This window comes from Pinus tabuliformis, chromosome 1_1, assembly GCF_031772625.1.
Source record: "Pinus tabuliformis cultivar Carrire ecotype Pingquan chromosome 1_1, CPIR1, whole genome shotgun sequence".
In the NCBI taxonomy this organism is placed as follows: domain Eukaryota; kingdom Viridiplantae; phylum Streptophyta; class Pinopsida; order Pinales; family Pinaceae; genus Pinus; species Pinus tabuliformis.
The window spans coordinates 925,223,103-925,295,191 of record NC_142297.1 but is presented as its reverse complement, the minus strand read 5'-3'; positions in this window follow the sequence as shown (position 1 = coordinate 925,295,191).

Genomic DNA, 72,089 nt, shown 5'->3' with positions numbered 1-72,089 from the left:
CATCTCTTCTAATTCTAATCCAGTCTTTGAATTCAACACTTTAATGATGGTTTGATTGGGATTTTTGAGTCACTCACCATGATAACTTATGACAAGAGAAAACTAGAACTAGAATTATACTTTAAAGAAGAGAAAATTATTATGATATTTATTACTTTACCTAGACTCCATGAAAAAAATACTTCTCCCTATGCTCTAGGTTTAAAAATCAACCACATACATCTACAAAACTAATATTTATCTATCCTAATTAAATTTATATAATTTACCTATTAGATAAATTAAAAAAATAATACATAATTAATAATAATAAAAATTAATCCATCATATAGAAGAACACATATCATGAGTTTATTACCATTAGTATTACCAAATATTAGGAAATGATTGATAATAATATTATGAAATGCATAAACACAGTTGCACTAACTCATGGTAATATATTTTTGGTAATAAAAAAATTAATATTGTAATTGGATGGTAAAGAGGAATGATGGATACGAATAATGAATCACTGAAATTCAAAAATATAGTTGCACCAACTGATATAATAAAGAAATTATTAGTTATTTTGTATGGGTTTAAATTTTGTGTGGGTTTAAGAAAGAAATTATTAATTATTTTGTATGGGTTTAAATTTTGTGTGGGTTTAGTTTAAATTTAAATTTTATGAATAAGAGTTAAGGATGACAGTTATTTTTAGGGAATTTCATAAATATGGTTGTGCTTTAATGAGTAAAAATTAAGAATCATAGTTATTTTTGAGAAATTAAACTATTTAAAATTTTTCTAAATTTTACAACATTTTAGAGATAACATCTCAATAATAAATAAATAATTCTTCCCTATTATATTAAAACTAAATCTAATTAAACTCTACGTATTAAAAATATGATTTTATTATTATTTAAAAAAAATATTTTAATTTAAAAAAAAAACACTTAGTGATTTTAACAAATTCCAAAAATTCCAGCCAGGCCGAACGTTTTTACATTCGTGGACCCAATCAATTCAAAGCTAAACGGATATAAAATAACTACCTTAATATTCGAGACCATACAACCCCCTAGTGCGATCAATTTGGCTGATCAAGTTGGCTTCTCCAATATGAAAGGGTCCGCCAACCTACATATCTTGAAACAAATTCCCGGCTATATCAAATGTCGTTCCAAGTAAGCAAAAATGGAGCGTTAAGGGTTGTCCATAAAATCGCATAAGAGCTATCGAAACTATATTCAATGAATTAGGGTACTTCCGAGTAGAGATCAAGCAACCCATTTGGTCGACTGAATCCAGGAGGGTCCACCGACCGACATCGAATCCAGATGTCATTACCGGCAAGCAAATCTAAAACATGTTCAGCAAATCCCGTAGAAGGCCGGGCTGGCCATTCTAACGATGAAGAATACCACAAATATCAAGCAGTCTTACATATTAATACTCCTGCTCTTTATATTCATACTACACATCACTTTGATTATGCGATCATTTTCAAACCACAAGATAGAATTCATTTCGCGGCAGCCGAATTTTCTATCGAAGTTGCAGTCTGATTTCAGAGAAACTCCCTCGTCATGGGCAAACAAAAAGGAAAAACTCCTGAGAGAAGTTCTGTGAGTCTTTCTGCGAAAAGAAACAATCAGGCTAAAACTCCTGAGAGAAGTTTTGCACGTCTCTCTGCTAAAAGAAGAAATTATAATGAGGCTAAAACTCCTGAGAGAAGTTCTGCACGTCTCTCTGCGAAAAGAAACAATCAGGCTGTAAAATCCGAGGCCGAACAGAAAGGGTGTCCAAATGATCTGCAGCAGAAGAAACGGCGAAGGTGTGGGATTGATCTGCAGAAGCAACAAGAAGTAGAAAGCCTCATCAATGAAAACAAATCATTGGAAAAGCAGTCGGAGGAAAAGAAAAGGGGAACGCGAGTGCCCTTGGACGACATCGACAAGCAACGGTTATGTGAGCTCAATAAATATTTGAACTTCAGATCTCCTGGAGCTGCCATGGATTGGTTACCACCACATGAAACGGAAAGTTTGTTTGATCTGACAAAGAAGCTGGGCTATGAAAAAGGCGGTCAGACGATCGATTGGTTATTATCAATGACACCCGAACGCATATCAAGACTCACTCGAGAGTTGGGCCATCAAAATGCTGGGCAAACGGTGGATTGGTTCTTGCCAGAACATACAAATCGTTTGATACAAGTTACCAGAGAGTTGGGCTTTACAGAAATTGGAGAGACCATAGAATGGCTTTTAGAAATGGCAACGCATAAAACTTTGTTAGAGCTCAACAATTCGTTGGGCTTTCACGATTGCCATAAAACCATTGAGTGGTTATTGAATGAACCACAGCACAACATTGCTTCAGCAAATAACGCAGATTTGCCTAGGGCTGCCACTGCCCCCTTACCATCTGCCCTGTTTGCCACAGGCTACCCGTCCCCTTTTAACATACCTCCCCGGTTTTTACAGAACTAATTAGGGCATACACTCTCTTCAAATCCTAGTATAGCAATGCACAATAATAATCGACAGGTCACTCACACTTTAAATGTTGCGGATTTGAAACCAACCAAGAGGTTGATGCATCAATCATTTGGAAATCATGGTGTAGCTCATTAGATGATACCGCCAAGCCTTAATGCTAGTGGCAATCAATTTCATGTAGGTCAGACACAAGGACGCCATGATCAATTTCGGATGATTAATTCAGAACCACCTCACCCATTGCAATTCCAAAACGGCACTAATAGGTTCCTCCCAGGAAATCCGCAGCAGAATCCATTTCAGACCAACGGTAGAGGTCTCCAAGGAGGCCAACGGCCTGCAGCGAGTAGCTTTTCCAACTGGATTGTGAAACAAGAAGTACCGATGCAGCAATCAGGCCTCGCTCCAAACTTGTCAAACAACAGCACCCTGTTGGGATCGAACAATAACCATATCGATCGCTATGTTGTTGCTAATAACCATTTTCAGAGGCCATATCCTGCTCAGGGACATCCCAATATGCACAACCTGATTATGCTGAGAAGAATGGAGGACGGGTTTCTTGGAAATCAGCTACAACCTACATTTCCTGGCAGGGCAGGAGGAAACCCTATTGATAATGTTGATCTCGTTCAGGGTGTCTTTGATTCATTGTAGATGAGTTCATAATTTAAGAATATTCGACTGTCATTAGACATTGAAAATTTTCAAATTAGCCTCTTCCGACATATTCTAATAGTCTTCTCTCAATCAATCAATGCCCCATTTTTATTTTTAATTATGTTGATAGGCTTCTAGCCTATTGGAACTGAGTAGATTAATTTTTGTTAATTAGGAAATCTGGGTTGAAAACGAAAGATAGGCACATATTCTAATGTTCTGGTCCAATCAATGATCAATGAGTGAGAAATGTTCTCACAGTAACTTTCTTGTATTTCTAAATCTTATTTCATTTTTAAATAATCTTTTTTATAAAATATTATTATTATTTTTTTAAAATATCGTTAAAAATGTACTGTACTAATTGGTTTAGTTAATAGTTGTTTATCACCAAGTGTAGGGATTAGAGAAAAAAAAATTTAAAAACAAAATTATGAAACATTGTTGCAACTTATAACATGTGTGCTTTACATTACCTTTTCTCTCTTACATTTTAAAAAGTGGGTGTTAAAAAAATAATGGAAACGCTAGGGAAGCAAATAATGGAAACGATAGGGAAGCAACCCGGAGCACTTCAAGTTCATCTAAATCTTTTTTAGGTTTCTATGTTTTTTGTTTACTTTTTTTTTTATCTTTTGTTTTTATTTCTGTGTTTATTTCTTTTCCTCTCTCTCTTTCTCCGCCACTCTCTCTATCTCTTCTTCACTGCCTCCCCATCTATCTATATCTATACCTCTCTCCATATCTTCTTTGTTCTCACTATCTCACCCTGCCAAACACACACACTTTCCCTCTCCATATCTATTTCTCACTCTCTCCCTCCCCTGTCATCTACATTTATACCTCTCTCCATCTCTACTTTGTTCTCTCTATGTCACCACCCAAATATATACTCTCTCTCTCTCTCTCCATATCTATCTATCTCTCTCTCTCTTCCCCTTCTCTCCCTCTCTCTCTTCTCTCCCACTCTCCTCTATCCCTCACCGTCTCTCCATATCTCCCTTGTCATTATCCCTCTCTCTCTCTCTATTTTCCCCTCTCTATGTCTTTCTTCCCCACTCCCCCTCTCTCCGCCTCCAAATCCATCTCTCCCTTCCTCTCTCCTCTCTCTCAAGTCCTCTCTCTCCCTTTCTCTCCAACCTTCCTTTGTCTCCCCCCATCTCTTTCTCTCCCCCCCCATCTTTTTCTCTCCAACTTTGATCATATCTCCCTCTATTTATCCTTCTGTCTCTCCTCCTCTATCTTTATGTATCCCCCCTCTCTCCCTATCTCTCTCCTCTTCTGTCTCTCTTCCCCCCTCTCCTCTTCCTCACACTCTCTATCTCTCTCTTGTCACTTCCTCTTTTTCTCCTTCTCTATCTCCCCTCCTCTCTTCTTCCTTTCTATCTCTCCCTTTCTCTCCCTCTTCCCCCCCATCATTTTCTTTCTTTGCCCTCTAGCACTATTTCTATCTTCCTCCCTCTCTCTTGTATTATCTTCCTCCTGTATTGTATTTAAGAAAGTATCCAAATCAAAAAGACCCCATTGATTGTAAAATATTAAAACTATATTTTGGATCAATCATGTCTAAGAAAATACAATAATGAAGAACTTAAAATAATCATGCACCATCTTTCCTCTATCTATGGTTACTCTCATTGCTTGGATTCTAGTTAAAATAGATTTATGATTGTCCTTAATAATATTATTTATATTATAAATTTCACATCTATATATATACAAATATTCTCCTTTTTAATTTTACTAAGACCTTCATTTAATCTTTATGTATTAGCTACTGAATGTTTTTAATAGTCATAAGGATAATCATAACTTTTTTCTTTTAGATTTAATTAAATAAATATTATAAAATTAAATAAAAGTAAAATATTTATAAAATGTTTTGATTGTTAAATAAGTAATGGTTTTTGGGCATGTGGTATTGATAAGCCATGGTATTGGCTCATAGTATTGTAACAAAGACTATTTACAAGTTAATAATATTCATGGTGAGGTGGGTGTGAATATTTGTGGTTAAGAATCTTCTCATATTGTAAGTTTATGGTAAGTATTAAGTTTTATGTGTTTAATAATTAAACTTGAATATGGTTAGAGAATCATTATATTATTTGAAGAGTATGCTTCTGAAGTTTCATCCACATTGTTCACTTTTAATCACATTTACCCATCATAAGGAGAATTAATGAGAGAAAGGAGAGGTGAAGAGATAAATAGGTAGAAAAAAAATGAACTGACATGAGGTAAAACCTAAAACCTAAAAAATGAAAGGGGGAAATATAACGATGAAATGAAATTAAACCAAGACACCCTTCCATTGAGCTAGCACACTTCAAATAATTATGTGAAGAGTTATGACAATCCTTAAAATTACATTTATAGTCATTGATTTAAAAAAAAAAAAAAATTCAGCTACACGATGAATTTCAGACATTTTTTTTTGCATATTTAAACAGAGTTGATGTTGTAACACCCCCCCTTATCAAATTTGATAAGTAGAAGTGGCTATTGAAATTCCCAATGTAGCTTTTTGGGAATGGGATCTAAAGGTCTCTTTTTTTTACTTGCCAAAATTTCACACCCTCGCCCTACTTACCAGCAGCATAAAGCTCAACTGATGCACCATCTGGTAAATACTTCTTTTTGCTAAGTGCTAGACTGTTATATTTCCCAGAAAGAAATTTGACTCGGCTGTTTTAGATCTCATGTCATTAGAGTACATAATAACAAGCATTCAATTCATGATAGCATATGATGCATGATGACATAAAAACAATACTGACAACAAAATAAAAATTTTCACTCAAGTTCAAAAATCTTTTTCCAAATTCTGAAATCCCTCCCCATGCAATTCCAAAAATGAATTTCCTCAATTCCTTATGTTCCTCTAGTCTTCTACTACAACTCTTAGATATTCCAAGGCCCAAAGGTACCAAAGTTGCCAAGTGGAAGAAAATTACCACAACATAATAGAGAGATAAATCAAAAGTAGTGAGGAAGACAATGAGATTTCTTGACGTTCACCCTTGCATGATATGATAGATTATATTGTTAAACGGTTCCATGTAAAGTAGAATGTCTTTTTAGATTATATGTGAACTGCCAATCTCTCCAAAAAAGTTATTATGGATCAAAGTTTGATAATATCACCTAAAGTTTGATGGATCAAAGAGAGCCTGCCTAGCAGTGATACAACTCTATCAACAATACGTAAAGGGTGGAAATAATTTTCCAATAGATCATACAAATTTTTCACTTCTTGCAGAACACATGTCATGACACCTTTGGAAACCCAAAACATAATAAAGACACAAGTTACCCACATAAGTAGATGTTGCCACTTTCTTTTCATGAACCCAAAGAGCCTTTAGAGTTAGTACAATTAACTTATATTCACATATCCTCAACTGTTAAATTATATTTGAAGGTAAGAGTTAACATAAGCCATATTTTTATAAATAATAATGGAGATACGTAGAACCAAATAGTTTGAAGTGAAGACGCTTTTGAATTATTAAAAAATGTAACACATTATGATTATATGGTACATAACTTTAGTATAAGCTATAAATATAAGTAGATGTAGGAAAATTTGTCCTAAGATTGCACTACATTCTATCAAGTTATAATTGAAACCATGTAGCTCGCTAAAACAAAAACCTGTACAAGCATAAAAAGTGGTTAGAAGAATATATGTGTGCTCTGACTTCTCAGCAACATCAAGGAAAGACTTAATTTCAAAACTAGATGCTTTAATGAGCCCCATACCTATTACTTACCACTTCAGATAGAAGTTTTGAGTGTGAAAACTACTAAAAAACATATTATTATTAGACATATTGAAGAAAACTCATTGAGCTAAGCAAAAAATTATAATACTTATACTAGAGAAACCTATACAATTGCAAACATCTCAAACGGTGGCAGATGAACTTAAGGCTTTTCATTGAAATAGCTTACCACTTCTCTGGTATCCATTTTAGAATCCAAACTAAATCCCAAAACTTAAAACACTACCCATTCTTGAACTTCTTTCCTTCTTATTCTCTAGCTCAAAATTTTGAGCCCCATCCTTGTGATCATAGGGCATAATAGAAATGACATCCAATAATCCAGATGATGTCATCAACTGCAAATCCTTCTATGCTAAGTATTTATTGTAGCTTTTCTGGAGGATATAGAGCTTGTACCATGCATAAGAATGATACAAATGACTTTCTAACATCCAAAATATCTTTGTTAACTTTGAATAACAGATTGTCATCATTTGAGGTTTAGGAATCTTCTTGACCATACACAAGGCTATGAATATCTTCTATAGAGTGAAAAGCTTCCTACATATCATATGTCATTCGTCATAAGAAATAGTATAAGGCAAAAATATATTAAAAATAAAACATTTAACTAATAGATTCTATAGTAGGTTCATGAAATTTCATTCAACCCAAAGCTTCCTCTGCAATAGGGTATTATCCAATAATTAATTCGTACAAGTTCAAACTATATCAACCTTCCCATCTAGACAAATATAATCCTATATCTAATTCAATAGATAACATTTTAGATTTCTGGCCCCCATTCGATAATGATACCTTCTTAAAGGTGAGCCAAAAATCTACTCAACATGACATTACAGCTATTTACATCTTGCGCAATATGGGTAAACTCCCAACCAAAGATAAATGTGTTGTGCTCTTTTCCAAGAAGCATTTATTAACATACCCTCTGTAGTTGAGAGAAGATACTTTGGATAGTGTGATACAATCTTTATTTCTTGTGAGAGCATCCAAAAATCACCCTTGGACAATTGATTGCTAGCATCTTTACAACAGCTTTTGCTCACTGGCTTGATATTTGTCTCAGGAGAGTTTTCTTTGAGGGTCTTTTGCACAAAGATTTTCCTTAAGGTAAAAGTGTGCATAAATTGTTGTATGTAATCTTGATCTTGCATATTATCAATACAAGAAGATACAGATCCATGAGTTGAATATGCAATAACTGCGAAATTAGGCAGCTCAAACTGTTCACATTTTGTGTTTTCATCAAAGTTGGTTGTTGTTGCGTGTTCTTCATCAGAATTTGTCCATATTTGTCCATACTGCTGTATTTTCTTTTTCTACAGTACAACATTCATCCACACTACACCCTGAATGAGATTTCTCCTCATTCGTTTCTTCAACCTTATCCTCATTATACATCATACAAAACAATCATCATTCTAGTATAGAACAACCTTTGGATATTATTGGTGAATAATTAGAGTTAATGGGTTCTCATGTAACGATTCCCAATACCAATGGAACAACATATAATTTGAATCACTCAAGTAATGAATCTCAGTTTAACAACATTATAATATAAATACATTCTACCATAAATACACATCAAGAATGCTCTGCCTTGTAGATTTCAACACCCATGTATTCGATGGATTTATGGGAATGAAGGGAAATTGGAAAGCTAATTATCTCCTGCAATATGTATGGCATTGTCTAGTACCTATGGCCTCTTAGACAACCAAGATAAAGCTCAAACTCGCCTCAACAAATGAAAATAATGCTCAGGGGAGAAGGAAACGACTCGAGTAAGTAGAAACCCACCCAATAACGCTTAAGAACACTCCACATAAGGAGAGAGAAATTCTTAACAGTCGTATAGAGACCAAATTAGTAACTCCTTGAGGAAATGCAACAACTCTAGAACCGTGGCAGTTGATCTCTATCTCATCAAGAAAGTAGATGATGAGTAACTCAGAGTTGATGCATTTCATAGAGCATCAATCAATAAAGAGTTTCTGAATGATGCTAAGAGAAATTCAAAGGAGAATTATTCATTTTAGCCATGAGCACAAAGGCAGGGAGCACATATACTATAACTAAGGATTAAGAAAGATGATAACTCATATGCCATAAGTTTATTATATCTTAGCAACATATATTAGATGTGTAGAAATTCCCACTGTAGATCAACAGATTATGCAATAGACTAAAGAAAAATACAAGATCTACTTCTATAATAAACTTTGCAGAAGCTTAATCAATTTGAGCACGATCAATGAGAACACATATAACTAAGAATGAGAAATCAATCACACATAACACAGAAGAAATAACCCAGGGAAAGCCTTAGCCTAAAACCCCAATCTTTGTATTATCATACAAATGGAAATCTTGTTCAAGTTACAAAAAGAATCAACTCTCAAGCTATCCTGCTCTCTCTGCAATCAACCAATACAGCTCACAGACTGAATAGACACTGTATATGTCCTCCTCAAGCCCTCCAAGCCTCCTATTTCCTTGCAAAGCTTTTCTTGGGGTCCAGTGAAGCCACATTTGTGAATTGACCTCATCACACTCACAAAACCTGAAGAAGTAACTGCACAATCCTCAAGGAAAGAATTCCTTCTACATGCAAGGAATATTCACAATGGAATATTCTAGCAACTGATAGTACATTACCCCTCCATCTGATCTCAACTGGGTCTCTATCTGAACTGACATGCATGAGTTATTTATGAGAGAATATTCAGTTATCTAAAGTGCAGCAGTTACATGTATTCATGCATTAACTAACTGAACTCACAATTAATTCAACAAACTGTTTGAATTAATCTAAATGGACTTGACTCAGTTAACTAAGTCAACTAATTACAACTCAATATTATAACTCATCCATATCTCGATAGATAAATTCCTCAATTAAAGGAGAAACTATTGCATGTCCCCACATAGACTTCATGTTTGATTTTCTACAAATAATTAACTCATGGTGAATTAATTAATTATTTTACAAATAGCTTCTAAGATCAAATTCGAATTTTTACTTCTCTATTTTAGTTCAAGGACTAACCAAAATAGGAAGGTATCCCGAAATGCTATTTATAGCAGTACTAAATTTAGCACTTCTATATTTAGCATTCCTTATTGTTATTTTCAACACTCCCTCTCAACAAGAAATGGATTATCAGTAACCCCAATCTTGTCTCTGTGGAACTTGAACTTGCATTTTGACAATGCCTTAGTCAAAATATCTGCATCCTGTTCCTCAGTCGAAACATACAACAACAACATGATCCTCTTGACCACACAGTCTCGAAGATGGTGATAACGAATATCAATGTTCTTGGACCTATCATGAAAAACTGGATTCTCAGAGAGTTTGATACAACTCTGATTATCGTAGTAGATCAGGGTTGGATCCATCCTCTGACCAAAAATACCACTAGAATCTTTCGCATCCAAATGGTCTCACATGCCGCCTGACTAGTAGCCATGTATTCAGCCTCTGCTGAGCTAAGTGCAACTGATCTCTATTTCCTGCTGTACCAGGAAGCTACAACTAAACCAAGGTTGAAGATTCCTTCGGAAGTGCTCTTCCAGTCCGATGGACTCCCTACCCAATCCGCATCTGTGAAGCCCTAAACATATCAAGTGAATGGAAACAGTACTGTATTGGAATAGAGACCAATGGTATTCATAGTTCAACATAGCTTCATTTTATAAACATCCTATACTAGTTATAGCTCTGTAACGTGTAACAAGAGGTGTTAGTAATACGTAATAAGAGTAATAGATCCATCATATTCATTACTGTATTGGTTACACTCGGCATTACTTATACAGATAGCATCATATTACATAGAGCTTCACTCCCTTTGTCCATCTGTACCACAATCCGAACTAAGATGTGCCTCTGAGTTATCTCAGCACATGCTTCACTGCCTTCCAAAACAACTTGGTAGGCTGAACCATAGCTTGACTCAGCTGGTTCACTACAAAGCATAAGTCGGTTCATGTGTTCACTAGATACATAAGTGAACCCACCAACTACCGATAAATAGTAGCAGCTACTACCTCACCTGAAGTAGCATCTTCCTTCCTCCAGTTCCCAGCTAGAGGAGTCTGCATGGGCTTGCACTTCTCCTTGTGAAAGTGCCTGAGTATCTCATTGGCATACTTTCCTTGAGACACAAATACTTCACCATCTTTCTACCACACGTCCATGCCTAGAAAGTAGTGCATAAGACCCATGTCTTTCATTTCAAACTCTCTTGCAAGGTCCTCCTTGCAAGACTGTATCAGTTGATCATCACCTATCAAAATCAGATCATCGACATAAAGAACAATGATCAATTGTTTACCTTCTACCATGATGTGGTAAAGGTTTGCATCTGCTTCACTCTTGGTGAAGCCCAACTTGGTGAAATAGCTGTCGATCCTAGTGTACCAAGCACGAGGTGCTTGCTTTAGCCCATACAAAGCCCTATTGAGTTTTCACACATGTGACTCACAATCGAAGGTCTCAAAACCTTTTGGCTGCTCAATGTACACCTCCTAAATCTTCCCATTGAGGAATGTTGTCTTCACATCCATCTAGTGGATCTTCCATTGCATCTGGTCTGATAGTGCCAACATCAATCTAATCGATGAGAACCTTGCTACGGGAGAAAAAGTCTCATTGTAGTCGATCCCCTCGACCTGTGAGAAACCACAGGCAACAAACCTTGCCTGATGCTTCTAAACACTGCCATCACCTGCTTGCTTTACCTTGTAAAGCCATCTGGAACTCACCATTGACTTACCCTAAGGTCTTGGGACAACATCCCACACATTGTTCCGAATGATAGAGTCGTACTCCTCTACCATTGCATCAACCCAGATTGGTTGTTGTATTGCCTCCTCAAATGAAGAAGGTTTGGTATCTACACACTCCCCAACCAGGGCCATGTATCCAGTGTACCGCTCAGGCGAACTCCTCTGTTTGCACTAAGAAGATGGTTTTCCCACATTCTCCCACACATCCAACATCAACCTGTCAGCTTCTCTTGATCGTTTCCACCCATCTCTGTAAGTCTCATCATGAGTCGATGTCTCCACTCCCATATCGTCTGCATGCAGCTGCTCCGCATCAATTTTAGGCTCCTCCTCCTTAGGAACTCAAATTTCCTCCTCTGCATGCAACTTGAGCTCCCTCTCAAGTGATAATCGCATGGCTTCCTGCTCATCGAATTTCAAATCCCTGTGTACCACAGTCCTCTAAGTGGAAGGCAGGTACACCCGATAGTTGTGGGGTGTATCCGTGTACCACACAAGTTTCCCAACTCAGCTGCTGGGTCTAGCTTCTTCCTGGCATCTTTGGTCACATGACAGTAAACTGATGATCCAAAGATTCAGAGGTGACTTACATCAGGTTGCTTCCCGGGAAGGGCTTCCATAGGTGTCTTCATCTATAGTATATGGTGTGGGCTTCTGCTATGCAAGTATACTACTGTATTGCATGCCTCAACCCACAAATGCAGTGGTAGGCTTTGGTCGTACAACATTGCTTGAGTTGCTCCCACAATCGATATGTTCTTTCTTTCGGCCACCCCATTCTATTGTGGGTTATGGGGTGCCATCAACTCCCATTTAATTCCTTCTGCAGCGTAGAAGTCTTTAAACTATTGGGAGACATACTCTCCACCATTGTCGCTACGCAAGGATTTTATTTTCTTTCTAGATTCTTTCTATGGCAAGGCTTTAAACTCACAAAAACTCAATAAATTCTAATCCTTCTTTTGGATAAAGTAGATCCAGCATCTACAAGAAAAATCTTCAATAAAAATAACATAGTACCTTTGTTTATTGGTGGAGGATGTAGAGAAAGGTCCACAAACATCTGAGTGAACTCGCTCCAGGATTGCTCCAACTCTACTGTCTCGATTTGGAAAGGAAGATTTCACATACTTACCGAAGGTACAACCTTTGCATGTATTCGTCTGCTCAAGTTTTCCCTTGGGTAATCCAGTAGAAATCTGTTACATGATCTTCAGGGCTCCATGGTGCAAGTGGCCTAGTCTTCTATGTCATAGCTAGCCAACATCTTGGCTCTATAGCATCTCAGCTTTGGAACTCAATGCAGCACAGTCATTTAACTCTAGCTTGTAGAGATTCTTTACTCGAATCCCAATTCTCTTTGTCTGTACAGTACCGATATGCCTTAGGAATACCTTTCCTTTACTAAAGACTACATCATAGCCTTTATCTTCTAGCATAGTGACAAACACAAGATTCTCCTTTAGACCTGGTACATAATTTACATCAATCAGGGTGAGGGGAGCTCCATGCTCCCTCTGAATCACAACCGTACCTTCACCTGAAACATGGTACTTTCCATCATCGCCCATATTCACTAGAAATGAATTAATAAATGTTCATATCGTACCCACCTCTAAGCCCCATTATTTTTAGGGTTACATCAAAATCTATGCCCATAATGTGCTAAGTATGAATTATGGGGTTTTAGAAAGTCATCCAAAGAAGTAGTTAAGTGCATTTCATTTCAAATCAAAATCATGACAACTAATATGGATCTGATGTAACATGTGTCAAATAGAAACTCCACTTCATGATTTACTTGCTTTTTTCTATAGCACTACTTACAAAATATTTTCTTATACAAACTATATAAATGACAACAGTAAGATGGTAAAAATAAGATTGTGAGATATTATTCTTTCCCTTTCAATAACAAAATGGATAAAAACTGAGAGGCATGGATAAATGTTCAAGTGGTATTATCCTAGTCCAATACTATCAACCCCTAGATAGTAACCATATTACTGGTGACCGCAAACGTCCAAGAGAATCTTCGTGCTATCAACAACCTCGATGAAGAAGTCATCAAGCAAGTTATCAAAAAAGTTCTCCAATTGTTGAATTTTGTTAATCAAATTCTCTTGGCTTTTAGCATAGTCGTTGTTGCTCCATTGGGAGCCCATGGACCTAAAATCAAGTTGGCTCATGTGCTTTTGCATCAAGGATTATGTCTTTCCAATCTCATATAAATAATGCAAGCTTACTATACATGGTTGTCTTAGTAGAACACCTTACCCGATCTATCTCAATATCCACTCCACATTGCAAGCATGGTGATGAGGCAAAATCGAAAGACTTGAAACAAAAATTATGCACAAAAACTTAATTCTCATTGAAACTATACACCAACCTCCGAAACAAAAACATGAGAATCAATGATCTTATATTCTTCATTAAATACATATCCCTTTCACTGCATGCATGACCCCTCTGAGGCCATTAGACCTATTCCACTTTGGAAAATTGGCCTCGAAGGCCTTATCATCAAATTACAAAAACAATTTCCCACATGCTTCAATATTGTTTTCTATCAACACCTTATTCTCTTCTTCCACACTGATGGCCTCCAACACCTTGATATGATCCTCATCACGTTGTTGCACTGTTAGCATTCAATTCCATGGAAATGTTCTCTACTACATTCTAGTATTTCTCTCGGCATGTAATTCCACATTTTGGTACATATCACACATCCTAGAGTTTTGAGCTCTCATCCATATATTCATCAATCCATCAATTTCCCACTGGAAGCTACGATTTCTACACCAATTGGATGATTTGCTTATGCAGGGACCTTAACAGGTAACACTCTATTGAAGTCAATCCATCGACATGAAATTGTGAGGAGAAATTGGTAGTTCTAGATTTTTTAGGCCTTATATTAGGGTGGGTTTAGAATCCATTCACATCTCTAAATATTGAATTCGGAGATGAGTAATTCATAGCTTCACAAAAGGGCACCAATTGCAACATATTCTTCATCATCGAACCACCAAACCCCATCGAATATTGAGAATTATTATCTAAATATGGCACACTTTGGTCATTATTCACACCATCATCCGTGTTGCCTATAGGATCAAGCATTGGTTTGCACTCTTTTTCTCCTTAATACAAGATTTCCATTATGAAGCTCTCAAAGACTTAACCAAAATAGAATAAGGGGACTCAAATACCGAATCAAAAATTTATATCCCAAGCGAGAGAAACTAAGCAAGATGATTGAGATAAACATCCACAAAGTGAATATTAACCCACTTTATAGGGTACTTATGTTCATCCAAAAATGTTTCATCCCTCAAATATTCCATGAACCCTTTTTTCAACTCAGAGTGGCACCCATGGTCATTTAAAAGGAGAAAAACATGATGAAGAAATTGGTTGAGTAAGAGTTTGAATTTGTCTAGGCATAAATGATCAATTACACTATCCACGTGCCATGGTTAAGAAAAATACCTTTAAGTAGTGCTAAGAGAGGGTGAGGTGGAGGGTTCGCATAGAGAATCAAACTTGTAGAGGAGTTGGCCCTGTACTTGGTGCTGGTCGGCATGCCAGACGCAGTAGAAGAGAATCTTCAAGATCTTCTTGAAGTCGAGATCTGAAACATGGGTTTGGACTTTGATCCATCTCCTGAGAAGATCAATTGCTATGTCACGAGTCTTCTCGTTACAGGAGGCCAAATGATTTGCAAACCCTACTCTGACCTTATCGTTCACTTCGACCACTTTTTACATTATCTCACAATGAATGCAGGATTTTGTAACTGACTAATATTGGTTGAATTAATCCGATGGTAGACGATATTTCTACTAGCTAACACCTGAATCAATGGCACAAGATGACACAGGCAGCATGGGAGGGGTGTTATTCTTAAAGAAATTCCTTACGACATAATAACATAAAACTAAATTAAATAACATAATACAAATTTAATCAATACTTAATAAATCCAAGATAATATGAATTAAAGTTGGTGTAATTATTATCACATTTTTAATAACAACTAGGGAATGCATTAATAATCAAAATATGTATCTAGGATCATTACCATTACATAAGAAGAAATTTAAAAAAAGAAATAAAATTTCTTACAACTACATATTGGATTGTTATCAAAATGGTACAACTATGCGTAACCATCCACCAAGAAAACAACCTAAATATCTTATTTTGAAAAAAAAACCCTAGGAAAATACAAAATTTTACATGAATAACTAAATACTAAATAAGAGGAATTTAACCATATTGCACGTGACAATAACTACCAATGAGACCACAACATTCAAATATGGAGGAATATAAGACACTTGAAGGTGATAATTAGGAAATATGATGAGAGATTGTTTACCAGGCACAAACTAGATGGAAGAATGATGGAAGAATAAAAGATACTTGTAATAATTAACAAAGATGATGATAGATTGTTTACCCATGACACAAACCAGAAGCAACTCCTTCATTTAGCCGCATATTATCTATTTCATCTACCCTTAGAAGCTACTGCCTATATTTCCTATAGTAAATAATAACCTTCATTATAACTCAATTGCATAAATAGAGAGCTACTAAACCTTAAGGTAGAGTTGAAAAATATTCCATAAAAATGGAGCCACAAAATCTTAAGATGGAGTTGAAGAATGTTCTTGTGGAGATCCCTGAGTCATTGATAAAAGTGTAAGATGGCTTCTTCCATTGGTTCTCGATTTTCACTAGAGCCCAGATATAATTGTCCTTTAGTAGAACAAATCTTGAATACATTCCGACAAATCATGACCCTTGTTCCATAATGATATCCAAACATGAGCGAGAAAATACCATGATGAGTCTGTATCACTCTAGCCATATGTGTCATTAAATACCTTGAGGAGAGTGACATATGCAAATAATGTGGAATTAAATTTTTTTAATTTCATCCACTTGAGCCCATAGTTACCAAAATGAGCTTGCATCATACCAGGCATGCATGAATCATTGATAAAAGCGCAAGATGGCTTCTTCCATTGGTTCTCCATTTTCACTAGAGCCCAGATATAATTGTCCTTTAGTAGAACAAATCTTGAGTACATTCCCACAAATCATGACCCTTGTTCCATAATGATCTCCAAACATGAGCATGAAAATACCATGATGAGACTGTATCACTCCAGGTATACATGTCTTTGAATACCTTGAGGAGAATGATAGATGGAAATAATGTGGAATTAAAGATTTTAATCTCATCCACTTGAGCACATAGTTACCACAATGAGCCTACATCATACCAAGCATGCATGAATTAGAATATTTAGAGAGAAATGATTGATAAGACTATTGAAGTAATGAAATTCTTAAACACTATAGCACCAACTCATGGTGATCCATTCCTTCAATTAACCCAAGTGCACACCATTTGCCATGCAAGAGAAATGATAGGTACAACCATGTTATGAGTTTATTTGAAACACCAACCATCATTAATGAAAAGTGATTATCCTTACGGATCACAAAATTAGCCGCTTTATTTGCTCTCGAGTTATTGTGCCTTAAGACATGGAAATGAGAGATGTCTGCGAAAGAATGTAGACCCTGCCCAAATCAATTTACGATTTGATGGAGAGGTTCCAAATTTCAGAGGTTTGATTGGGATTTTTGAATCGCCCACATAAGACAAATTGACATGGGCATGCATACGACTAGGACCCTCTAGTCACTCCTATAGTGAGGCATGTGTGTGGTTGGTGAAATTTACAAGTAGTTATGTGCCATCGACTCCAGATTCTGTGCCTCTTTTTTAGGGTCAGGACTCAGACCACTGCCCAAAACTATATGAACTTCCAGAAATGAAAAATAACATTGAAATAATGATACAAATGAAAATACATGAACATGGACTTGATTGGACCGCTACTATACATGATAAAAAAATTCATAAAACATGTCACAAATATGAAACCTATAGGTTTAAACAACATATCTAAGAATAGGGGTCTCAAGCTTATCTGAGAATCGCTAAGAAGCATTGTTGCCTCATCACAATAACTATATTACCATCTGTTAAGCCACATATTCTTTGTACATTTAGTAATTAACAAAAACATGATGAGAGCCATATATTTTCACTCTCATAAAACTCATTTGTAACCAACATAAATATCAAGGATATAATAGCCATATAAGCCACATATAAACAAGTATATTTACCCATAAAATACCAAGGATAAAGAGAGCACTTGTTGATGATTGCATAAGCCGACTAGGTATGGCACTTCCACGAACCACCCAACAAAGGACTAGGCTAAACCAAATCTTTCTTTGAGCTTGTTATCACTTCATAATTTTTGAGGGTGAAGAGAAAATCACATAGGTAACCATAGAACCACTTTGGAAATTGGGAATCCAACCCATCCAGTTTCAGAGAGGGATATCTCTATATGATTTAGATTTGTTTTACTAATGCTATTAAGCTAGTTATCATGTTTAGGTTATTGATTTTTTTGTGTAGTTGGGTTGAGACAGTGGAATTAGACCATTTGGCAATGGAGTCACAGATTTAGGTTGATCAAACACATAGTTTACAATCTAAACTGATAGGGAAGGTTAGGCAACTTCACTTGATCGTTTAATATTTATGGTGTGAAAGAGAAGAGAAGAGAAAACAATCCAATTAATAAACAAAGCAATTAAGAATTCTGTTTTTTAATTTTCAGAACAAAACATGGAAATTATGCATAAGTCAGATACAGAGTGTAATTTTAAACAAATTATGTTCGTACTCTTCTTAGAATAATTTAGATTATAGAAACATATGTGAAAAACAATGAAAACATTTAACTAAGAAAGATGCACTCCACCAATGAAATTGACACAAGAATCCTGTAATGGTTGAGATGTATTACTGGAAAATTATCAAAGGTAGCACTGTGAGCTTCTTTACAATATATATCCTTTCTTCAAACTAATCCCAACCCTTCATAATTCGAATTATGAAGTACTTATAGAAAAATTTACAAAATATTTTGATTCACAATATCAACATAGGATCTTAACAACTAATTACAAAAGTAGTATAAAAATCTAGGGATCTTGTAACTGGTGGAACTGTTGGTACTAACTTGGAGGAAAATTCTTGATGACTTGTCCTCAAAATGTGTTGCCTTGCTGTTTGTCTATTGGAGATGGAAATCTTTCACTCAATGATGTCACGCAATTGATCCTATCTTTCATCACTAGGGATAGAAAGATTGAGTAACTTTCTATACACTTCATCAACTTCTGCACACTTCTCAAAGGTTGGCTTGTTGATGAAGATGTGCTTGATTTCATGTTTGATAGTTAAATAAAACTCTAAAGCTTCTAAGAAAGCTTTCCTTGTGATATGTCCCTTGATACCTTCAAATTTGGATTTATTTGTAGCAAGTATAAAGTTTCTAATAGTAATCCTCCAAGATGATCAAGCTATCATCTGGTGCTACTAATCCTGGTAATCCTCTCTGGTTCAATAGGTTGAACTTGGTGTGAAATCTCTAGACAACATTTTCGAGAGTGAGAGTTTTGGTCTGCAATTGAGTCATCAAGTTCCTTTTTTGCAATACTTCCTTCATCTCTAAGATAGTCGCTGTCGTGTCTGCTATCTACATATGTTCTAATTCTGATGCAGTCTTCGAATTCAACACTTTAAAGATGGTTTGATTGGGATTTTTGAATCACCCACCATGATAACTTATGAGAAGAGAAAACTAAAACTGGGAACATACTTTAAAGAAGGGAAAAATATTATGCTATTTATTACTTTACCAAGACTCCATGAATAAAATACTTTTTCCCATACTCTAGGTTTAAAAGCCAACCACGTATATCTACAAAACTAACATATATCTATCTTAATTAAATTTATATAATTTACTTATGATATAAATTAATATATATATATATATATATATATATATATATATATATATATATATATATATATATATATATATATATATATATATATATAGATATATAGATATATATATATATATATAAAATTAATCCATGATATAGAAGAACATATACCATGAGTTTATTACAATTAATATTACAAACTTTTACGGAATGATGGACAATAACAAATAATTCTTCATTTTACATTAAAACTAATTCTAATTAAGCTCTATATAATAAAAATATGATTTTAATTATTATTAAAAAATGATTTTAATTTAAAATGAAAAAACATTATTTTAATTTAATCAAAGCCCAAAAATTCGAGCGAAGCTGAACGTTTTTCACCTTCGTGGACCCAATCAGTTCAAAGCTAAGACGGATATTAAATAAACACCTTAATATTCGAGACCATAAAACCCCATAGTGCAATCAATTCGGCTGACCAAGTTGGCTTCTCCAATAGGAAAGTGTCGCGAGCCTACATATCTTAAAACAAATTCCCCGCGAGATTTACTGGTTGTATGTAGTTTAAGGAGGTGGAGGAGTTGTTCGGAAAATTATGGAAATTTTAGTTATATTTAGAGAAAATCTGGTAAGCATTTTTTTAAATCCAAGTTATGGCTCTTAAACTTCAAAATTTTAGGTGTTTTAGACGTTTTTGATGGTACTAAATATATTTCCACCATCAAAAACACAATTTAAACACTGTTTTTACAAGATTTTTTGAAATTCTTTTACCCAAATTCTAGTCACTTTTGACTGTTAGGGGTCCCATTAGACATCCATAAAATCGCATAAGAGCTACTCTGAATAAATTCAAACCCAAAATCGCATCGAAACTATATTCAACGAATTAAGGGCTAAAATCACAGCAAAACTCGTATAATTCCGAGTAGAGATCAAGCAACCCATTTGGTCCACTGAAGCCAGGAGGTTCCACCCTCCCACATCGAATCTAGATGTCGTTACCATCCAGCACAACTAACGATGAAGAATACCACAAATATCGAGAGGACTTGCATATTAATACTCATTCTGCTCTTTATATTCATACTACACATCGCTTTGTTTATGCAATCATTTTCAAACCACAAGATAGAGTTCATTTTGCGGCAACCGATTTTTCTATCAAAGTTGCAGTCTGATTTCAGAGAAAGTCCCCCGTCATGTGCAAACAAAAAGGAAAAATGCCTGAGAGAAGTTCTGCACGTCTCTCTGCGAAAAGAAACAATGAGGCTAAAACTCCTGAGGGAAGTTCTACAGGTTCCTCTGCGAAAACAAACGTTCAGGGTAAAACTCCTAAGAGAAGTTCTGCACGTCTCTCTGCGAAAAGAAACAATCAGGCTAAAACTCCTCAGAGAAGTTCTGCACGTCTCTCTGCGAAAAGAAACAATCAGGCTAAAACTCCTCAGAGAAGTTCTGCACGTCTCTCCGGGAAAAGAAGCAATCAGGCTGTAAAATCCGAGGCCGAACAGAAAGGGTGTCCAAATGGTCTGCAGCAGAAGAAACTGCGTAGGTGTGCGATTGATCCGTAGAATCAACAAGAAATAGAAAGCCTCATCAATGAAAACAAATCATTGGAAAAACAGTCGGAGGAAAAGAAAAGGGGAAAGCGAGTGACGTTGGACGACATCGACAAGCAACGGTTATGTGAGCTCAATAAATATTTGAACTTCAGATCTCCTGGAGTTGTAGATTTGCCTAGGGCTGACACTGCCCCCTTACCATCTACCCAGTTTGCCACCCACTACCCGTCCCCTTTTAACATACCTCCCCTATTTTTACAGAACCACTTAGGGCATAGACTATCATCAAACCCTAGTGTAGCAATGCACAATAATAATCGACCGGTCACTCACACTTTAAATGTTGCAGATTTGAAACCACCCAAGAGGTTGATGCATCAATCATTTGGAAATCATGGTGTCGCTCATCAGATGATACCGCCAAGCCTTAGTGCTAGTGGCAATCAATTTGATGTAGGTCAGACACAAGGACGCCATGATCAATTCCTGATGAATAATTCAGCTATGTTGCAAGGAAACGTGGGTGCGGGGACGGGGACGGGGACGGGGACGGGTACGACATTTTTGGAAACAGGGTGCGTGGGTTCGTCGGGTAATATAATAATATTAAATTTTAATAATTAAATTTTATAAATTATAAATTTATAATTAATAATATATATGAAATTTGAATTTGTATATTTTTTCAACTTTAAACAAGAAAACTTTAATGATAATCATTTAAACATGCACATCATTGAACATTCAACATTGACATTAAAATTTCAAAATTTATCACCAAAAAACTGTTCTTTTGAATCTTTTCCGTGTAACCATGACACCGTGACAACGATGTGAGAGAACTCAAGGCTACTACTAAAACTGAAAATTCAAAATACATACTAGGATAAATGCTAGACTCAGCGATTTTGGTGAAACTTGGGACAGATTTTGTCACACACAGGCTTTAAAATAACTATGCAGCTTAGGTTCATTTGCAAGGATGCCTATCAATGAATCAGGCTGTGGTTGTACAGACCCTTCCTCCTACATAGCCAAGGAGTGTTAGCATTCCTGCCTCCTGCTCTAATTTCAAGACAACTTCTCTCCTTATTGAAATTTCTCATTCTCGCTGGAGCTTGAGCTTGTAACTTTGCTTTGAATGTTTAGTCTCTCCCATATAAAAACACAATTTTTTCATAGGAGATTCTTCTCAACCTGATAGTGGTCTAGAATTTTCTTGATGTCTAATCATCCACCCGCCCCATGCATGGTGTGCTCTGTGGTAAAGCAATCCCAAAAACAGTGGCAGCCTTACCCTTCCACAAAACACGCTTATCAGTCTTTGTTTCCCAATAAAATGCACAGCAGCCATCTGATGGCTTGAGGTATAGTTTGTCTTCAAGTGCGAAGCTTTGCCTGAATATTAATTATCTAAACATAAAACATCTTCATAGTTTTTAGAGATTACTTGATGTACAAGTCTGTAGAGACCATATATGATTTAGGCATATTTTCCTAGTTTTAATCTTAACATGATGTTATCAGAATGCTGTGAGAAATTGGCAGATTTTGATACTTAATTTAGCCATTGTCCAAAATAGCCCTTCGCCATTTAACAGCATCAGCTGATTACAGCTTATGGCTGGTCTCAATCCTACTTTCTATTTGACCGAAAATGTCTGAACCTGTATGTGTGCATTTACAGTTTATAATTTGATGGTTATTTGGCTCGGGAATGAATGTTTCATTCCGAATTGATTTACAAAAATTCTTAAAAAACAAGACTTGTAAAAAACTTAAAAAACCGGGTGTGGGTACCCGTACAACAAAGGTTTTGATGGTAAGGACCGTGGAAGAATGTTTCATTTCAAATTGATTTACAAATTACAAGAATTGATTTAGGGTTTTTAAGGTTTTGTTATAAGTTTTACCTTTGTTATAAGTTATTTTTTAAATTTCAATAAAAATAAATTATTTGAAAATTAAATTTTTAATATAGTTTTTTTTATGAAGAACCCAAAGAACCTGAAGAACTCGAAGAACCCAAGAACCCAAGCACCCGAAGAACCCAAGAACCCGAGAACCCGTTAAAGGAAAAGAACCCAAATTTTTTTTTGAAGAACCCGGTTCTTCATGGAAGAACTCGGTTCTTTTGGGTTCGTCTGGGAAGAACCCATACCCGAATCCGGTACTTGGGTGCGGGAACCCGGGACGGGTTCGAGAACCCCACCCCCGGGTGTGGGTACCCATGCAACACAGTAATTCAGAACCCCGTCACCCATTGCAATTACAAAATAGCACTAATAGCTGGCTTCGAGGAAATCCGCAGCAGAATCCATTTCAGACCAACGGTAGAGGTCTCTAAGGAGGCCAACGCCCTGCAGAGAGTAACTTGTCCAACTGGATGGTAAAACAAGAAGGACCGAGGGCTCCAAACTTGGCAAACAACAACATCGTGTTGGGATCACACAGTAACCATCTGGATCACTGTGTTCGTGCTGAAAGCCATTTTCAGATGCTATATCCTGCTCAGGGACATCCCAATATGCCCAACTTATTTATGCGGAGAAGAATGGAGAACGGGTATCTCGGAAATCAGGTACAACCTACATTTCCTACCCGGGTAGGAGGAAGCACTCCTGATAATGTTGATCTCGTGTAGAGTGTCTTTGATTCTTTGTAGATGAGTTCAGAATTGAAGCATATTCGACTGTCATTAGGCATTGAAAATTTTCAGATTTCAGAATATTTTACTAATACGCAGATTGTTTGTTTTCCACTTTTAATATTTGCAGTTATATTATAAGCCTCTGCTGACATATTCTAATAGTCTTCTCTAAATCAATCAATTGCCCGATTTTACTTTTAATTAGGTTTGTTTTCCACTTTTAATATAAGCCTCTCCTGATATATTCTAATAGTCTTCTTTCAATCAATACCTTAATTTTATTTTTAATTATGTTGATAGGCTTCTAGCCTATTGGAAGTTAGTTTTCCACTTTTAATATTTGCAGTTGTAGTCTAAATCTCTGCTAACATATTCTAATAGTCTTCTCCATTAATCAATGTGCCAATTTTATTTTTAATTATGTTGATAGGCTTCTAGCGTATGGGAATTGGCTAATTAATTTTTGTTAATTAGAAAATCTAGGGTTGAAAATGAAAGATACTCACATATTCTAATTTGAACGAATGTTCTCATACAGTAACTTTTTTGCATTTTTAAATTTAATGATTATTTCATTTTTAAATAATATTTTTATAAAATATCATTAACCTTTTTTTATAAAATATTATTAAAAATTTACTGTACTACTTGGTTATAGTTAATAGTTGTTTATCACCAAGTATAAGGATTAGAGCTTTTTTTTTTTTGAAACATTGTTGCAACTTATAACATGTGTGCTTTACATTACCTTCTGTCTATTATATTTTAAAAAGTGTGTATTTAAAAAATAATGGAAATAGTAGGGAACCAACAGGGAGCATTTCAAGTTCACATAATTCGTTTGTAGGCTTCTATGTTTTTTGTTTACTTTTTTTCCATCTTTTGTTTCTATTTCTTTGTATATCTCTTCCTCTCTCTCTCTCTTTCTCCGCCTCTCTTTACTCTATTTCTTCTTCCCTATCTCACCACCCATCTATATCTATATTTCTCTCCATCGCTACTTTGTTCTCTCTATCTTACACTCTCAAACACACACACACTTTCCCTCTCCACATCTATCTCTCACTCTCTCCCTCCCCTATCATATATATATATATACCTCTCTCCATCTATATGTATACCTCTCTCCATCTTTACTTTGTTCTCTCTATGTCACCGCCCAAATATATACTCTCTCTCTCTCCATATCTATCGATCTATCTCTCCCTCCCTCTTCCTCTCCCTCTCTCTCTCTTCCCCTTCTGTCCCTCTCTCTCTTCTGTCCCGCTCTCCTCTATCCTTCACCCTCTCTCCATCTCTCTTGTCATTCCCTCTCTCTCTCTCTCCATTTTTCCCTCTTTATGTCTTTTCCCCCACTCCCCCTATCTCCCCGTCCAAATACATCTCTCCCTTCCTCTCTCCTCTCTCTCAAGTCCTCTCTCTCCCTTTCCCTCCAACCTCCCTTTGTCTGCACCCCCCATCTCTTTCTCTCTCTTCCCTCCAACTTTGTTCATATCTCCCTCCCATTCTCCTTCTCTCTCTCCTCCTCTATCTCTATGTTCACCCCTCTCTCTTCCCTTTCTTTCCCTATCTCTCTCCTTTCCTCTCTCTCTTCCCCCATCTCCTCTTCCTCACACTCTCCATCTCTCTTGTCACTTCCTCTCTCTCTCCACCTCTATCTCTGTATGTCTTTGTTTTACCCTCTCTTTCTCTCCCCCTCCAACCCCATCTCTCCCTCCTTCTCTTTCTCCTTCTCTCTCTCCCCTTGTCTCCTTCCTTTCTATCTCTCCCTCTCCACCCCATAATTCTCTCTCTTCATCCTCTACCACTGTTACTATGTTCCTCCCTCTCTCCTCTCTTCATCCTCTAGCACTGTTACTATGTTCCTCCCTCTCTCCTGTATCATTATATATTATTTAAGAAAGTATCTAACTTGAAAAGACTCAATTGATTGTAAAATATTAAAACGATATTTTGGATCAATCATGTTTAAGAAAATACAATAATGAAAAACTTAAAATAATCATGCACCATCTTTCTTCTATCTTTGATTACTCTCATTTCTTGGATTTTTAGTTAAGATAGATATGTGCTGGATTTTTAATAGTAATAAGGATAATCATAACTTTTTCCTTTAAGATTTATTTTAAAAAATGTTATAAAATTAAATAAAAATAAAATATTTATAAAATATTTTGATTATTAAATAGGTAATGGTTTTTGGGCATGTGGTATTGATAATCCATGGTATTGGCTCATAATATTGTAACAAAGCATATTTACAAGTTAATAATATTTATGCTTAAGTGGGTGTATTGAAATAAAAATTAGTATTATTATTATTAATTATAGTTTAATAATATATTATAATAAATATATCAATAGAATATATAAATTAAAGAATAATTAATGGACTATTAAAATATTAATAATATTAATAGGCTGTTTTGTAAGCTTGGCAAGACTACATCTTCATCATGTCCAATATATCACACCGATCGGGGCAAGGAATTGAATCGATGACTTGACATCAAAGAGTGCCTTAACATAGCACTTGAGCATTGTCTATCCAAGACCCCATGGACAATAATATTAATAGTTTTAGTATAATATTAATATAATGATAAAATAGTATATATTATAGAAAATCTACAATTGATAGGGAAATAAATTAATGTACTTATGTTATTAATGAAATAATATAAAAGTGTTAATGTATTAATAATATAATACTTTGATCCATTAGTATATATATATACTTTTGCAACTTATAACATGTGTGCTTTACATTACCTTCTGTCTGTGACATTTTAAAAAGTGTGTATTTAAAAAATAATCGAAATGGTAGGGAAGCAACAGGGAGCGCTTCAAGTTCACATAATTCGTTTTTAGGCTTCTATGTTTTTTGTTTACCTTTTTTCCATATTTTATTTCTATTTTTGTGTCTATCTCTTCCTCTCTCCCTCTCTCTCTTCTCTTCCGCTCTCCTCTATCCCTCACCCCCTCTCCATCTCTCTTGTCATTCCCTCTCTCTCTCTCTCTCTCCATTTTCCCTTCTCTATGTCTCTTTCCCCACCCCCCCTCCAAATACATCTCTCCCTTCCCCTTTCCTCTCTCTCAAGTCCTCTCTATCCCTTTCCCTCCAACCTCCCTTTGTCTCCCTCCTCATCTCTTTCTCTCTCTTTTCCCTCCAACTTTATCTCCCTCCCTTTCTCCTTCTCTCTCTCCTCCTCTATCTCTATGTCTCCACCGTCTCTCTCTTCCCCTTCTCTCCCTATCTCTCTCCTCTCCTCTCTCTCTTTGCCCCTCTCCTCTTCCTTACACTCTCCATCTCCCTCGTCACTCCCTCTCTCTCCACCTCTATCTCTCTACATCTTTGTTTTTCCGTCCCTTTCCCTCCCCCTCCAACTCCATGTCTCCCTCCCTCTCTTTCTCCTTCTCTCTCTCCCCTCCTCTCCTTCCTTTCTATCTCTCCCTCTCTCTCCCTCTCCCCCCATAATTCTCTCTCTTTGTCCTCTAGCACTATTACTATCTTCCTCCCTCTCTCCTGTATTATTATATAGTATTTAAGAAAGTATCTAAACTAAAAAGACCCAATTGATTGTAAAATAATAAAACTATATTTTGGATCAATCATATTTAAGAAAATACAATAATGAAGAACTTAAAATAATCATGCACCATCTTTCTTCTATCTATGATTACTCTCATTGCTTGGATTCTTAGTTAAGATAGGTATACGCTGGTTCTTAATAATATTATTTATATTATAATTGTTTTTAATAGTAATAAGGATAATCATCACTTTTTTCTATAAGATTTAATTTAAAAAATGTTACAAAATTAAATAAAAATAAAATATTTATAAAATATTTTGATTGTTAAATAAGTAATGGTTTTTGGGCATGTGGTATTGATAAGCCATGGTATTGGCTCATAATATTGTAACAAAACCTATTTACAAGCTAATAATATTCATGCTTAAGTGGGTGTATTGAAATAAGAATTAGTATTATTATTATTATTAATTATAGTTAATAATATATTATAACAAATGTATAGATAGAATATATAAATTAAAGAATAATTAATGGATTATTAAAATGTTAATAATATTAATAAGTTTTTTTTGTAAGCTTGGCAAGACTACATCTTCATCATGTCCAATATATCACACCGGGGCAAGGAATTGAATCGGTGGCTTCACATTAAAGAGTAAATATTTACAAGGCCATTACTTAAAAGTTTGTTGGTCTCACCTTGACCGAGTTTGTTGACTTTTGCCATCAGTTCAAAATAAACATTCCAAAGAAGATAAAGGCTAGCCAACCATAACTGGAATGAAAATATTTGCCAAAAAACTAACAAAATGAGAAAAGCACCAAAACATATCCTGAGTCACTAGAGTTGATGGAAGCTAGGTTTTTTGGCCCTATCTTAAGTGGGGGAGGAGGGTGAAATGAGAAATTGACATGTTGCTCTAGGTTCCATGCCTCTAGTTGCTCTAGCTTATCTAGAATGCACATATTCTCGCATTAAACCACCACCACTCTTTGTTGAAGTTCAAATTGGAAATATTGAATTTGTGTGAGAGCTGGCATGACTGCCTCATATTCCTCCTATCAAACTTTCTTGTGGGCTTCCACTACATTTTCACTGACTGCCTTGGTGGGCTTGTGGTAGCATGAGAGGAATTGTTTCTCTTCCATTGTGCACACTAATGTTGATGTTGGCGCACAAGAAACCCATCCTTTAGACTTGTACATGGCCCTGCCTTCACCTTTTTCCAGTATGGACATCATGGTCAAGGTTTTGCAACTAGGCCACTGCCACCTCCTTCCAACAGGGAGCTTTGACGTGGTGTTATGTGGACACCACTCCATGATACCTGCCTAATTACTTTGTTGCTTGCACTCGTCGCCTTATCCTCCAACACTTTCTTAACACCCTCCAAGTCCTCCAAATTAACACTGCGTCACAACAATATCATAAAGTTACCCCTGAGCTCGATGCCTTACACTACGGAGTCCCTCTCACACTCAATTAGGGCCACCCATCAATGTTTCGCCTCCCACAAAGTACACGACCCCCAGTTGAGTCTTTTGTAAACAAAGACTCGCATGAGATCACACACTTCTGCACCCGTAGGCTGAGGGACCACTAAGAGCCAAGGGCCAAAAGCAACGATAGGTGATTGGGGTAAAAGCTTCCCTAATTCCCCTCTGAAACTCTTCTTAACTCTACCAATGCATCCAAGAATTGACCCTGCAACAAAAACTGTAGTAGACCACAATTTCTTCAAGTCACCTAAGGAAATTCATCGGCAGATTGGGCTTCAAAGGTTCATTGAGTTATGGGGACAACACAATGAGAACATGCATAAATACAGGATCAAATAACCAAAGTATCCATAATGTAATTGAATGTCACCCCTGTCACAGTCCCGAGAACGATAAGTCGCCTTATCCTGGGAACGATAAGGCACCGTTTTGAACCACACACCCCAAGCTTCCATCACCAAAATATCATTGCAACGCCCATTGAGCTCCATAAAACATCCACCTCCCACTTGCCTCCACATAAATACACTGGAGCGCAGATGGTTAGTTTCACACAAGTTTTCGACATAACCTGCCAAGTAGCCTATTTACATGTCATTCACATGGAAAAGCTGAGAGGGGGGCAGGCTCTTCCCCTAAATTCCTTAGGTTATCCACCTCCTTTGGGGTAATATATTAATATAATATTATATAACATATCATATATTAATAATTTTATTTTATTATGTTAATAAATTAATATGTTAGATTTCATGCATTAGGTTAATAAAATTAGTTATATATTAATGTAAAATGTATAAAGAACTATAGAACTATAATAGATTAAAAAATAAGAAAATAGGTGAAATATTACTACTAATAGAGTAGTATTATTAATATTAAAACTCTCATGAGAGTGATAATGTGAATAATAAGTTTATAAATTTAATAATGAAAGGGAGGGAACAAACCCTAGGGTTGAGTGGGCACAAGGAGCCAACTCCTACTAAATTTAAGACTGGCATCTTGATTAAGGTTGTTTTAATCTCTTAGTATCTCCAAATATTATTTTGAAATAGCGATCTTCCTTACCAATGATAGTAATTTCTTATAGGCATATGTCGTGCTTAGTGTGAAGGGAATGTTCTGCAAGAGCAAAGGTGCGAGACTGTTGATTTCTAATGTCAGCACAATGCTCTTTTATTCTTTTTTTGAATGACCTGGTTTCACCAATGTATATTTCTCCACATGAGCAATTGATTTTGTATTCTCCTTTTAGTTGATTCTAATCAATTTTGTCCTTAATCGATTTTATTTTTTGTTTTATAGTTCCTAATGGTTTGAATACATAACCAATATTCCTTTTCTATCGGTTATGGATTTAGTAATGATCCTTGTATCCAATTTCTTTGAAGAACCTACTAAGGTGGTCCAACTCTTGATCCAAGGGATCTTTGTCAAATATCCTAACAACTCTGAAGGTCAATTTATTTAGGATTCCAAATTTCTAAGTTAGGTAATGGTGGGAGTCCACATGTCGGTAACTATTAGTATGTGTCTTTTTTTGAATACTTGGTGCCCTAAGGTACCATCCTCATTTCCAGTATTTGATACATCTAGGAAGGGAGTACAATTATTGTCTTCTAGTTTAATAATTAATTTTATGTCATATGATATACCATTTAGATGTTCCAAGAATTCGTTGAGTTTTTTTTTACCATGTTGCCATTTCACATTAGTATCATCAATGTACCTTTCCCATCTTCTAAATTTCAATGGGTACAAGTCTATTGCTTTCTTCTCAAATTTTCCATCTCTAAATTTGCTACAATACGAGAAATGGGTGAGCCCATTGTAACACTAGTGACTTGCTCTTAGTATTCTCATTGGAAGTTAAAGAATGTTGAGCGTAGGAATTTTTTTGCAAGCTTTCCATTTTGAGGATCAGTTACCTTGTAGAGAACTTGGATAACATCATCTAAGGGAGTCTTATTTAATAATCAAAGCACACAAAAACTAGTGATTATGTCATCCTTGTCCACTTTCTTGTCCTTGATGAGTTTAACACAGTCATATGAGTTTTTGATGAAGGAGTCAGTGTGGCCAACAAGAGGTCTTAATTTTCCAACGACATATTTGGCTAATATGTACATAGGAGAACCATTGGTATTAACAATAGGGCTTAAGCGAACTCTATCTTTATGAATCTTAGGGAGACCATAGATTCTAGGTGTTATCTGAGAGGTTTGGAGGAGATTTGTCTTAATCCTTTCATCAAGATTGAAGTCTTTAATTGCTTTCTTAGCGTAACACCCTCCTCCGACATCTACACAAGTAACTGACCAACTAAGGTAAACATGTGATGAAGATTTACTATAATATCATTCAACTCCCTATGTTGAAGTTAAGGAAGTGGAACAGATGAAAAGTAGACAAGATGGATTTCTACACATACAACATAACCCCCATGAACCATCCAACCCATCCACGTGACGAGTCCCTAAGACAAACTAACTTTTTACTAAATTAAAGCCTTAGTTTCTCCCTTGACATGGGCATGGATGCCACTAGGACCCTCTAGTTACTCCTATAGTAAGGCATGTGTGTGACTCGAGAAATTTACAGGTAGTTATGTGCTAGTCGCTTAAGATTCAATGCCTCTTTTTGAGGGCCAAGACTCAGGCCACTGCCCAAAACTCTATGGACTTCCAGAAATGAAAAATAACACTGAAACAATGATACGAATGAAAATACTTGAACAAGGACTTGACTAGACCCCACTAACCATGATAAACATTTCATCAAACATGTCACAAAAATGCCTCCTACGGGTTTAAACAACATATCTCAGCATAGGGCTCTCAATTTTATCTGAGAATCACTAAGAAGCATTGTTTCCTCATCACAATAAAAGTATTACAATCTATTAAGCCACATATTCTTTGTACATTCAGTGATTAACAAAAACATGATGAGAGCCATACATTTTCATTGTCATAAAACTCATTCATAACCAACATAAATATCAAGGATATAATAGCCATATAAGCCATATATAAACAAGTATATTTACCCAAAAAATACCGAGGATAAAGAGATATCTTATTGATGATTGCATAAGTCGACCAGGTATGCGACTTCCATGAACCACCCAACAGTGGACTAGGCTGAACCAAATCTTTGTTTGAGCTTGTTATCACTCTGTAATTTTTGAGGTTGCAGAGTAAATCACAGAGGTAACCTTAGAACCACTTTGGAAACTGGGAATCCAACCTTTCCAGTTTCAGAGAGGTATCCCTCTATATGATTTAGCTTTGTTTTACTAATGATATTAGGCTAATTATCATGTTTATGATATGGATGTTTTTGTGTAGTCGGGTTGAGACAGTGGAATTAGGCCATTTGGCAATGGAGTCATAGATTTAGGTTGATCAAATACAAAGTTTACAATATAAACTTACAAGTAGGTTAGGCAAGGTCACTGGATCCTTTAATATTTATGGTGTGAAAAAGAAGAAAAAGATAAAACAATCCAATTAATAAACAAAGGAATTAAGAATGATATTTTTTAATTTTCAGAAGAAAACATGGCAATTATGCATAAATCAGATACAAAGTGTACTTTTAAACAAATTATGTTTGTACTCTTCTTAGAATAATTTAGATTATAGAAACATATGTGAAAAACAATGAAAAGGTTGAAGAGAGAAAGATGCACTTCACCAATGAAATTGAGACATAAATCCTATAATGCTTGAGATGTATTACTGAAAACGATCAAAAGTAGCTTTGTGAGCTTCTTTACACTACAAATCATTTCTTCAAACTAATCCCAACACTTCATAATTCGAATTATGAAGTACTTATAGAAAAATTTAAAAAATATCTTGATTCACATGAATATCAAGATCGAATCCTAACAACTAATTACAAAAGTAGTACGAAAATCTAGAGATCTTGTAACTGCTGGGACTAACTTCGAGGACAACTGTTGATGACTTGTCCGGGCTGGCCATTCTAACGATGAAGAATACCACAAACATCAAGAAGTCTTACATATTAATACTCCTGCTCTTTATATTCATACTACACTTCACTTTGATTATGCGATAATTTTCAAACCACAAGATAGAGTTCATTTCGCGGCAGCAGAATTTTCTATCGAAGTTGCAGTCTGATTTCAGAGAAACTCTCTCGTCATGGACAAACAAAAAGGAAAAACTCCTCAGAGAAGTTCTGCACGTCTCTCTGCTAAAAGAAGAAATTACAATGAGGCGAAAACTCCTGAGAGAAGTTCTGCACGTCTCTCTGCTAAAAGAAACAATCAGGCTGTAAAATCCGAGGCCGAACAGAAAGGGTGTCCAAATGATCTGCAGCAGAAGAAACGGAGAAGGTGTGGGATTGATCTGCAGAAGCAACAACAAGTAGAAAGCCTCATCAATGAAAACAAATTATTGGAAAAGCAGTCGGAGGAAGAGAAAAGGGGAACGCCAGTGCTGTTGGACGACATCGACAAGCAACGGTTATGTGAGCTCAATAAATATTTGAACTTCAGATCTCCTGGAGCTGCCATGGATTGGTTACCACCACATGAAACGGAAATTTTGTTTGATCCGACAAAGAAGCTGGGCTATGAAAAAGGCGGTCAGACGATCGATTGGTTATTACCAATGACACCCGAACGCATATCAAGACTCACTCGAGAGTTGGGCCATCAAAATGCTGGGCAAACGGTGGATTGGTTCTTGCCAGAACATACAAATCGTTTGATACAACTTACCAGAGAGTTGGGCTTTACAGAAATTGGAGAGACCATAGAATGGCTTTTAGAAATGGCAACGCATAAAACTTTGTTAGAGCTCAACAATTCGTTGGGCTTTCATGATTTCCATAAAACCATTGAGTGGTTATTGAATGAACCACAGCACAACATTGCTTCAGCAAATAACGCAGATTTGCCTAGGGCTGCCACTGCCCCCTTACCATCTGCCCTGTTTGCCACAGGCTACCCGTCCCCTTTTAACATACCTCCCCGGTTTTTACAGAACCAATTAGGGCATACACTCTCTTCAAATCCTAGTATAGCAATGCAGAATAATAATTGATAGGTCACTCACACTTTAAATGTTGCGGACTTGAAACCACCCAAGAGGTTGATGCATCAATCATTTGGAAACCATGGTGGAGCTCATTAGATGATACCGCCAAGTCTTAATGCTAGTGGCAATCAATTTGATGTAGGTCAGACACAAGGACGCCATGATCAATTTCGGATGATTAATTCAGAACCACCTCACCCATTGCAATTCCAAAACGGCACTAATAGGTTGCTCCCAGGAAATCCGCAGCAGAATCCATTTCAGACCAACGGTAGAGGTCTCCAAGGAGGCCAACGCCCTGCAGCGAGTAGCTTTTCCAACTGGATTGTGAAACAAGAAGTACCGATGCAGCAATCAGGCCTCGCTCCAAACTTGTCAAACAACAACACCCTGTTGGGATCGAACAATAACCATATGGATCGCTATGTTGTTGCTGATAACCATTTTCAGAGGCCATATGCTGCTCAGGGACATCCCAATATGCACAACCTGATTATGCTGAGAAGAATGGAGGACGGGTTTCTTGGAAATCAGCTACAACCTACATTTCCTGCCAGGGCAGGAGGAAACCCTCTTGATAATGTTGATCTCGTTCAGGGTGTCTTTGGTTCATTGTAGATGAGTTCATAATTTAAGAATATTCGACTGTCACTAGACATTGAAAATTTTCAAATTAGCCTCTTCCGACATATTCTAATAGTCTTCTCTCAATCAATCAATGCCCCGTTTTTATTTTTAATTATGTTGATAGGCTTCTAGCCTATTGGAACTGGGTAGATTAATTTTTGTTAATTAGGAAATCTGGGTTGAAAACGAAAGATAGGCACATATTCTAATGTTCTGGTCCAATCAATTCAATGAGTGAGACATGTTCTCACAGTAACTTTCTTGCATTTCTAAATCTGATGATTATTTCATTTTTAAATAATTTTTTTTATAAAATATTATTTTTTTTACAAAATATCATTAAAAATGTATCGTACTAATTGGTTTAGTTAATAGTTGTTTATCACCAAGTGAAGGATTAGAGAAAAAAAAATTAAAAACGAAATTATGAAACATTGTTGCAACTTATCACATGTGTGCTTTACATTACTTTTTCTCTCTTACATTTTAAAAAGTGGGTGTTAAAAAAATAATGGAAACGCTAGGGAAGCAAATAATGGAAATGATAGGGAAGCAACCCAGAGCACTTCAAGTTCATCTAATTATTTTTTAGGTTTCTATGTTTTTTGTTTACTTTTTTTTTTATCTTTTATTTTTATTTCTGTTTTTATTTCTTTTCCTCTCTCTCTTTCTCCGCCGCTCTCTCTATCTCTTCTTCACTGTCTCCCCATCTATCTATATCTATACCTCTCTCCATCTCTACTCTGTTCTCACTATCTCACCCTGCCAAACACACACACTTTCCCCCTCCATATCTATCTCTCACTCTCTCCCTCCCCTGTCATCTACATTTATACCTTTCTCCATCTCTACTTTGTTCTCTCTATGTCACCACCCAAATATATACTCTCTCTCTCTCTCTCCATATCTATCTATATCTCTCTCTCTTCCCCTTCTCTCCCTCTCTCTATTCTCTCCCACTCTCCTCTATCCCTCACCCTCTCTCCATATCTCCCTTGTCATTATCCCTCTCTCTCTCTCTTTTCCCCTCTCTATGTCTTTCTTCCCCACTCCCCCTCTCTCCACCTCCAAATCCATCTCTCCCTTCCTCTATCCTCTCTCTCAAGTCCTCTCACTCCCTTTCTCTCCAACCTTCCTTTGTCTCCCCCCATCTGTTTCTCTCCCCACCCCATCTTTTTCTCTCCAACTTTGTTCATATCTCCCTCTCTTTCTCCTTCTGTCTCTCCTCCTCTATCTCTATGTATCCCCCCTCTCTCCCTATCTCTCTCCTCTTTTGTCTCTCTTGCCCCCTCTCCTCTTCCTCACAGTCTCTATCTCTCTCTTGTCACTTCCTCTTTTTCTCCTTCTCTCTCTCCCCTCCTCTCTTCTTCCTTTCTATCTCTCCCTCTCTCCCTCTTCCCCCCATCATTTTCTTTCTTTGCCCTCTAGCACTATTACTATCTTCCTCCCTCTCTCCTGTATTATCTTCCTCCCTCTCTCTTGTATTATCTTCCTCCAGTATTGTATTTAAGAAAGTATCTAAATTAAAAAGACCCCATTGATTGTAAAATATTAAAACTATATTTTGGATCAATCATGTCTAAGAAAGTACAATAATGAAGAACTTAAAATAATCATGCACCATCTTTTGTATTTAAGAAAGTATCTAAATTAAAAAGACCCCATTGATTGTAAAATATTAAAACTATATTTTGGATCAATCATGTCTAAGAAAGTACAATAATGAAGAACTTAAAATAATCATGCACCATCTTTCCTCTATCTCTGATTACTCTCATTGCTTGGATTCTAGTTAAAATAGATATATGATGGTCCTTAATAATATTATTTATATTATAAATTTCACATCTATATATATACAAATATTCTCCTTTTTGATTTTACTAAGAATTTCATTTAATCTTTATGTATTAGCCATTGAATGTTTTTAATAGTCATAAGGATAATTTTTTTCTTTTAGATTTAATTAAATAAATATTATAAAATTAAATAAAAAAAAAATATTTATAAAATATTTTGATTGTTAAAGAAGTAATGGTTTTTGGGCATGTGGTATTGATAAGCCATGGTATTGGCTCATAGTATTGTAACAAAGCCTATTTACAAGTTAATAATATTCATGGTGAGGTGGGTGCCAATATTTGGGGTTAAAAATCTTCTCATATTGTAAGTTTATGGTAAGTATTAAGTTTTATGTGTTTATTAATTAAACTTGAATATGGTTAGAGAATCATTATATTATTTGAAGAGTATGCTTCCGAAGTTTCATCCACATTGTTCACTTTTAATCACATTTACCCATCATAAGGAGAATTAATGAGAGAAAGGAGAGGTGAAGAGATATAAATAGGTAGAAAAAAGAATGAAACCTCCTGCTTGTAAAGCAGACACCCTTCCATTGAGCTAGCACACTTTAAATAATTATGTTAAGAGTTATGACAATCCTTAAAATTACATTTATAGTCATTGATTTAAAAAAAAAAAAATTGTAGCTACACGATGAATTTCAGACATTTTTTTTTGCATATTTAGCCAGAGTTGATGTTGTAACACCCCTCCTTATCAAATTTGATAAGTAGAAGTGGTTATTGAAATTCCCAATGCAAATTTTTGGGAATGGGATCTAAAGGTCTCTTTTTTTTACTTGCCAAAATTTCACACCCTCACCCTACTTACCAGCAGCATAAAGCTCAACTGATGCACCATCTGGTAAATACTTCTTTTTGGTATGTGCTAGACTGTTCTATTTCCCAAAAGGAAATTTGACTCGGCTGTTTTAGATCTCATGTCATTAGAGTACATAATAACAAGCATCCAATTCATGATAGCATATGAGGCATGATGACATAAAAACAATACTGACAACAAAATAAAAATTTGCACTCAAGTTCAGAAATCTTATTTGAAATTTTGAAATCCCTCCCCATGCAATTCCAAAAATGAATTTTCTCAATTCCTTATGTTCCTCTAGTCTTCTACTACAACTCTTAGATATTCCAAGGCCCAAAAGGTACCAAAGTTGCCGAGTGGAAGAAAATTACCACAACATAATAGAGAGATAAATCAAAAGTAATGAGAAAGACAATGAGATTTCTTGACGTTCACCGTTGCATGATATGATATATTATATTGTTAAATGGTTCCATGTAAAGTAGAAGGTCTTTTTAGATTATATGTGAACTGCCAATCTCTCCAAAAAAGTTATTATGATTCAAAGTTTGATAAGATCACTTAAAGTTTGATGGATCAAAGAGAGCCTGCCTAGCAGTGATTGCACTCTATCAACAATACGTAAAGGGTGGAAATAATTTTCCAATAGATCATACAAATTTTTCACTTCTTGCAGAACACATGTCATTTCACCTTTGGAAACCCAAAACATAATAAAGACACAAGTTACCCACATAAGTAGATGTTGCCACTTTCTTTTCATGAACCCGAAGAGCCTTTAAAGTTAGTACAATTAACTTATATTCACATATCCTCAAATGTTAAATTATATTTGAAGGTAAGAGTTAACATAAGCCATATTTTTATAAATAATAATGGAGATACGTAGAACCAAATAGTTTGAAGTGAAGACGCTTTTGAATTATTAAAAAATGTAACACATTATGATTATATGGTACATAACTTTAGTATAAGCTATAAATATAAGTCGATGTAGTAAAATTTTTCCTAAGATTGCACTACATTCTATCCAGTTATAATTGAAACCATGTAGCTTGCTAAAACAAAAACTTGTACAAGCATAAAAAGTGGTTAGAAGAATATATGTGTGCTCTGACTTCTCAGCAACATCAAGGAAAGACTTAATTTCAAAACTAGATGCTTTAATGAGCTCCATACCTATTACTTGCCACTTCATATAGAAGTTTTGAGTGTGAAAACTGCTAAAAAACATGTTATTATTAGACATATTGAAGAAAACTCATTGAGCTAAGCAAAAAAATATAATACTTATACTAGAGAAACCTGTACAATTGCAAACATCTCAAACAGTGACAGATGAACTTAAGCCTTTTCATTGAAATAGCTTACCACTTCTCTGGTATCCATTTTAGAATCCAAACTAAATGCCAAAACTTAAAACACTTCCCATTCTTGAACTTCTTTCCTTCTTATTCTCCTGCTCAAAATGGTGAGCCCCATCCTTGTGATCATAGGGCATAATAGAAATGGCAGCCAATAATCCAGATGATCTCATCAACTGCAAATCCTTCTATGCTAAGTATTTATTGTAGCTTTTCTGGAGGATATAGAGCTTGTACCATGCATAAGCATGATACAAATGACTTTCTAACGTCCAAAATATCTTTGTTAACTTTGAATAGCAGATTGTCATCATTTGAGGTTTAGGAATCTTCTTGACCATACACAAGGCTATGAATATCTTCTATAGAGTGAAAAGCTTCCTACATATCATATGTCATTCGTCATAAGAAATAGTATAAGGCAAAAATATATTAAAAATAAAACATTTAGCTAATAGATTCTATAGTAGGTTCATGAAATTTCATTCAACCCAAAGCTTCCTCTATAATAGGGTATTATCCAATAATTAATTCGTACAAGTTCAAACTATATCAACCTTCCCATCTAGAAAAATATAATCCTATATCTAATTCAATGGATAACATTTTAGATTTCTAGCCCCCATTCGATAATGATACCTTCTTAAAGGTGAGCCAAAAATCTACTCAACATGACATTATAGCTATTTACATCTTGGGCAATATGGGTAAACTCCCAACCAAAGATAAATGTGTTGTGCCTTTTCCCAAGAAGCATTTATTAACATACCCTTTGTAGTTGAGAGAAGATACTTTGGATAGTGTGATACAATCTTTAGTTCTTGTGAGGGCATCCAAAAATCACCCTTGGACAATTGACTGCTAGCATCTTTACAATAGCTTTTGCTCACTGGCTTGATATTTGTCCGAGGAGATTTTTCCTTGAGGGTCTTTTGCACAAAACTTTGCCTTAAGGTAAAAGTGTGTATAAATTGTTGTATGTGATCTTTATCTTGCATATTATCAATACAAGAAGATACAGATCCATGAGTTGAATATGCAATAACTGCAAAATTAGGCAGCTCAAACTGTTCACATTTTGTGTTTTCATCAAAGTTGGTTGTTGTTGCATGTTCTTCATCAGAATTTGTCCATATTTGTCCATACTGCTGTATTTTCTTTTTCTACAGTACAACAATCATCCACACTGCACCCTAAATGAGATTTCTCCTCGTTCATTTCTTCAACCTTATCCTCATTATACATCATACAAAAAAAATCATCATTCTAGTACAGAACAACCTTTGGATATTATTGGTGAATAATTAGAGTTAATGGGTTCTCATGTAACGATTCCCAATACCAATGGAACAACATATAATTTGAATCACTCAAGTAATGAATCTCAGTTTAACAACATTATAATATAAATACATTCTACCATAAATACACATCAAGAATGCTCTGCCTTGTAGATTTCAACACCCATGTATTCGATGGATTTATGGGAATGAAGGGAAATTGGAAAGCCAATTATCTCCTGTAATATGTATGGCATTGTCTAGTACCTATGGCCTCTTAGACAACCAAGATAAAACTCAAACTGGCCTTAACAAATGAAAATAATGCTCAGGGGATAAGGAAACGACTCCAGTAAGTAGAAATCCACCCAAGAACGCTTAAGAACACTCCACATAAGGAGAGAGAAATTCTTAACAGTCGTATAGAGACCAAATTAGCAACTCCTTGAGGAAATGCAACAACTCCAGAACCGTGGAAGTTGGTCTCTATCTCATCAAGAAAGTGGATAATGAGTAACTCAGAGTTGATGCATTTCATAGAGGATCAATCAATAAAGATTTTCTGAATGATGCTAACAGAAATTCAATGGAGAATTATTCATTTAAGCCATGAGCACAAAGATAGGGAGCACATACACTATAACTAAGGATTAAGAAAGATGATAACTCATATGCCATAAGTTTATTATATCTTAGCAACATATATTAGATGTGTAGAAATTCCCACTGTAGATCAACAGATTATGCAATAGACTAAAGAAAAATACAAGATCTACTTCTACAATAAACTTTGCAGAAGCTTAATCAATTTGAGCACGATCAATGAGAACACATATAACTAAGAATGAGAAATCAATCACACATAACATAGAAGAAATAACCTAGGGAAAGCCTTAGCCTAAAACCCCATTCTCTGTATTATCATACAAGTGGAAATCTTGTTCAAGTTACAAAATGAATCAACTCTCAAGCTATCCTGCTCTCTCTGCAATCAAACAATACAGCTCACAGACTGAATAGACACTATATATGTCCTCCTCAAGCCCTCCAAGCCTCCTATATCTTTGCAAAGCTTTTCTTGGGGTCTAGTGAAGCCACATTTGTGAATTGACCTCATCACATTCACAAAACCTGAAGAAGTAACTGCACAATCCTCAGGGAAAGAATTCCTTCTGCATGCAAGGAATATTCACAATGGAATATTCTAGCAACTGATAGTACACTGCCCCTCCATCTGATCTCAACTGGGTCTCTATCTGAACCGACATGCATGAGTTATTTATGAGAGAATATTCAATTATCTAAAGTGCAACAGTTACATGTATTCATGCATTAACTAACTGAACTCACAATTAATTCAACAAACTATTTGAATTAATCTAAATGGACTTGACTCAGTTAAATAAGTCAACTAATTACAACTCAATATTATAACTGATCCATATCTCTTTAACTGATAGATAAATTCCTCAATTAATGGAGAAACTGTTGCATATCCCCACATAGACTTCATGTTTGATTTTCTACAACTAATTAACTCATGGTGAATTAATTAATTATTTTACAAACAGCTGTAAGATCAAATTCGAATTTTTACTTCTCTATTTTAGTTCAAGGACTAAGCAAAATAGGAAGGTATCCCAAAATGCTATTTATAGCAGTACTAAATTTAGCACTTCTATATTTAGCATTCCTTATTGCTATGTTGAACACTCCCTCTCAACAAGAAAGGGATTATCAGTAACCCCAATCTTGTCTTTGTTGAACTTGAACTTGCATTTTGACAATGCCTTAGTCAAAATATCTGCATCCTGTTCCTCAGTCGAAACATACAACAACAACATGATCCTCTTGACCACACAGTATCGAAGATGGTGATAACAAATATCAATGTTCTTGGACCTGTCATGAAAAACTAGATTCTTAGAGAGTTTGATACAACTCTGATTATCGTAGTAGATCATGGTTGGATCCATCCTCTGACCAAAAATCCCACTAGAATCTTTCGCATCCAAATGGTCTCACATGCCGCCTGACTAGTAGCCATGTATTCAGCCTCTGCTGAGCTAAGTGCAACTAATCTCTGTTTCCTAATGTAACAGGAAGCTGCAACTAAACCAAGGTTGAAGATTCCTTCGGAAGTGCTCTTTCGGTCTGATGGACTCCCTACCCAATCCACATCTGTGAAGCCCTGAAGCTTCACTCCCTCTGTCCATCTATACCACAATCCGAACTGAGATGTGCCTCTGAGTTATCTCAGCACATGCTTCGCTGCCTTCTAAAACAACCTGGTGGGCTTAACCATAGCTTGACTCAGCTAGTTCACTACAAAGCATAAGTCGGGTCATGTGTTCACTAGATACATAAGTGAACCCACCAACTACCGATAAATAGTAGCAGCTACTACCTCACCTGAAGTAGCATCTTCCTTCCTCCAGTTCCCAGCAAGAGGAGTCTGCATGGGCTTGCACTTCTCCTTGTGAAAGTGCCTGAGTATCTCATTGGCATACTTGCCTTGAGACACAAATACTTCACCATCTTTCTACCACACGTCCATGCCTAGAAAGTAGTGCATAAGACCCATGTCTTTTATTTCAAACTATCTTGCAAGGTCCTCCTTGCAAGACTGTATCAATTTATCATCACCTATCAAAATCAAATCATCGACATAAAGAACAATGATCAATTGTTTACCTTCTACAATGATGTGGTAAAGGTTCGCATCTGATTTACTCTTGGTGAAGCCCAACTTGGTGAAATAGCTGTCGATCCTAGTGTACCAAGCAAGAGGTGCTTGCTTCAGCCCATACAAAGCCCTCTTGAGTTTGCACACATGCGACTCACAATCAAAGGTCTAGAAACCTTCTGGCTGCTCAATGTACACCTCCTAAATCTTCCCATTGAGGAATGTTGTCTTCACATCCATCTAGTGGATCTTCCATTGCATCTGGGCTGATAGTACCAACATCGATCTAATCGATGAGAACCTTGCTACAGCATCAAAAGTCTCATCGTAGTCGATCCCCTCAACCTGTGAGAAACCCCGGGCAACAAACCGTGGCTTATGCTTCTCAACACTGCCATCAGCTGCCTGCTTTACCTTGTAAAGCCATCTGGAACTCACCATTGACTTACCCTAAGGTCTTGGGACAACATCCCACACATTGTTCTGAATGATAGAGTCTTACTTCTCTACCATTGCATCAACCCAGATTGGTTGCTGTATTGCCTCCTCAAATGAATAAGGTTCGGTATCTACACACTCCCCAACCAGGGCCATGTATCCAGTGTACCGCTCGGGCGAACTCCTCTGTTTGCACTAAGAAGATGGTTGTCCCACATTCTCCCACACATCCAACATCAACCTGTCAGCTTCCCTTGAGCGTTTCCACCCATCTCTGTAAGTCTCATCATGAGTCGATGTCTCCACTTCCAGATCATCTGCATGCAGCTGCTCCACATCAATTTTAGGCTCCTCCTCCTTAGGAACTAGAATTTCCTCCTCTGCATACAACTTGAGCTTCCTCTCAAGTGATAATCGCATGGCTTTCTGCTCATCGAATTTCAAATCCCTGTGTACCACAGTCCTCTAAGTGGAAGGCAGGTACACCCAATAGTTGTGGGGTGTATCCGTGTACCCCACAAGTATTCCCAACTCAGCTACTGGTTCTAGCTTCTTCCTGGAATCTTTGGTCACATGACAGTAAACTGATGATCCAAAGATTCAGAAGTGACTTACATCAGGTTGCTTCCCGGGAAAGGCTTCCATAGGTGTCTTCATCCCTAGTATATGGTGCGGGCTTCTGCTCTGCAAGTATACTACTGTATTGCATGCCTCAACCCACAAATGCAGTGGTAGGCTTTGGTCGTACAACATTGCTTGAGTTTCTCCCACAATCGATATGTTCTTCCTTTTCGGCCACCCCATTCTGCTGTGGGTTGTGGGGTGGCATCAACTCCCATTTAATTCCTTCTGCAGCGTAGAAGTCTTTAAACTATTGGGAGACATACTCTCCACCATTGTCGCTACGCAAGGATTTTATTTTCTTTCTAGATTCTTTCTCTGGCAAGGCTTTAAACTCACAAAAACTCAAGAAGGTCTGATCCTTCTTTTGCATAAAGTAAATCCAGCATCTACAAGAAAAATCATCAATAAAAGTAACATAGTACCTTTGTTTATTGGTGGAGGATGTAGAGAAAGGTCCACAAACATCTGAGTGAACTCGCTCCAGGATTGCTCCAGCTCTACTGTCTCGATTTGGAAAGGAAGATTTCACATACTTACCCAAGGTACAACCTTTGCATGTATTCGTCTGCTCAAGTTTTCCCTTGGGTAATCCAGTAGAAATCTGTTACATGATCTTCAGGGATCCATGGTGCAAGTGGCCTAGTCTTCTATGTCATAGCTCGTCAACATCTTGGCTCTGCAGCATCTCAGCTTTGGAACTCAATGCAGCACAGTCATTTAACTCTAGCTTGTAGAGATTCTTTACTCGAATCCCAATTCACTTTGTCTGTCCAGTACCGATATGCCTTAGGAATACCTTTCCTTCACTAAAGACTACATCGTAGCCTTTATCTTCTAGCATAGTGACAAACACAAGATTCTTCTTTAGACCTGGTACATAATTTACATCAATCAGGGTGAGGGGAGCTCCATGCTCCCTCTGAATCACAACCGTACCTTCACCTGAAACATGGTACTTTCCATCATCGCCCATATTCACTAGAAATGAATTAATAAATGTTCATATCGTACCAACCTCTAAGCCCCATTATTTTTAGGGTTACATCAAAATCTATGCCCATAATGTGCTCAGTATGACTTATGGGGTTTTAGAATGTCATCCAAAGAAGTAGTTAAGTGCATTTCATTTCAAATCAAAATGATGACAACTAATATGGATCTGATGTAACATGTGTCAAACAGAAACTCCACTTCATGATTTACTTGCTTTTTTCTATAGCACTACTTACAAAATATTTTCTTATACAAACTATATAAATGACAACAGTAAGATGGTAAAAATAAGATTGTGAGATATTATTCTTTCCCTTTCAATAACAAAATGGATAAAAACTGAGAGGCATGGATAAATATTCAAGTGGTATTATCCTAGTCCAATACTATCAACCCCTAGATAGTAACCCTATTATTGGTGACTAAAAACGTCCAAGAGAATCTTCATGCTATCAACAACCTCTGTGAAGAAGTCATCAAGAAAGTTATCAAAAAAGTTCTCCAACTGTTGAATTTTGTTAATCAAATTCTCTTAGGTTTTAGCATAGTCGTTGTTGCTCCATTGGGAGCCCATGGACCTAAAATCAAGTTGGCTCATGTGCTTTTGCATCAAGGATTATGTCTTTCCAATCTCATATAAAAGATGTAGGCCTACTATACATGGTTGTCTTAGTAGAACACCTTACCTAATCTATCTCAATATCCACTCAGCATTACAAGCATGGCAATGAGGCAAAATTGAAAGACTTGAAACACAAATTATGCACAAAAACTTAATTCTCATTGAAACTATACACCAACCTCCAAAACAAAAACATGAGAATCAATGATCTTATATTCTTCATTAAATACATATCCCTTTCACTGCATACATGACCCCTCTGAGGCCATTAGACCTATTCCACTTTGGAAAATTGGCCTTGAAGGCCTTATCATCAAATTACAAAAACAATTTCCCACTTGCTTCAATATTTTTTTCTATCAACACCTTATTCTCTTCTTCCACGCTGATGGCCTCCAACACCTTGATATGATCCTCATCACGTTGTTGCACTGTTAGCATTCAATTCTATGGAAATGTTCTCTACTACATTCTAGTATTTCTCTAGGCATGTAATTCCACATTTTGGTACATATCACACATCCTAGAGTTTTGAGCTCTCATCCATATATTCATCAATCCATCTATTTCCCACTGGGAGCTACGATTTCTACACGAATTGGATGATTTGCCTACGCAGGGACCTTAACAGGTAACACTCTGTTGAAGTCAATCCATCGACATGAAATTGTGAGGAGAAATTGGTTGTTCTAGAATTTTTAGGCCTTATATTAGGGTGGGTTTAGAGTCCATTCACATCTCTAAATATTGAATTTGCAGATGAGTAATTCATAGCTTCACAGAAGGTCACCAATTGCAACATATTCTTCATCATCGAACCACCAAACCCCATCGAATATTGAGAATTATTATCTAAATATGGCACACATTGGTCATTATTCACACCATCATCTGTGTTGCCTATAGGATCAAGCATTGGTTTGCACTCTTTTTCTCCTTAATAGAAGATTTCCATTATGAAGCTCTCAAAGACTTAGCCAAAATAGAATAAAGGGACTCAAATACCAAATCAAAAATTTATATCCCAAGCGACAGAAACTAAGCAAGATGATTGAGATAAACATCCACAAAGTGAAGATTAATCCCCTTTATAGGGTACTTATCTTCATCCAAAAATGTTCCATCGCTCAAATCTTCCATGAACCCCTTTTTCAACTCAGAGTGGCACCCATGGTCATTTAAAAGGAGAAAAATATGATGAAGAAATTGGTTGAGCAAGAGATTGAATCTGTATAGGCACAAATGATCAATTACACTCTATCCACATTCCATGGTTAAGAAAAATACTTGGAATTAGTGCTAAGCGAGGGTGAGGTCGAGGATTCGAATTAGAGAAGCAAACTTGTAGAGGAGTTGGCTCTGTACTTTGTGCTGGTCGGCATGCCAGACGCAATAGAAGAGAATCTTCAAGATTTTCTTGAAGCCAAGATCTGAAACATGGGTTTGGACTTTGATCCATCTCCTGAGAAGATCAATTGCTATGTCACGAGTCTTCTTGTTACAGGAGGCCAAATGATTTACAAACCCTACTCTGACCTTATCGTTCACTTCGACCACTTTTTACATTATCGCACAATGAATGCAGGATTTTGTAACTGACTAATACTGGTTGAATTAATCCTATGGTAGACGATATTTCTACTAGCTAACACCTGAATCAATGGCACAAGATGACACAAGCAGCATGGGAGGGGTGTTATTCTTAAAGAAATTCCTTACGACATAATAACATAAAACTAAATTAAATAACATAATACAAATTTAATCAATACTTAATAAATCCAAGATAATATGAATTAAAGTTGGTGTAATTATTATTACATTTTTAATAACAACTAGGGAATGCATTAATAATCAAAATATGTATCTAGGATCACTACCATTACATAAGAAGAAATTTAAAAAAAGAAATAAAATTTCTTACAACTACATATTGGATTGTTATCAAAATGGTACAACTATGCATAACCATCCACCAAGAAAACAACCTAAATATCTTATTTTGAAAAAAAAACCCTAGGAAAATACAAAATTTTACATGAGTAACTAAATACAAAATAAGAGGAATTTAACCATATTGCACGTGACAATAAGTACCAATGAGACCACAACATTCAAATATGGAGGAATACAAGACAATTGAAGGTGATAATTAGGAAAAATGATGAGAGATTGTTTACCAGGCACAAACTAGATGGAAAAATGATGGAAGAATAAAAGACACTTGTAATAATCAACAAAGATGTGGATAGATTGTTTACCCATGACACAAACTAGATGCAACTCCTTCATTTAGCCGCATATTATCTATTTCATCTACCCTCAGAGGCTACTACCTATATTTCCTATAGTGAATAATAACCTTCATTATAACTCAATCACATAAATAGAGAGCTACTAAACCTTAAGGCAGAGTTGAAAAATATTCCATAAATATAGAGCTACAAAATCTTAAGATGGAGTTGAAGAATGTTCTTGTGGAGATCCCTGAGTCATTGATAAAAGTGTAAGATGGCTTCTCCCATTGGTTCTCCATTTTCACTAGAGCCCAGATATAATTGTCCTTTAGTAGAACAAATCTTGAATACATTCACATAAATCATGACCCTTGTTCCATAATGATCTCCAAACATGAGCGAGAAAATACCATGATGAGTCTGTATCACTCTAGCCATACGTGTCATTAAATACCTTGAGGAGAGTGACATATGCAAATAATGTGGAATTAAATTTTTTAATCTCATCCACTTGAGCCCATAGTTACCAAAATGAGCTTGCATCATACCAGGCATGCATGAATCATTGATAAAAGTGCAATATGCTTCTCCCATTGGTTCTCCATTTTCACTAGAGCCTAGATATAATTGTCCTTTAGTAGAACAAATCTTGAATACATTCCTACAAATCATGACCCTTGTTCCATAATGATCTCCAAACATGAGCGGGAAAATACCATGATGAGACTGTATCACTCCAGGTATACGTGTCATTGAATACCTTGAGGAGAATGACAGATGGAAATAATGTGGAATTAAAGATTTTAATCTCATCCACTTGAGCCCACAGTTACCAAAATGAGCCTGCATCATACCAAGCATGCATGAATTAGAATATTCAGAGAGAAATGATTGATAAGACTATTGAAATAGTGAAATTCTTAAACACTATAGTACCAACTCATGGTGATCCATTCCTTCAATTAACCCAAGTGCACACCATTTTCCATGCAAGAGAAATGATAGGTACAACCATGTTATGAGTTTATTTGAAACACCAACCATCATTAATGAAAAGTGATTATCCTTACGGATCACAAAACTAGCCGCCTTATTTGCTCTCGAGTTATTGTGCCTTAAGACATGGAAATGAGAGATGTCCGTGAAAGAATGTAGACCCTGCCCAACTCAATTTAGGATTTGATGGAGAGGTTCCAAATTTCAGAGGTTTGATTGGGATTTTTGAATCGCCCACCATAAGACAAATTGACATGGGCATGCATACGACTAGGACCCTCTAGTCACTCCTATAGTGAGGCATGTGTGTGGTTGGGGAAATTTACAGGTAGTTATGTGCCATCAACTCCAGATTCTATGCCTCTTTTTTAGGGTCAGGACTCGGGCCACTGCCCAAAACTATATGAACTTCCAAAAATGAAAAATAACATTGAAATAATGATACAAATGAAAATACATGAACATGGACTTGATTGGACCGCTACTATCCATGATAAAAAAATTCATAAAACATGTCACAAATATGAAACCTATAAGTTTAAACAACATATCTAAGCATAGGGGTCTCAAGCTTATCTGAGAATCGCTAAGAAGCATTGTTGACTCATCACAATAACTATATTACCATCTATTAAGCCACATATTCTTTGTACATTCAGTAATTAACAAAAACATGATGAGAGCCATACATTTTCACTGTCATAAAACTCATTCGTAACCAACATAAATATCAAGGATATAATAGCCATATAAGCCACATATAAAAAAGTATATTTACCCATAAAATACCAAGGATAAAGAGAGCACTTGTTGATGATTGCATAAGCCGACTAGGCATGGGACTTCCACGAACCACCCAACAGTGGACTAGGCTAAACCAAATCTTTCTTTGAGCTTGTTATCACTTCGTAATTTTTGAGGGTGAAGAGAAAATCACAGAGGTAACCATAGAACCACTTTGGAAATTGGGAATCCAACCCTTCCAATTTCAGAGAGGGATATCTCTATATGATTTAGATTTGCTTTACTAATGCTATTAAGCTAGTTATCATGTTTAGGTTATTGATTTTTTTGTGTAGTTGGGTTGAGACAGTGGAGTTAGACCATTTGGCAATGGAGTCACAGATTTAGGTTGATCAAACACAAAGTTTACAATCTAAACTGATAGGGAAGGTTAGGGAACTTCACTTGATCCTTTAATATTTATGGTGTGAAAGAGAAGAGAAGATAAAACAATCCAATTAATAAACAAAGCAATTAAGAATTCTGTTTTTTAATTTTCAAAAGAAAACATGGAAATTATGCATAAATCAGATACAAAGTGTAATTTTAAACAAATTATGTTCGTACTCTTCTTAGAATAATTTAGATTATAGAAACATATGTGAAAAACAATGAAAACATTTAACTAAGAAAGATGCACTCCACCAATGAAATTGACACAAGAATCATGTAATGCCTGAGATGTATTACTGGAAAATTATCAAAGCTAGCGTTGTGAGCTTCTTTACAATATAAATCCTTTCTTCAAACTAATCCCAACCCTTCATAATTCGAATTATGAAGTACTTATAGAAAAATTTACAAAATATTTCGATTCACAATATCAACATAGGATCTTAACAACTAATTACAATAGTAGTATAAAAATCTAGGGATCTTGTAACTGGTGGAACTGTTGGTACTAACTTGTAGGAAAATTCTTGATGACTTGTCCTCAAAATGTGTTGCCTTGCTGTTTGTCTATTGGAGATGGAAATCTTTCACTCAATGATGTCACGCAAATGATCCTATCTTTCATCACTAGGGATAGAAATATTGAGTAACTTTCTATACACTTCATCGACTTCTGCATACTTCTCAAAGGTTTTCTTGTTGATGAAGATGTGCTTGATTTGATGTTTGATAGTTAAATAAAACTCTAAAGCTTCTAAGAAAGCTTTCCTTGTGATATGTCCCTTGATACCTTCAAATTTGGATTTATTTGTAGCAAGTATAAAGTTTCTAATAGTAATCCTCCAAGATGATCAAGCTATCATCTGTTGCTACTAATCCTGGTAATCCTCTCTGGTTCAATAGGTTGAACTTGGTGTGAAATCTCTAGACAACATTTTCGAGAGTGAGAGTTTTGGTCTGCAATTGAGTCATCAAGTTCCTTTTTTGCAATACTTCCTTGATCTCTAAGATAGTCTCTTTCGTGTCTCCTATCTACATATGTTCTAATTCTGACGCGGTCTTTGAATTCAACACTTTAAAGATGGTTTGATTGGGATTTTTGAATCACCCACCATGATAACTTATGAGAAGAGAAAACTAAAACTGAAAATATACTTTAAAGAAGGGAAAATTATTATGCTATTTATTGCTTTACCAAGACTCCATGAATAAAATACATTTTCCAATACTGTAGGTTTAAAAGTCAACCACGTATATCTACAAAACTAACGCATATTTATCTTAATTAAATTTATATAATTTACTTATTATATAAATTAATATATATATATATATATATATATATAATAATAATAATAATAATAATAAATTAATCCATGATATAGAAAAACATATACAATGAGTTTATTACAATTAATATTACAAAATTTTAGGAAATGATGGACAGTAACAAATAATTCTTCATTTTACATTAAAACTAATTCTAATTACGCTCTATATAATAAAAATATGATTTTAATTGTTATTAAAAAATGATTTTAATTTAAAATGAAAAAGCATTATTTTAATTTAAACAAAGCCCAAAATTTCCAGCGAAGCCGAACGTTTTTCACCTTCGTGGACCCAATCAATTCAAAGCTAAAACGGATATTAAATAAACAGCTTAATATTCGAGACCATACAACCCCATAGTGCGATCAATTCGCCTGACCAAGTTGGCTTCTCCAATAGGAAAGTGTCGCGAGCCTACATATCTTAAAACAAATTCCCCGCGAGGTAAAATGTCGTTCCAGGTAAGCCATATCGGAGCGTTACTAGTTGTGTGTAGTCTAATGAGGTGGAGGAGTTGTTTGGAAAATTGAGGTAGAGGAGTTGCTTGGAAAATTATGGAAATTCCAGTTATATTTAGAGAAAATTCGGCAAACATTTTTTTAAATCCAAGTTATAGTTCTTAAACTTCAAAATTTTAAGTGTTTTAAACGTTTTTAATGGTGCTAAATCTATTTCCACCATCAAAAATACAATTTAAATGCTGTTTCTAAAGATTTTTTGAAATTCTTTGACCCAAATTCTAGTCACTTTTGACTGTTCGGGCAATTCCCCCATTAGACATCCATAAAATCGCATTAGAGCTATTCTGAATAAATCCAAACCCAAAATCGCATCGAAACTATATTCAATGAATTAAGAGCTAAAATCACAGCAAAACTCAGTGTAATTCCGAGTAGAGATCAAGCAACCCATTTGGTCGACTGAAGCCAAGAGGGTCCACCCTCCCACATCGAATCCAGATGTCGTTACCATCAAGCACAACTAACGATGAAGAATACCGCGAATATCGAGCGGACTTGCATATTAATACTCATTCTGCTCTTTATATTCATACTACACATCGCTTTGTTTATGCAATCATTTTCCAACCACAAGATAGAGTTCATTTCGCGGCAGCCGATTTTTCTATCAAAGTTGCAGTCTGATTTCAGAGAAAGGCCCCCGTCATGGGCAAACAAAAAGGAAAAATGCGTGAGAGAAGTTCTGCACATCTCTCTGCGAAAAGAAACAATGAGGCTAAAACTCCTGAGGGAAGTTCTGCAGGTTCCTCAGCGAAAAGAAACGATCAGGCTAAAACTCCTAAGAGAAGTTCTGCACGTCTCTCTGCGAAAAGAAACAATCAGGCTAAAACCCCTGAGAGAAGTTCTGCACGTCTCTCTGTGAAAAGAAACAATCAGGCTAAAAATCCTGAGAGAAGTTCTACACGTCTCTCCGGGAAAAGAAGCAATCAGGCTCTAAAATCCGAGGTCGAACAGAAAGGGTGTCCAAATGGTCTGCAGCAGAAGAAACGGCGTAGGTGTGCGATTGATCCGCAGAAGCAACAAGAAATAGAAAGCCTCATCAATGAAAACAAATCATTGGAAAAACAGTCGGAGGAAAAGAAAAGGGGAGAGCGAGTGACGTTGGACGACATCGACAAGCAACGGTTATGTGAGCTCAATAAATATTTGAACTTCAGATCTCCTGGAGCTGCAGATTTGCCTAGGGCTGACACTGCCCCCTTACCATCTACCCAGTTTGCCACCCACTACCCGTCCCCTTTTAACATACCTCCCCTGTTTTTACAGAACCACTTAGGGCATAGACTGTCATCAAACCCTAGTGTAGCAATGCACAATAATAATCAACCGGTCACTCACACTTTAAATGTTGCAGATTTGAAACCACCCAAGAGGTTGATGCATCAATCATTTGGAAATCATGGTGTCGCTCATCAGATGATACCGCCAAGCCTTAGTGCTAGTGTCAATCAATTTGATGTAGGTCAGACACAAGGACGCCATGATCAATTTCGGATGAAAAATTCAGAACCCCGTCACCCATTGCAATTCCAAAATAGCACTAATAGCTGGCTCTGAGGAAATCCGCAGCAGAATCCATTTCAGACCAACGGTAGAGGTCTCCAAGGAGGCCAACGCCCTGCAGAGAGTAACTTGTCCAACTGGATGGTAAAACAAGAAGTACCGAGGGCTCCAAACTTGGCAAACAACAACATCGTGTTGGGATCGAACAGTAACCATCTGGATCACTGTGCTCGTGCTGAAAGCCATTTTCAGAGGCTATATCCCGCTCAGGGACATCCCAATATGCCCATCGTATTTATGCGGAGAAGACTGGAGAACGGGTATCTCGGAAATCAGGTACAACCTACATTTCCTACCGGGGTAGGAGGAAGCACTCCTGATAATGTTGATCTCGTGTAGAGTGTCTTTGATTCTTTGTAGATGAGTTCAGAATTGAAGAATATTCGACTGTCATCGGGCATTGAAAATTTTCAGATTTCAGATTATTTTACTAATACGCAGATTTTTGTTTTCCACTTTTAATATTTGCAGTTGTATTATAAGCCTCTGCTGACATATCCTAATAGCCTTCTCTAAATCAATCAATGCCCCGATTTTACTTTTAATTATGTTTGTTTTCCACTTTTAATATAAGCCTCTCCTGACATATTCTAATAGTCTTCTTTCAATCAATACCCCAATTTTATTTTTAATTAGGTTGATAGGCTTCTAGCCTATTGGAAGTTAGTTTTCCACTTTTAATATTTTCAGTTGTAGTATAAATCTCTGCTAACATATTCTAATAGTCATCTCCATTAATCAATGTGCCAATTTTATTTTTAATTATGTTGATAGGCTTCTAGCTTATGGGAATTGGGTAATTAATTTTTGTTAATTAGGAAATCTAGGGTTGAAAATGAAAGATACTCACATATTCTAATGATCTCATTCAATCAATGAGTGAGAAAGAATGTTCTCACACAGTAACTTTTTTGCATTTTTAAATTTAATGATTATTTCATTTTTAAATAATCTTTTTATAAAATATCATTAACTTTTTCTTATAAAATATTATTAAAAATTTACTGTACTACTTGGTTATAGTTAATAGTTGTTTATCACCAAGTATAAGGATTAGCGTTTTTTTTTTTTTGAAACATTGTTGCAACTTATAACATGTGTGCTTTACATTACCTTCTGTCTATTATATTTTAAAAAGTGTGTATTTAAAAAATAATGGAAATAGTAGGGAACCAACAAGGAACATTTCAAGTTCACATAATTCGTTTGTAGGATTCTATGTTTTTTTTTTACTTTTTTTCCATCTTTTATTTCTATTTCTTCTTTTATCTCTTCCTCTGTCTCTCTCTTTTTCCGCCTCTCTTTCTCTCTATTTGTTCTTCCCTATCTCACCACCCATCTATATCTATATTTCTCTCCATCTCTACTTTGTTCTCTCTATCTTACCCTCCCAAACACACACACACTTTCCCTCTCCACATCTATCTCTCACTCTCTCCCTCCCCTGTCATCTATATATATACCTCTCTCCATATATATGTATACCTCTCTCCATCTTTACTTTGTTCTCTCTATGTCACCGCCCAAATATATACTCTCTCTCTCTCCATATCTATCAATCTATCTCTCCCTCCCTCTTCCTCTCCCTCTCTCTCTCTTCCCCTTCTCTCCCTCTCTCTCTTTTGTCCCGCTCTCCTCTATCCTTCACCTCTCTCCATCTCTCTTGTCATTCCCTCTCTCTCTCTCCATTTTTCCCTCTCTATGTATTTTTCCCCCACTCCCCCTCTCTCCCCATCCAAATACATCTCTCCCTTCCTCTCTCCTCTCTCTCAAGTCCTCTCTCTCCCTTTCCCTCCAACCTCCCTTTGTCTCCACCCCCCCATCTCTTTCTCTCTCTTCCCTCCAACTTTGTTCATATCTCCCTCCCATTCTCCTTCTCTCTCTCCTCCTCTATCTCTATGTCTGCCCCTCTCTCTTTCCTTTCTTTCCCTATCTCTCTCCTTTCCTCTCTCTCTTCCCCCCTCTCCTCTTCCTCACACTCTCCATCTCTCTTGTCACTTCCTCTCTCTCTCAAACTCTATCTCTGTATGTCTTTGTTTTACCCTCTCTTTCTCTCCCCCTCCAACTCCATCTCTCCCTCCCTCTCTTTCTCCTTCTCTCTCTCCCCTCGTCTCCTTCCTTTCTATCTCTCCCTCTCCACCCCATAATTCTCTCTCTTCATCCTCTAGCACTATTACTATGTTCCTCCCTCTCTCTTGTATCATTATATAGTATTTAAGAAAGTATCTAACTTGAAAAGACTCAATTGATTGTAAAATATTAAAACTATATTTTGGATCAATCATGTTTAAGAAAATACAATAATGAAAAACTTAAAATAATCATGCACCATATTTCTTCTATCTTTGATTACTCTCATTGCTTGGATTCTTAGTTAAGATAGATATGTGCTGGTCCTTAATAATATTATTTATATTATTAATAATATTATTTATATTATAAATATTTTTAATAGTAATAAGGATAATCATAACTTTTTCCTTTAAGATTTAATTTAAAAAATGTTATAAAATTAAATAAAAATAAAATATTTATAAAATATTTTGGGCATGTGGTATTGATAAGCCATGGTATTGGCTCATAATATTGTAACAAAGCCTATTTACAAGTTAATAATATTTATGCTTAAGTGGGTGTATTGAAATAAGAATTAGTATTATTATTATTAATTATGGTTAATAATATATTATAATAAATATATCAATAGAATATATAAATTAAAGAATAATTAATGGACTATTAAAATATTAATAATATTAATAGGTTGTTTTGTAAGCTTGGCAAGACTACATCTTCATCATGTCCAATATATCACACCAACCGGGCAAGGAATTGAATCGATGACTTCATATCAAAGAGTGTCTTAACATAGCACTTGATCACTATCAATCAAAGACCCCATGGACAATAATATTAATAGTTTTAGTATAATATTAATATAATGATAAAATAGTATATATTATAGAAAATCTACAATTGATAGGGAAATAAATTAATGTACTTATGTTATTAATGAAATAATATAAAAGTATTAATCTATTAATAATATAATACATTGATCCATTAGTATATATATATATATATACTGTTGCAACTTATAACATGTGTGCTTTACATTACCTTCTGTCTGTGACATTTTAAAAAGTGTGTATTTAAAAAATAATCGAAATGGTAGGGAAGCAACCAGGAGCGTTTCAAGTTCACATAATTCGTTTTTAGGCTTCTATGTTTTTTGTTTACTTTTTTTCCATATTTTATTTCTATTTTTGTGTCTATCTCTTCCTCTCTCCCTCTCTCTCTTCTCTTCCGCTCTCCTCTATCCCTCACCCTCTCTCCATCTCTCTTGTCATACCCTCTCTCTCTCTCTCTCTCCATTTTCCCTTCTTTATGTCTTTTTCCCCACCCCCCCTCTCTCCCCCTCCAAATACATCTCTCCCTTCCCCTCTCCTCTCTCTCAAGTCCTCTCTATCCCTTTCCCTCCAACCTCCCTTTGTCTCCCCCCTCATCTCTTTCTCTCTCTTTTCCCTCCAACTTTATCTCCCTCCCTTTCTCCTTCTCTCTCTCCTCCTCTATCTCTATGTCTCCCCCGTCTCTCTCTTCCCCTTCTCTCCCTATCTCTCTCCTCTCCTCTCTCTCTTCCCCCCTCTCCTCTTCCTTACACTCTCCATCTCTCTCGTCACTCCCTCTCTCTCTCCACCTCTATCTCTCTACATCTTTGTTTTTCCCTCCCTTTCTCTCCCTCTCCAACTCCATCTCTCCCTCCCTCTCTTTCTCCTTCTCTCTCTCCCCTCCTCTCCTTCCTTTCTATCTCTCCCTCTCTCTCCCTCTCCCCCCCATAATTCTCTCTCTTTGTCCTCTAGCACTATCACTATCTTCCTCCCTCTCTCCTGTATTATTATATAGTATTTAAGAAAGTATCTAAATTAAAAAGACCCAATTGATTGTAAAATAATAAAACTATATTTTGGATCAATCATATTTAAGAAAATAAAATAATGAAGAACTTAAAATAATCATGCACCATCTTTCTTCTATCTATGATTACTCTCATTGCTTGGTTTCTTAGTTAAGATAGATATACGCTGGTCCTTAATAATATTATTTATATTATAAATGTTTTTAATAGTAATAAGGATGATCATTACTTTTTTTCTATAAGATTTAATTTAAAAAATGTTACAAAATTAAATAAAAATAAAATATTTATAAAATATTTTGATTGTTAAATAATTAATGGTTTTTGGGCATGTGGTATTGATAAGCCATGGTATTGGCTCATAATATTGTAACAAAACCTATTTACAAGTTAATAATATTCATGCTTAAGTGGGTGTATTGAAATAAGAATTAGTATTATTATTATTATTAATTATAGTTAATAATATATTATAACAAATGTATAGATAGAATATATAAATTAAAGAGTAGTTAATGGATTATTAAAATGTTAATAATATTAATAAGTTTTTTTTGTAAGCTTGGCAAGACTACATCTTCATCATGTCCAATATATCACACCGGGCAAGGAATTGAATCAGTGACTTCACATTAAAGAGTAAATATTTACAAGGCCATTACTTAAAATTTTGTTGGTCTCACCTTGACCGAGTTTGTTAACTTTTGCCATCAGTTCAAAATAAGCATTCCAAAAGAGATAAAGGCTAGCCAACCATAACTGGAATGAAAATATTTGCCAAAAAACTAACAATGAGAAAAACACCAAAAGATATACTGAGTCACTAGAGTTGATGGAAGCTAGGTTTTTTGGACCTATCTTAAGTCGGGGAGGAGGGTCGAACGAGAAATCGACATGTTGCTCTAGGTTCCACGCCTCTAGTTGCTCTAGATTATCTAGAATGCACATATTCTCGCATTAAACCACCACCACTCTTTGTTGAAGTTCACATTAGAAATATTGAATTTGTGTGAGAGCTAGCATGACTGCCTCATGTTCCTCCTATCAAACTTTCTTGTGGGCTTCCACTACATTTTCACTGACTCCCTTGGTGGGCTTGTGGTAGCATGAGAGGAATTGTTTCTCTTCCATTATGCACACTAATGTTGATGCTAGCGCACAAGAAACCCATCCTTTAGACTTGTACATGGCCTTGCCTTCACCTTTTCTAGTATGGACATCATGGTCAAGGTTTTGCAACCAGGCCACTGCCACCTCCTTCCAACAGGGATGTTTGACGTGGTGTTATGTGGGCACCACTCCATGATACCTGCCTAACTACTTTGTTGCTTGCACTAGTCACCTAATCCTCCAACACTTTCTGAACACCCTCCAAGTCCTCCAAATTAACACTGCGTCACAACAATATCATAAAGTTACCCCCGAGCCCGATGCCTTACACTATGGAGTCCCTCTCACACTCAATTAGGGCCACCCATCAATGTTTCACCTCCCACAAAGTACACGACCCCTAGTTGAGTCTTTTGTAAACAAAGACTCGCATGAGATCACACACTTCTGCACCCGTAGGTTGAGGAACCACTAAGAGCCAAGGGCCAAAAGCAACGATAGGTAATTGGGGTAAAAGCTTCCCTAATTCCCCTCTGAAATTCTTCTTAACTCTACCAATGCATCCAAGAATTGACCCTGTAACAAAAACTGTAGTAGACCACAATTTCTTCAAGTCACCTAAGGTAATTCATCGGCAGATTGGTCTTCAAAGGTTCATTGAGTTAGGAGGACAACACAATGAGAACATGCGTAAATACAGGATCAAATAACCAAAGTATCCATAATGTAATTGAATGTCACCCCTGTCACAGTCCCGAGAACGATAAGTCGCCTTATCCTGGGAATGATAAGGCACCGTTTTGAACCACACACCCCAAGCTTCCATCACCAAAATATCATTGCAACGTCCATTGAGCTCCATAAAACATCCACCTCCCACTTGCCTCCACATAAATACACTCGAGCACAGATGGTTAGTTTCACACAAGTTTTCTTTGGCATAACCTGCCAAGTAGCCTATTTACATGTCATTCACATGGAGAAGCTGGGAGGGCGGCAGGCTCTTCCCCTAAAGTCCTTAGGTTATCCACCTCCTTTGGGGTAATATATTAGTATAATATTATATAACATATCATATATTAATAAATTTATTTTATTATGTTAATAAATTAATATGTTAGATTTCATGCATTAGGTTAATAAAATTTGTTATATATTAATGTAAAATGTATAAAGAACTATAGAACTATAATAGATTAAAAAATAAGAAAATAGGTGAAATATTATTACTAATAGAGTAGTATTATTAATATTAAAACTCTCATGAGAGTGATAATGTGAATAATAAGTTTATAAATTTAATAATGAAAGGGATGGAACAAACCCTAGGGTTGAGTGGGCAGAAGGAGCCAACTCCTATTAAATTTAAGACTGACATCTCGATTAAGGTTGTTTTAATCTCTTAGTATCTCCAAATATTATTTTAAAATAGCGATCTTCCTTACCAATGATAGTAATTTCTTATAGGCATATGTCGTGCTTAGTGTGAAGGGAATGTTAGGCAAGAGTAAAGGTGCAAGATTGTTGACTTCTAATGTCAGCACAATGCTCTTTTATTCTTTTTTTGAATGACTTGGTTTCACCAATGTTTATTTTTCCACATCAGCAATTGATTTTGTAGTCTCCTTTTAGTTGATTCTAATCAATTTTGTCCTTAATCGATTTTATTTTTTGTTTTACAGTTTCTAATCGCTTGAATACATAACCAATATTCCCTTTTTACGAGTATTTTAGCTATTATGTCAATCATAACATGTATGTAAAAAACGTGCACTCTCCTACTGGAAGGTTGTATATTAGTTGATTTTTGTGAAGAATTCATCTTCTCTTTTTCATTCTTTATCGATTTAGTAATGATCCTTGTATCCAATTTCTTTGAAGAACCTACTAAGGTGGTCCAACTCTTGATCCAAGTGATCTTTGTCAAATATCCTAACAACTCTGAAGGTCAATTTATTTAGGATTCCAAATTTCTAAGTTAGGTAATGGTGGGAGTCCACATGTCGGTAACTATTAGTATGTGTCTTTTTTTGAATACTTGATGCCCTGAGGTACCATCCTCATTTCCAGTATTTGATAAATCCAGGAAGGGAGTACAATTATTGTCTTCTAGTTTAATAATTAATTTTATGTCATATGATATACCATTTAGATGTTCCAGGAATTCGTTGAGTTTTTTTTTTACCATGTTGCCATTTCACATTAGTATCATCAATGTACCTTTCTCATCTTCTAAATTTCAATGGGTACGAGTCTATTGCTTTCTGCTCAAATTTTCCATGTCTAAATGTGCTACAATACGAGAAATGGGTGAGCCCATTTGTAACACTAGTGACTTGCTCTTAGTATTCTCATTGGAAGTTAAAGAATGTTGAGCGTAGGAATTTTTTTGCAAGCTTGCCATTTTGAGGGTCTGTTACCTTGTAGATAACTTGGATAACATCATCTAAGGGATTCTTATTTAATAATCAAAGCACACAAAAACTAGTGATTAGGCCATCCTTGTCCACTTTTTTGTCCTTGATGAGTTTAACAAAGTCATATGAGTTTTTGATGAAGGAGTCGGTGTGGCCAACAAGAGGTCTTAATTTTCCAACCACATATTTGGCTAATCTGTACATAGGAGAACCATTGGTATTAACAATAGGGTTTAAGGGAACTCTATTTTTATGAATCTTAGGGAGACCATAGATACTAGGTGTTATCTGAGAGGTTCGGAGGAGATTTGTCTAAATCCTTTCATCAAGATTGCAGTCTTTAATTGCTTTCTTAGTGTAACACCCTCCTCTGACATCTACACAAGTAACCAACCAACTAAGGTAAACATGTGACGAAGATTTACTATAATATCATTCAACTCCCTATGTTGAAGTTAAGGAAGTGGAACATATGAAAAGTAGACAAGATGGACTTCTACACATACAACATAACCCCCATGAGCCATCCAACCCATCCACGTGACGAGTCCCTAAGACAAACTAACTTTTTACTAAATTAAAGCCTTACTTTCTCCCTTGACATGGGCATGCATGCGACTAGGACCCTCTAGTCACTCCTATAGTAAGGCATGTGTGTGACTCGGGAAATTTACAGGTAGTTATGTGCTAGCGGCTTAAGATTCGATGCCTCTTTTTGAGGGCCAAGACTCAGGCCACTGCCCAAAACTCTATGGACTTCCAGAAATGAAAAATAACACTGAAACAATTATACAAATGAAAATACTTGAACAAGGACTTGACTGGACCCCACTAACCATGATAAACATTTCATCAAACATGTCACAAAAATGCATCCTACGGGTTTAAACAGCATATCTCAGCATAGGGGTCTCAAGTTTATCTGAGAATCACTAAGAAGCATTTTTCCTTAACACAATAAAAGTATTACAATCTATTAAGCCACATATTCTTTGTACATTCAGTGATTAACAAAAACATGATGAAAGCCATACATTTTGATTGTTATAAAACTCATTCATAACCAACATAAATATCAAGGATATAATAGCCATATAAGCCACATATAAACAAGTATATTTACCCATAAAATACCGAGGATAAAGAGATATCTTATTGATGATTGCATAAGTCGACCAGGTATGCGACTTCCATGAACCACCCAATAGTGGACTAGGCTGAACCAAATCTTTGTTTGAGCTTGTTATCACTCTATAATTTTTGAGGTTGCAGAGCAAATCACAGAGGTAACCTTAGAACCACTTTGGAAACTGGGAATCCAACCCTTCCAGTTTCAGAGAGGGATCCCTCTATATGATTTAGCTTTGTTTTAGTAATGATATTAGGCTAATTATCATGTTTAGGTTATGGATTTTTTTGCGTAGTCGGGTTGAGACATTGGAATTAGGCCATTTGGCAATGGAGTCATAAATTTAGGTTCATCAAACACAAAGTTTACAATATAAACTTACAAGTCGGTTAGGCAACTTCACTGGATCCTTTATTATTTATAGTGTGAAAAGGAAGAAAAAGATAAAACAATCCAATTAATAAACAAAGGAATTAAGAATGATGTTTTTTAATTTTCAGAAGAAAACATGGCAATTATGAATAAATCAGATACAAATTGTACTTTTAAACAAATTATGTTCGTACTCTTCTTAGAATAATTTAGATTATAGAAACATATGTGAAAAACAATGAAAACATTGAAGAGAGAAAGATGCACTTCACCAATGAAATTGAGACAAGAATCATGTAATGCTTGAGATGTATTACTGGAAAATGATCAAAAGTAGCTTTGTGAGCTTCTTTACAATACAAATCATTTCTTCAAACTAATCCCAACCCTTCATAATTTGAATTATGAAGTACTTATTAGAAAAAATTACAAAATATCTTGATTCACATGAATATCAAGATCGAATCCTAACAATAATTACAAAAGTAGTACAAAAATCTAGGGATCTTGTAACTGCTGGAACTGTTGGGACTAACTTCGAGGAGAATTGTTGATGACTTGTCCTCAAAATGTGTTGCCTTATTGTTTGTCTATAGGAGATGAAAAGTTTTCACTCAATGATGTCACGCAATTGATCCCATCTTTCATCACTGGGGATAGAAATATTGAGTAACTTTCTATACACTTAATCAACTTCTGCATACTTCTCAAAGGTTAGCTTGTTGATGAAGATGTGTTTGATTTCATGTTTGATAGCTAAATAAAACTCTAAAGCTTCTAATAAAGCGTTCCTTGTGATATATCCCTTGATACCTTCAAATTTGGATTTATCTGTAACAAGAATATAAAGTTTCTAACAATAATCATCCAAGTTGATCGAGCTGTCATCTGGTGCTACTAATCTTGGTAATCCTCTCTGGTTCAATAGGTTGAACTTGGTGTGAAATCTCTAGACAACATTTTCTAGAGTCAGAGTTTTGGTCTCTAATTGGGTCATCAAGTTCCTTTTTTGCAATACTTTCTTGATCTCTAAAATAGTATATGTCGTGTCTTCTATCTACATCTCTTCTAATTCTGATCCAGTATTTGAATTCAACACTTTAATGATGGTTTGATTGGGATTTTTGAGTCACTCACCATGATAACTTATGACAAGAGAAAACTAGAACTAGAAATATACTTTAAAGAAGAGAAAATTATTATGATATTTATTACTTTACCTAGACTCCATGAATAAAATACTTCTTCCTATGCTCTAGGTTTAAAAATCAACCACATACATCTACAAAACTAATATTTATCTATCTTAATTAAATTTATATAATTTACCCATTAGATAAATTAAAAAAATAATACATAATTAATAATAATAAAAATTAATCCATGATATAGAAGAACACATATCCTGAGTTTATTACCATTAGTATTACCAAATATTACGAAATGATTGATAGTAATATTGAAACGGTGAAATGCATAATATTGAAACGTCAAAATGCATAAACACAGTTGCACTAACTCATGGTAATATATTTATGGTAATAAAACAAATTAATATTGTAACTGGATGGTAAAGAGGAATGATGGATACGACTAGTGACTCACTGAAATTCAAAAAATATAGTTGCACCGACTGATATAATAAAGAAATTATTAGTTATTTTGTATGGGTTTAAATTTTGTGTGAGTTTAGTTTAAATTTAAATTTCATGAGTAAGAGTTAAGGATGACAGTAATTTTTAGGGAATTTCGTAAATATGGTTGTACTTTAATGAGTAAAAATTAAGAATCATAGTTATTTTTGAGAAATTAAACTATTTAAAAAGTTTCTAAAATTTACAACATTTTAGAGATAACATCTCAATAATAAATAAATAATTCTTCCCTCTTATCTAATTAAACTCTACGTATTAAAAATATGATTTTAATTATTATTTAAAAAAATATTTTAATTTAAAAAAAAAAAAAACACTTAAATCATTTTAACAAATTCCAAAAATTCCAGCCAGGCCGAACGTTTTTTACATTCGTGGACCCAATCAATTCAAAGCTAAACGGATATTAAATAACTACCTTAATATTCGAGACCATACAACCCCCTAGTGCGATCAATTTGGCTGATCAAGTTGGCTTCTCCAATATGAAAGGGTCGGCCAACCTACATATCTTGAAACAAATTCCCGGCTATATCAAATGTCGTTCCAAGTAAGCAAAATTGGAGCGTTAAGGGTTGTCCATAAAATCGCATAAGAGCTATCGAAACTATATTCAATGAATTAAGGTACTTCCGAGTAGAGATCAAGCAACCCATTTGGTCGACTGAATCCAGGAGGGTCCACCGACCCACATCGAATCCAGATGTCATTACCGGCAAGCAAAACTAAAACATGGATGGTTCACCAAATCCCGTAGAAGGCCGGGCTGGCCATTCTAACGATGAAGAATACCACAAATATCAAGTAGTCTTACATATTAATACTCCTGCTCTTTATATTCATACTACACATCGCTTTGATTATGCGATAATTTTCAAACCACAAGATATAGTTCATTTCGCGGCAGCAGAATTTTCTATCGAAGTTGCAGTCTGATTTCAGAGAAACTCCCTCGTCATGGGCAAACAAAAAGGAAAAACTCCTGAGAGAAGCTCTGCACGTCTCTCTGCGCAAAGAAACAATCAGGCTAAAAATCCTGAGAGAAGTTCTGTGAGTCTCTCTGCGAAAAGAAACAATCAGGCTAAAACTCCTGAGAGTAGTTCTGCACGTCTCTGTGCGAAAAGAAATAATCTGGCTAAAATTCCTGAGAGAAGTTCTGCACGTCTCTCTGCTAAAAGAAGAAATTACAATGAGGCTAAAACTCCTGAGAGAAGTTCTGCACGTCTCTCTGCGAAAAGAAACAATCAGCCTGTAAAATCCGAGGCCGAACAGAAAGGGTGTCCAAATGATCTGCAGCAGAAGAAACGGCGAAGGTGTGGGATTGATCTGCAGAAGCAACAAGAAGTAGAAAGCCTCATCAATGAAAACAAATCATTGGAAAAGCGGTCGGAGGAAAAGAAAAGGGGAACGCGAGTGCCGTTGGACGACATCGACAAGCAACGGTTATGTGAGCTCAATAAATATTTGAACTTCAGATCTCCTGGAGCTGCCATGGATTGGTTACCACCACATGAAACGGAAAGTTTGTTTGATCTGACAAAGAAGCTGGGCTATGAAAAAGGCGGTCAGACGATCGATTGGTTATTATCAATGACACCCGAACGCATATCAAGACTCACTCGAGAGTTGGGCCATCAAAATGCTGGGCAAACGGTGGATTGGTTCTTGCCAGAACATACAAATCGTTTGATACAAGTTACCAGAGAGTTGGGCTTTACAGAAATTGGAGAGACCATAGAATGACTTTTAGAAATGGCAACGCATAAAACTTTGTTAGAGCTCAACAATTCGTTGGGCTTTCATGATTGCCATAAAACCATTGAGTGGTTATTGAATGAACCACAGCACAACATTGCTTCAGCAAATAACGCAGATTTGCCTAGGGCTGCCACTGCCCCCTTACCATCTGCCCTGTTTGCCAAAGGCTACCCGTCCCCTTTTAACATACCTCCCTGGTTATTACAGAACCAATTAGGGCATAGACTCTCTTCAAACCCTAGTATAGCAATGCACAATAATAATCGACAGGTCACTCACACTTTAAATGTTGCGGATTTGAAACCACCCAAGAGGTTGATGCATCAATCATTTGGAAATCATGATGTAGCTCATTAGATGATACCGCCAAGCCTTAATGCTAGTGGCAATCAATTTGATGTAGGTCAGACACAAGGACGCCATGATCAATTTCGGATGATTAATTCAGAACCACCTCACCCATTGCAATTCCAAAACGGCACAAATAGGCGGTTCCCAGGAAATCCGCAGCAGAATCCATTTCAGACCAACGGTAGAGGTCTCCAAGGAGGCCAACGCCCTGCAGCGAGTAGCTTTTCCAACTGGATTGTGAAACAAGAAGTACCGATGCAGCAATCAGGCCTCGCTCCAAATTTGTCAAACAACAACACCCTGTTGGGATCGAACAATAACCATAGGGATCGCTATGTTGTTGCTGATAACCATTTTCAGAGGCCATATCCTGCTCAGGGACATCCCAATATGCACAACCTGATTATGCTGAGAAGAATGGAGGACGGGTTTCTTGGAAATCAGCTACAACCTACATTTCCTGCCAGGGCAGGAGGAAACCCTCTTGATAATGTTGATCTCGTTCACGGTGTCTTTGATTCATTGTAGATGAGTTCATAATTTAAGAATATTCGACTCTCATTAGACATTGAAAATTTTCAAATTAGCCTCTTCCGACATATTCTAATAGTCTTCTCCCAATCAATCAATGCCCCAATTTTATTTTTAATTATGTTGATAGGCTTCTAGCCTATTGGAACTGGGTAGATTAATTTTTGTTAATTAGGAAATCTGGGTTGAAAACGAAAGATAGGCACATATTCTAATGTTCTCGTCCAATCAATGAGTGAGAAATGTTCTCACAGTAACTTTCTTGCATTTCTAAATCTGATGATTATTTCATTTTTAAATAATCTTTTTTATAAAATATCATTAAAAATGTAAGGTACTAATTGGTTTAATTATAGTTGTTTATCACCAAGTGTAGAGATTAGAGAAAAAAAATTTTAAAAACAAAATTATGAAACATTGTTGCAAGTTATAACATGTGTGCTTTACATTACCTTTTTCTCTCTTACATTTCAAAAAGTGGGTGTTAAAAAAATAGTGGAAACGATAGGGAAGAAAATAATGGAAACGATAGGGAAGCAACCCAGACCACTTCAAGTTCATCTAATTCTTTTTTAGGTTTCTATGTTTTTTGTTTACTTTTTTTTTCATCTTTTGTTTTTATTTCTGTGTTTATTTCTTTTCCTCTCTCTCTTTCTCCGCCGCTCTCTCTATCTCTTCTTCACTGTCTCCCCATCTATCTATATCTATACCTCTCTCCATCTCTACTTTGTTCTCACTATCTCACCCTGCCAAACACACACACTTTCCCTCTCCATATCTATCTCTCACTCTCTCCCTCCCCTGTCATCTACATTTATACCTCTCTCCATCTCTACTTTGTTCTTTCTATGTCACCACCCAAATATATACTCTCTCTCTCTCTCTCCATATCTATCTATCTATCTCTCTCTTCCCCTTCTCTCCCTCTCTATCTTCTCTCCCACTCTCCTCTATCCCTCGCCCTCTCTCCATATCTCCCTTGTCATTACCCCTCTCTCTCTCTATTTTCCCCTCTCTGTCTTTCTTCCCCACTCCCCCTCTCTCCACCTCCAAATCCATCTCTCCCTTCCTCTCTCCTCTCTCCCTTTCTCTCCAACCTTCCTCTGTCTCCCCCCATCTCTTTCTCCCCCCCCCCCATCTTTTTCTCTCCAACTTTGTTCATATCTCCCTCTCTTTCTCCTTCTGTCTCTCCTCCTCTATCTCTATGTATTCCCCCTCTCTCCCTATCTCTCTCCTCTTTTGTCTCTCTTCCCCCCCTCTCCTCTTCCTCACACTCTCTATCTCTCTCTTGTCACTTCCTCTTTTTCTCCTTCTCTCTCTCCCCTCCTCTCTTTTTCCTTTCTATCTCTCCCTCTCTCTCCCTCTTCCCCCCATCATTTTCTTTCTTTGCCATCTAGCACTATTACTATCTTCCTCCCTCTCTCCTATATTATCTTCCTCCCTCTCTTGTATTATCTTCCTCCTGTATTGTATTTAAGAAAGTATCTAAATTAAAAAGATCCCATTGATTGTAAAATATTAAAACTATATTTTGGATCAATTATGTCTAAGAAAATACAATAATGAAGAACTTAAAATAATCATGCACCATCTTTCCTCTATCTCTGATTACTCTCATTGCTTGGATTCTAGTTAAAATAGATATATGATGGTCCTTAATAATATTATTTATATTATAAATTTCACACACACACACACACATATATATATATATATATATATATATATATATATATATATATACAAATATTCTCCTTTTTAATTTTACTAAGACTTTCATTTAATCTTTATCTATTAGCCACTAAATGTTTTTAATAGTCACTTTTTTCTTTTAGATTTAATTAAATAAATATTATAAAATTAAATAAAAATAAAATATTTATAAAATATTTTGATTGTTAAATAAGTAATGGTTTTTGGGCATGTGGTATTGATAAGCCATGGTATGGGCTCATAGTATTGTAACAAAGCCTATTTACAAGTTAATAATATTCATGGTGAGGTGGGTGCGAATATTTGTGGTTAAGAATATTCTCATATTGTAAGTTTATGGTAAGTATTAAGTTTTATGTGTTTATTAATTAAACTTGAATATGGTTAGAGAATCATTATATTATTTCAAGACTATGCTTCTGAAGTTTCATCCACATTGTTCACTTTTAATCACATTTACCCATCATAAGGAGAATTAATGAGAGAAAGGAGAGGTGAAGAGATATAAATAGGTAGAAAAAAAAAATGAACTAACATGAGGTAAAACCTAAAACCTAAAAAATGAAAGGGGGAAATATAATGATGAAATGAAATTAAACCAACCTCGTGCTTGTAAAGCAGACACCCTTCCATTGAGCTAGCACACTTTAAATAATTATGTGAAGAGTTATGACAATCCTTAAAATTACATTTATAGTCATTGATTTAATAAAAAAAAATTGCAGCTACACGATGAATTTCAGACATTTTTTTTTGCATATTTCAACAGAGTTGATGTTGTAACACCCCTCCTTATCAACTTTGATAAGTAGAAGTGGTTATTGAAATTCCCAATGCAACTTTTTGGGAATGGGATCTAAAGGTCTCTTTTTTTTACTTGCCAAAATTTCACACCCTCGCCCTATTTACCAGCAGCATTGATCTGGATTTAAACAGGAACGGAACAAATTACAGAGATAACCATAAATACAGAGATGCGATAACCATAAATACAGAGATGTAGCGGAAATAATACTTCATTTCATTAATGGAAAATACTGAAATATGCTTACAACCAGAAATGGAAATAAACCAGCTAGGGCGATGGTAGCTTATCTCTGAGAAGAGATGTGCGGCTACATGCCTCTGAACTGTTCTCAAACTGTATTACAATGAGGCTCGAAGGCCTATTTATTGTTGAGAAACAATGGAAAACCCTTCACATCCCAGAACCTAACCCTAGAAGATGAAACGCCAAATTGTGGGCCTCGTTTGGGTAAATTTGTACATCAATTTCCCGGGGTCGTAACTTTGGCATACGATCTCCGTTTGACGCGTACGATAGCTCGTTAGAAAGATCTATCCGAGTACTACCACTTTGGGAGGCAACATCGATCTCGATGTTGCCCCAGATTCCCAAAAAAACATCATTTAGGGCCTCAAAATGGCTCCGAAAGTTTAGGACCCGAAAAACTGCTAAAAATAGTAAACTGTGCTACAATTTAGGAATTTGAAAAAGCTGAAAGAGACAGTTGTGGGGGTCCAAATGGGATAGGTGGGTGGCCACCAACATCCACCTGGATCATTCCTCCCCCCTTAGGAAGCAATGGTCCCCATTGCGTTGAGTTCCTCCATCTGCTGAACTTGTCCTGCAATCTCTGATGTGTCCAGTAATGGTGGGAAGCATGGTCGACGATGGTCCATATTGAACACTTGGTGTAGGCGAAGGAATGGAGGAATGATGTGCTCCAAAGCATTGTTCCCCACAACCTTGGTACTACTGTAAGGACCATGTCGGAGTGGTCTGAGCTTCTGATGGGTTCTGGTAAGGCGTTCTCTTTGTAGATGTAACCAAACTTTGTCGCCCACCTGAAATTTGTGTGGTACCCCTGTGGGAGAGGAGAAGTTGTTCCTGTGTTCTGTTGTGATCGTATCCCTTTGCTGCTGCTGCTGCGTGGAGGAAGCCTTTGCAGGGGTCATGGATGTAGCAATGATCTTCCCCTTACTTTGGGAGTGAACCAGACAGATGAATTTCCTAGTCTGTGATATGAGCTTGCTGCCTTTCTTGGTAGTGATCAAGGATGTGGCAGTAGGTGGGGCTACCTCTGGTATCCTGTATAATGAATTATTCAAAGAAATAATGACAGCACGAGGCCTTGACTCATACACAGCATGTCGCCTCCACAAGTATGGCTGGCCTAATAGTACATCACAAACATCCAGAGGTGTAACATCACACAATACCTCGTCTGTGAAGGGTTTGATGCTGTAGGGAAGGCGGCATTGCTGGCGAACTTTCAGATCTCGTCCTTCGTGAAGCCACCCGATACTATACGGCTGCGGATGCGTTGTAGTCGGTAGGCCCAACCGCTTCACGACCTCTGCTGAAATGAGGTTCTTTTGGCTGCCACTATCAACAATGAATTGTAGCGGCGAACCCTTCACCCACGTCTGTGAGTGGAAAAGACGCTCCCCTTCTTCTAAATTTTCGGGCTCATCTTTCTAGATCTTGGTGGTGGCAACAGTGGCACTAGGATCCGCATCAATGATCTGCTTCCCTTTGCCATTCCCCTTGTCAGGTTCTGGCTCGGGGCCAGAACATGCATCTGATTCGGAAGCCTTCAACTCGGCCACCAGCGACTGCTTGGTCCGACACTCACTTGTGTTATGAGTGGGACTCTTGTGGAACTCACACCACTTTCCCGTGTCCTTCTTCGGCTTCGTGGTATTGTTCTTTTCTTGCGGCTTCGACGGGTTGTCTTGGGTCACCCCGCCTTGGCTTTGTCCTTTGGGCTTCAGATTTGTAGATCCAAAGTCGCGCTTCTTCTGTTTGAACTTTTGCTCGATTTTTACAGCGTATCTGTATGCTGTGCCGAGTGAGGAGATGTTCAAGAACCCCATCTCTTCCTGGATGTATCTATGTAGGCAGTCGCGATATTTGAGTACCAGATGCAGCTCAGAATCTTTGATACCCAACTATGTGCGAAGGGTATGAAAAATGTTTGCGAACTCCGGCACATCTTGGTCTCGTCCCTGCCGCAGTGTGGTCCATTTGATGTATTTGTCCTCATAGCTTCCGACAGGATAGTACTGCTCCTTGATGGCATCCCGGAAGTCATTCCAAGTGGGTGCGGCTGAAAATAGTGAGCCTGTACTTTCATCCTTCTGCTCGCAGTAGGTTTCCCACCAGTCCTTGACGTGGGGGGCTGCTTTGAGAAGAGCGAAAACAATCTTTTCCCGACTTGAAAATTCATGAACAAAAAAATACGCATCGAGCAGATTTAACCATTTATCTACGGCATCTGTGTCTATTTGACCCTCGAAGATGGGGATTTCAAAATTAACTTGTACCTTAAACGGTGTAGCATTTCCAGAGTCGCTATTGGAAGCCGATGCATCGCCTCTGGGTAGCCGCTGAAGGATCTGCGCAAAGCTATCCATCATCGCGTTCCTTTGCCGCTCGAGCGCTTCTTCGAGCAAGATTTTGATAGGATCTCCTGCCCCCTCGTCTTTCTTCTCATCCGCCATGGGAGGCCGTCGGGATTTGCGAGGCTGGTCTTGCAAAGGTTCGACCAGTTCAAGCCCTAACTCCTTATATCTCGACCTCATTGGGGACATGCAAAGAAAAACAGAGAAAAAGCAGACCGCTCTGATACCACTGATCCAGATTTAAACAGGAACACAACAAATTACAGAGATAACCATAAATATAGAGATGTGATAACCATAAATACAGAGATGCAGCGGAAATAATACTTCATTTCATTAATGGAAAATACTGAAATATGCTTACAACCAGAAATGGAAATAAACCAGCTAGGGCAATGGTAGCTTATCTCTGAGAAGAGATGTGCAGCGACATGCCTCTGAACTGTTCTCAAACTGTATTACAATGAGGCTCGAAGGCCTATTTATTGTTGAGAAACAATGGAAAACCCTTCACATCCCGGAACCTAACCCTAGAAGATGAAACGCCAAATTGTGGGCCCCGTTTGGGTAAATTGGTACATCAATTTCCCAAGGTCGTAACTTTGGCATACGATCTC